Source organism: Somniosus microcephalus, chromosome 10 (genome assembly GCF_052327205.1).
Source record: "Somniosus microcephalus isolate GS21.2 chromosome 10, FLI_Smic_1.0, whole genome shotgun sequence".
Lineage (NCBI taxonomy): Eukaryota > Metazoa > Chordata > Chondrichthyes > Squaliformes > Somniosidae > Somniosus > Somniosus microcephalus.
The window spans coordinates 147,081,336-147,142,383 of NC_140996.1; the positions used below are offsets into that span (position 1 = coordinate 147,081,336).

Below are 61,048 nucleotides of genomic sequence, written 5' to 3' on the forward strand. Positions count from 1 at the left end.
CTAGGATCTGGTCAGCATGGCGTCTCACAATGTTCTCCCCAACATCCACTGTGTACATTAGTGGCCCCTGCCGTGTGCATATCGTTCCTGGTTGCCATTTCTCTGTTCGGTAGTCGCGGGCCAAGACTGGTTGCCCTACATTAAAGCTCCTTGTCGGCTTCTCATTGATGTGCTGGAATTGCTTACTCTCAACATCTCTTCGTACATTTGGTCTGAGCAAATCCAGACGAGATCTCAACCTTCGGTTAAAGAACATCATGGCCGGGGCCTGGTTGGTGACTGCATGTGTCGCATTTCTGTAGGCTAACAGGAAATTGTCCACCTTATGCTGCCGTGGAATGTTGTCATCGCACATGGCCTTTACTGCTTTTTTAAAGGTTTGTACGAACCTCTCAGCCAATCCATTTGTGGCTGGATGATATGGGGCGGATGTGTAATGCCTTACCCCATTCCTTTTCATAAATCTTCAAAACTCTTCGGACACAAACTGTGGTCCGTTATCAGAGCAAATCTGCTCTGGCAAGCCGTTCCTGGCAAATATGGTCCGTAGGACTGCAATCGTTTTCTCCGTGGTGGTGGAGGACATTTTGATCACCTCAGGCCATTTTGAGTGCGCATCCACGGCTATTAAAAACATTGAGTCCATGAATGGACCAGCAAAATCAATATGCACCCGTTGCCATGGAGATGAGGGCCACTCCCATGGGTGTAGAGGGGCATGTGGTGGTGCATTTTGGACTTTCTGGCATCCTGAGCAACTCTTTGTCAGGTCCTCGATTTGCTGATCGATCCCCAGCCACCACACATAAGCCCTAGCAAGGCTTTTCATTTTCACCCCTCCCAGATGACCTTCGTGAAGCTCATTGAGCACTCTCTCCCTTAACTTGGGTGGAATTACCACTCGGGATCCATACATCAAGGTCCCCTGGCATACTGACAGCTGTTCTCTTCTGGATGAGAATGCTGGCAACAGTGAGTCGCCATGTGCTGGCCATCCCTTCACCGTCAAATCATATACCCGAGACAGTGTTGGGTCATTTCGGGTCTCCTTCTCTATACCAGCGTTAGTTACTGGCAAGCATTCAATTATAGTCTAACGAAATATTTCGACAGGATCCACTGCTGGTGCTTCCTCCGCAGTAGGCAGTGGCAGGCGTGATAGCCCATCAGCGTTTCCATGCTGTTTCGTGCCCTTATACTCGATTTCATATTGGTGCGCCCCTAGAAAAAGGGACCATCTTTGTAGCCGTTGCGCAGTCATCACCTGAACGCCCTTCTTTGGATTAAAGATGGAGACAAGTGGTTGGTGGTCAGTCAGCAAGGTGAACTTCTGCCCGTGCAGATAGTGATTGAACTTTTTCACTCCCCACACTAGGCTGAGGGCCTCCCTGTCAATCTGGGCGTAGTTACACTCGGCTGAGGTTAGTGATCGTGACGCAAAGGCTATTGACCTCTCTGAGCTGTCCGAGAATTTGTGCGACAGCACCGCTCCAATGCCATAGGGTGACGCATCACATGACAACCGAATTGGTAATGCCGGATTGTAATGGGCCAATACCTCTTTCGATGTGATTAGTGTTTTGCTCTTCTGGAAAGCTCATCTACATTCGTCACTCCACTTCCATGGCACCCCAGTTTGCAGTAGGGTGTTCAGTGGGTGTAGTATTGTGGACAAATTTGGCAAGAACTTATGGTAGTAGTTTACCAGCCCGAGGAACGACCTCAGTTGTGACACATTTTCTGGTGCTGGAGCCTTGACTACTGCCTCAATCTTCTCTGGGGACTTATGTAACCCCTCTTTATCGATAACGTGGCCACAATACGAGATCTGTTTTCTGAAAAACTCGCATTTGGGGCGGTTAGCTCGGAGCCCATATTCCTGCAATCTAGTGAGCACCTGCTCCAGGTTGGCAAGGTGATCACTGTCATTTTCGCCCGTGACCAGGATGTCGTCCAAATAACACTGGGTCCCTGGGATCCCTTGCAGGACTTGTTCCATTGCCCTCTGCCAAATAGCCGGAGCTGATGCTACCCCGAATACCAGCTGGTTGTATTGGTAGAGACCTTTATGGGTGTTGATTGTGAGGTATTTTTTTGATGCTTCTTCTACCTCCATTTGCAGATACGCCTGGGCCAGATCAATCTTAGTGAAGCATTTCCCTCCAGATAGCGAGGCGAAAATATCTTCAATCTGCGGAAGTGGATATTGTACGGTGTGAAGGACCGGGTTCACTGTTACCTTAAAGTCCCCACAGATGCGAACCTTCCTTGGTTCCCCAGGCGTGCTGCTCAACGACTTTTTCATCACAGGGACGATGGATGTAGCCCACTCGCTCCAGTCTACCTTGGACAGTACACCTGAACATTCCAGACTCTCCAGCTCTGCTTCGACGGCTGGGCGGATCGCATAAGGTACCGGTCTGGCCTTAAAAAAATTTGGGCTTGCGTTTTCTTCAATTTTAATCATCGCTGTCATGCCTTTTAATGTTCCGAGTCCTTGCTGGAACACTTCTTTTGCGTCAGTTAGGATCTTTGACAGTCGCCCAGGTGTGACGTCATCATCCTTTTTGTCAGCCACAGTCAGTGCCTGTATGGAATGCCAATCTAGCTGTATCTTCCGGATCCATTCACGTCCTAGTAGTGGTGGTCCTCCATCTGGCAATACATATAGGTCCATTTTTGGTGTTTCCTTGCCGTTATATATAACGTTCACCCTTATTTTTCCTTTGGGGTAGACTTTTTGCCCCGTGTACGTCTTCAAGACAATCTTTGTATCTCTCAAGGGTATATGTGAGAATAGCCGCTTGTAGTCCCTTTGGTTTATGACTGTTAGGGCTGATCCTGTGTCCAATTCCATTTTCACTTGGACTCCTGCTATCTTGAGCGTGACCCAGATAGTTTGGTGATCCTCCATTTTGATCACATTATGTAGTTTCAGACAACCCAGCTGCTTGCTTCCGGAGTCTGTATCACTCTTCTGTTCATCTGAACTACACTCCATCACCTTATGTACCTTCTTGTACTTCTCCTGTGGAGATTTCTTGCTGCTGGTTTTCTTTCCCGACCTGCAGACTCTTGCTATGTGTCCTACTTTTCCACACTGTCTGCACACTTTGTCCTTGAACCAGCAATCAGTATGGTCATGTGTTGTTCTGCCGCAGCGATAGCACTTCACTGTTCCGTATGACATTTCATTTGTGCCATATTCTTGCGGTCTCCGTTGTATCTCTGCAGCGCCCCATGCTGCTGCTTCATGTGATACTGCCATGCTGAAAGCCTTGTCCAGCGTAAGATCCTTTTCTGATAGAAGCCGTTTCTGGGTTCCTTCACTTTGAAGCCCACACACAAACTTGTCCCTTAAAGTATCTGCTAGTCCCGTTCCAAACTGGCAGTGTTTCGATAGCTTGCGCAGTTCCGTTAAATACTTAGCATTACTTTCATCTTTATGCTGGTTCCTTTTGTGAAACTTAAAACTTTCTGCTATCAGCAGCGGTGTGGGGTTTAAGTGGTCCTGTAGGATTGACACTATGTTTTCAAAATTCTTTTCTACTGGCTTCTCTGGGGTTACTAGGTTTCGTAGTAAGCCATACGTTTTTGCACCCATTGAATTCAACAATACCAGCGCTTTCTTGTCATCTGGCACTTCATTCGCCTTGCAGTATACTTCTATGCGTTCGACAATCTTCGACTTCATTGTCGAACGCTGTGATACTGCCACTCTTCAGCATTTTTGGGTGTGGTTAGACTGGCTTAAAATGGCGTCTCCCGCGCTTTCCTTTCTTCCCCGCTGCGGCTTGAAATGGCGTCTCCCGCGCTGCTGCCAACGCCACTCTCGGCGGTCCTCGTGGCAAATGGCGACGCCCTGTGGGTTTCGTGCGCTGCTCCTGCGCTGCTGCCAACGCCGCTCTCTGCGGTCCTCGTGGCAATGGCAGCACCTCGCGTTTTCCTGCGCGCCTCTCTCCCCCGTTGACGCTGCTCGGCCCTTGAACACCGGCTGCACTCTGCTCTCTCTCGTCTCTCTCCCCTGTTGACGCCGCTCGGTCCTGAACACCGGCTGCGCCGTGCGCTCTGCCCTCTCTCTCTCCCCCGTCGACGCTGCTCGGCCTTTTTCTGTGACACTCGGTCGGGCTCTAGCCCGCCGCTGTCCAGGAAGGGTCTGCGCAGTACCTGTTGCCAGCCCGTTTCGCTGGACCACCGTGACTGGAAAGCCAAGCCTGGCTCTCGACAGCCTCCCCTGCAATGCTCAAATCTCCGCTGGATGACTGGGCGGTTGCCCGTGATCGACGCCCGTGCTTCTGGACTCGACCTTCTTCCACTGTTCTCCAGGAGCGAATCCCTGGGAGGTGATGCAGAGTTGCAGGTAGGTTCGAATCTGCCTCGTCGCCAATGTTATGTCCATGTATCTTAATGTTGTGTCCTTCAATAATCAGACAACAGACTGCAGGGAATGATTCAACAGGTGTTTACTGAATGAGGGTTACTCTAGAACTAACTGTACAGATCACTACTCAGGGTTTATATACAGGTGTGGTCACTGCTGGTACTACAGTATACAGGAGCTGTAAAAAGTAGTTCTCTCCCTTAAGGTATATATACATTACATACATTACAGTACTCATTGTGTATTCTAGCCTTGCCCTGTACCTTCTTTGTCCCGAATAGGCCCCACCCCGCCTCTTACTACCCGCTTACTGTTTACATGCCGGTAGAAGATTTTTGGGTTCCCTTTTATGTTAACCGTCATTCTACTCTCATATTCTCTCTTTGCCAATCTTATTATCATCTTCACTTCCCCTCTCAACTTATTGTATTTGGTCTGGTTCTCCCTTGAAGAATTCACCGCCGTTCCTTCGTCGTCGCTGGGACAAATTCCTGGAACTCCCTCCCTAACAGCACTGCGGGAGTACCTTCACCACACAGACTGCAACAGTTCAAGACGGCTCGCGCCACCTTCTCAAGGGCAATTATGGATGGGCAATAAATGCTGGCCTTGCCAGCGACACCCACATCCCGTGAAATAATTTTAAAAAGGTTCTATGGCCTAGAAATTCAGTGGGCCTTGCACCCACTTAGCGCCTAAAGAGGTCTTTTGCGCCGGCGGGGTGGTAGCGCGGAAATTGAGTGCAGCTGTATTGGCGGCGGCAGCCGTTAGCGCTGCGCCGGGACCGATGACGTCATCGGTGTGCGCGGTGGCCCGTAACGCCCCGAAACCGCGCCGATCTCCATATTTATTTGCGGCCGCCTCCCCCGAAGCGGGCGCAAACAGCGACCAGAAAACGGGGCCGTCCTGCTGCCATAGTGGGGCGCTTTAAAGCGGAAGGTGCGGCCGGCCGCTTTTTCGGCAGCCGCCTGCCCGCACCTCCTTCCCCGGCCTCCTCCACCCCCCTCCGCGGCATTGCCGGCTGGTTTCCGTGGAGCCCGGCACTTCTCCGTTGTGCCGGGCTCTTTTGCCGGCACTCGCGATCGGGGCTCCGGCCGTTGCAGGCACCTCCCCCTTAAGAGAAGGAGGAGGCCTGCAGTACCGCAGCCTGCCGCACCGCATCGGGTGGCGCTGCGGCAACTAGCGCGCCGATATTCAGTTGCAGCGCCCCAAACGGAGGCGGGCACACCCTGGTATAGCGCCCGCTTCCGAATTGGGGCACAGAAGACGAATATACGGCGTGCGCTAATGCCTCCCCGCCCAGCGCTAACTTTTGGGCGCGAGCGAGCTGCCCGCGCCCAAGTGAATTTCTAGGCCTTTATCTTTATATAGAAAGAAAAATAACATGGGATATTTTACAATATATAAATGAATCCTGCCTGCTGGGCAAAAAAATAAACTAAATATGCTCCTAGGATGAATTATGGCAAATAAACTATCAAAGGTTATAATTTATTATAGTATATGTAATTGCTCAGTCTGCATAGATCTACAGAATAAAAAATAAATTAAACATGCTGCTCAGATAAATTAAAGATAAATAAATAATAAAATCTTTACAATAAATAATAAACAGGCTTAGCCTCCTTGGATCTGCTGCATAAAAAGATAATCTAAATGCCCTCTTTGGATAAGTTAAAATTCATACCAAATTCCTGTGTAAAAGCCGGATGCCTCAAAATAGTTGGGATAATTTTCAATCTCATCCTCCGGCTGGGTGATAACCTGGTAGAGCGCACCGTCCCCCACAACACCCCCCCCCCCCACCCCCAAACAGGTTTTCATCCTGTTGATTTCAATGAGCTGTAAATCGGGCAAGTTATAAAATGGGCAGGCAATCCATTCTGCCAAGTCACCACCCTGGTGTCAAGTGGTAGATGTCAAAAAAGTGTTTCTTTTTAAATGTTCTCCTCTGTTCTTTCTTTCATGTTGTCATCAAAGTAAGGGATTTAAGTGCTGGGGAATGGAACTCTTTCCCTTTCAAGTATCCAGTATTAAAGAAAAGAAAGAGTTGCATTTATATAGTACTTTCCACAACCCCAGGACATCCCAAAGTGCCTTACAGCCAATGAAGTATTTTTTGAAGTGTAGTCACTGTTATAACATAGGAAACGTGGCAGCCAATTTGCACACAGCAAGCTCCCACAAACAGCAATGTGATAATGACAAGATAATCTGTTTTAGTGATGTTGATTGAGGGATAAATATTGTCCAGGACACTGGGGATAACTCCCCTGCTCTTCTTCAAAATAGTGCCTTGGGATCGTTTACATCCACCTGAGAGGGCAGACAGGGCCTCGGTTTAACGTCTCATCCGAAAGACGGCACCTCCGACAGTGCAGAACTCCCTCAGTACTGCACTAGAGTGTCAGCGTAGATTCTTGTGCTCAAGTCTCTGCAATGGGACCTGAACCCAGAAACTTCTGACTCAGAGCCACAGCTGACACTCACTTGAAGCACTTCCAGGTCAGGTAATATACAACCAGATGCAGAGTAAAGCTCTCAACATAGCTTAAAAGGACATCCTCTACTAAATCAGTAAGGCATTTTTTCATTATCACACAACAGCAATCTGTTGTTTCTCTGAGTAAAACTGTGAATTAGTACCAAATTAGGCACAGTTTTATGCTGTAATCCTACTGTTTTTGTACTGGCCCTGAGTTTCTGAAATTTCATTAGTTTCATTAATTGATTATGAAGAAGCCCCAATTCTTTTCACTTTAGATTTTACAGATTGTCAGGAAGGTCTGATCTTTCCTATTTTTTATTTATTACTTTTAACGCCTGCGAGTTGGGCTTCCTGGGTCTGGGGAAACCCGACAACTGAAAGGAGGCGAGAAGGGTCGGATCTATCAGGTAAGTTGCCTTTACACAGCTGCTTGTATGCTAGGAGGAGCAGGAGTGCTTCCCCCCCCGGCCCAACAAGCTTCCATCCCCACAATCGAACACCCCCGCAATCGGATCCCCGATGTCTGACTGATCTCCCTCCAATGTCCGATCTGCAACCCTCTCCCCGACCTCCCTTGATGTCATGCTTTGTTGATTGGCTCAAAGATAAACAGCAGCAAATCAGAGCTGAAGTGGTAGGGAACATACTAACCAAAAGCGCAGACATCGTCCAGAAAATTATCAATGAGAAACTACTAATAACGACTGAAAACAGCCAATCCTGAATGACCAGTCAGGAGAATCAATGAATAAAACAAAGGAAAAGACAAACCAAATAAATTGCTCAAAAATTCCAAGTCCTTTTGTCTGATAATTTTTCCATAATAACTAAAATTTATAGTCTCTAAAATATGGATTTACACAAACAAAAAACATTAAAAAATACATAATTGGTGATAACATGATTAATTGTACCCATAGAATTGTCTTTTTATCTTTCAATACCTTCATTCTGATTTTTACTTTAAGGCCTCAGTCTGTCTCAAAAGACTGGGCTTCATATTAATTTCCCCCCTGAATAATTGAAGGTGGCAGGGGGGTGGGTTGTCAACTAACTATGTGTAATCTGAGTGCCAGAATTTCCATGCATGAAGTAGCTCCCACGCTAAGCCAGAGATTTTTGGGGAGGCCTATTTCCAGGGACTGATGCCCTAGAGTTTTGCTATATTGTAATATCGCTTAAAGCTTGAGTGACTCAACCCACCTTATTTTTCAGGTTGGTACCATTTCAGTCATATTCTTGGCCATCTTCCTATACAGCAAAACCTGGTAATATGCTTGTCAAGGTCTCAGAACTGCTGAGCTAGGATGTGAATGGGCAGCGTCTGGAGCATGTGAAAGATGATAAAAGATGTACAGGAAACTCTCGTTTAAACGGCACCTAAATATCCGGAATTCTCTAATAACCGGCAAAATTCATACTCCAAAAACAGCACCTCAATAACCAGGAATGTTGCAGAGTCTGAGTCCGAGTCGGAGTCTCCCATGGTGGCCGAGTTAGTCAGTGGGGGTAGTTCTCCAAACTGCCACTACTCGGCTTCTTGGCGCTGTCGGAAGTCTCTTCCAATCCAAACACCTCAATAACCGGAAATGTTGCCGTGTCCGAGTCCATTTAACACAACATTCTGTAGGTGAGTACCCAATTATACTGCACATTTCTTGATTTTTTTATTTTTGTTTGTTAAAATAGCCTCGGTAGCTATACCTCTCCATTATCTGGAATTTTTAATCAACCGGCACCATCCCGGTCCTGTTGGTGCCAGATACAAAAGAGTTTCCTGCACAATTTGTTTTGTCAACCTCTGTTGTTCAGATTGTCTATTTTTGTAGGCATCTTCTGGTGTACGTTCTGTAGGTAGGTTACTTGGGTTCTGATATTGGTGAGATTGCTATGCTTCACACCTGTCTGACTTCCAGCATGTCCAATCAGTCCTCTGTTTGGGTGTTTGCAGCATGGAGATTACAGATTTCTGAGTGTGAACACACAGCATGTCAGTTGACATCTGTGGAGAGAGCAGAAAAATCAGTGCATCGGGTGTGACTCTTCATCAGAACTGACAAATTGAAAAATGAGCAACCATTTAAATAGAATCAGAACAAAGGGAGGAGGAAGGGGGGGAAAATCATTCATACGAGAAAGTATAGGTAGAATGAGCTATCATGGGCGAGAAATTCATACAATTGCCACCACCTGTTGCAACCACTGTCTCTTGTGCCAGCTGGAGGCGGTCTCCGTGGCAGCCGCCATACTCGTGGGCCCCTTTGTGCTGCCGGTAACTGGCAGCACCTTGTAAAATAAAATGGCAGCATGGTGACGTCAGTCGGCGCACAACGCTGACTTAACATCACCTATGCGAACTTCGACCCTAGCGCTCAATTCAACGCTGGGTCCTAAGCACGCCAGGTTAACCTGGCATGCAAACAGACTGACAGGGGCGATATCTGCAGCTGTTAAAGGGACACACACATCAATCAGGTTAGTTTGAATTGAAGAGTTTGGCCTTGGTTTTTTGGATTTTATTGAAGTGGTGGCTTGCTGCAATATATGTGAAAAGTTTTTTAAGTGTTTCGGGAGTGCTGCTGGATGCTTGCAAGGGCTCGGATGGTAAATGAACGCCTTTGGGAAGACAGAACATGCTGCTAATACTCAGCAGGTCATGCTACATCTGTGGAGTTCACGTCTCAGGTCGACTTGTTGCCTGACCAACTGAGTATTTGCAGCATCTTATGCTGTCATTTCACATTTACAGCATTCACTTGCAGAGGGAACAGGAAAATGCAGAAGAGGAGGACTCAGATGGGAGAATGCATCCCAGACAGCCCTTTATGGCTGGGATATCTGGGATGGAATCATCCGCCTGCGGTCGCACTGGCTGGGCAGGCGACCTCTTCTTGTTGACCCACTGGTTGGCCAGGCTGCATTTCTTGGGTGTGTGAAATGAGGAAGACACAAGGGTGGAGTTGTGCTAACGCGAGGGCGGGAAACCTAGAGGTGAATGCCAGAAGGGGGATAACATACGAGGATACCCGCATCTTGCATCCTTTCAGCTCTGCCGGTGGCCAAGGGCTCAGCCATGCCCCTGCCAAGAATGGCCTGCACCGTCTCCTCCAAGGGAGTGAGGTGATGCTAGGAATGGTAGATGTGCCTCATCATTGGTGCAGATTGTTGTTAGGTGAGTGATTGAGGGTCCTACATTGAGCAGTGTGTGAGGCTAGCGGTGCAGTTGGTAGGTCACGGCTTTTGAAGATGCATTCACTGACCTTGACCAGTGGTCTGAGGTCATGAAGCTTCTTTGGGCACTGGAGCCAGGTGGTGGGGACGACACTACTTGGCAGTGTCAGCCTTGGTGATGTACTCCCACATTGTTCTTTCTGGAGGGCCTCCTGGCCCCTGTGGGTAGAGGGCCAGTCATGCAGTGTTGACCCGCTGCACAAAACCAGAGTGCTGCGTGTGAGATCCTCAGTGCCCCTTCCCTGGCTTGCTGAGCCATTTGTGTTAGGCAGTTTTCTCATTTGTTCAGTTTAAGAAGGTAATTCATCTTTAAGAGCTGAATAATCACATTTGGAACTTCTTTTAAATATTGAATATTTGTAAAAAGACAGAAAGGGCTGAAAAATGTATTGAATCAGTGCATTTTATTTTGTCTTGCTTCAATGTGCATGGCCCCTTTAAATTTCAGAGCTCCTCACTGCCCAAAATGCATTGCTGGCTTCACAGCCTCGCACACAGATGCGAGGGGAAGCAGCAACGTCGCACCAGGACTATAAATTGGTCCCAGGTACCTCGTGTAACGCCACCAGGACAGCGTTGCACCTAAGGTTAGCACTGCGCCACCTACCTCCATGCCCCCCACAACAATTTAGGTCGGTTAGCGCTGCGTCCATTTCGAGCGACCGTTAACGGCAGTTGTCAGTGACACCGACTGCTTTGCTGGCAATCACCAATTTTTCCCCCAATGTGCTTAAAGGAAAAACAGGAGATGGCTGAGGTAATCTTTACATCTGACGATGGGAAAAAACGTAACAAAAAGAATTAAAGACATATGAGAGACAAAGAACATGTGAATAGCTGGGGGAGGGGGAGGGGGGGTAAATCCAATCGGAAATAGAAACAGGAGAAGCATGCAATGCAGGCAGGACCTGACAGCCCAAAGAGAAGAAACACAGGTCGACATCAAGGAATCAGATTCCTCTGTTGGTACAGTGTTCTGACAAAGGACCTCCGCCTCAATCATCAACCCAACTCCTCCTCTGATGCTGACACATCCATCCCGCAAACCCAGCATCTTTGTTATAAAGAAAGTAGAGGCTATAGTTAAGGACTAAAGCTATTAAAGTCACTATTAAGGCCAGAGGGCTGCAGAGTGCGCAAGCAAAAGATAAGATGGTGTTTCTCGAACTTGCAATGAGCTTCATTTGAACAGTGTAGAAGGCCAAAGATGGAGAGGTCAGAGTGAGAGTGGGATGGGGAATTGAAGTGGCAAACAACAGGGAGCTTGGAATCAAACTTGCAGACAAAATGGGGGTGTTTGGCAAAGCAGTCACCTAATCTGACAATGGAACATAACTGCCCAATCTGCCTCTGAGATTAATAGTGTTAAATCTGTCCCCATCCCTTCCAGGCTGGTGTGCTCCTTGTGCACAGAAAATACAGATAGAAAAGAGAGCCCAACTCTGTCTCAGAGGCAAACAGCCACGGAGCGAGACTTCAGCAAAGTATGACTTGAGCAAAGTGTGGTAATCTCTTGCTGGGAGTTGTAACTCAGCAGCGTATAATCAGTGTCTACTTATACATGAGTGATGTACTTCTGCATCAATCTCCATTGTAATGTATTGTGTATTTATCTGTGTTCTGCTAATACTTGCTAACATCAGCACTATCTGTGTTAGTTGTAAATTGGATGAGTTGAGGGTACAGATTCTTTATAGGTTGGGACTTGTTGGGGTAGAATTAGAAAGCAATTAGGGGTAATTGAAAAACAGGTGTCAGAAGTAAGGGAGGAGTCAGGTGACTTAATTTAGAATTTGCTGGTAAAGATATAAAAGGTCTGGGCTTGTTGCACAAAGTGGATTATGACAGGCTTGATGGACCGGTATGGTTTGTATGAATAAAGTTGTCACTATCTGAGAAAAATAACATCATTTCTCTGGAGTAAACAGAAAATTGTCACAGGTGGCAATAGAAATCTGTATCTTCACAGTTAAATGCCCAGTGCAAAAACTCATGATCAGATAGACTCCTTTTCTGACAACTGAGAAAAGCAACTTGGACCCCTGCCCCACCAAGTGTGAAATTGCCTCTATACATTGAACTGATGAGTTGAGAGGACAAAGCATTCAGGATGCTAAGACTGACCAACCTCCTGTTAATTGAGCAGGATTTCCCAATTGTACAACAGAAACCATGAACAGGCAGGGAATTAAGCACTTGAAAGGAAACTGAGGTTAGAAAATAGAATTGGATAGCAGCAATCTTGCTCCTGAGGGCATCAATCCAATCTTGCATTGACCTCAATTAAGTGGACTAATAAAATAAATAGTTACAAAGGGAAAAATCCTTTACAACTGGAAAACTGAAAGCATAAAAGGAGATGTGTGATTACTTGCCATTCCAAAAACCTGGAGCCCAGTTAGTTGAGTTACTTGAAAATGGCATTGTGAATATGCACACACATTTGAAAGAGTTGAAGAATGTTGACTTTTTTTATTTGTTTATGGGATGTGGGCGTCGCTGGCAAGGCCAGCATTTATTGCCCACCCCTATTTGCCTTTGAGAAGGTGGTGGTGAGTCGACTTCTTGAACTGTTGCAGTCCGTGTGGTGAAGGTACTCCCACAGTGCTGTTTAGGTAGGGAGTTCCAGGATTTTGACCCAGCGACGATGAAGTTCGATAGTGATAGTGGTAATGGAGTCCATCAGGATTCCAACATCACTATCTCTATCACACCGTCAACATTCTTCTACATGGACTGTAGGATAGGAGAATTGTTTTCAAGAGATTGTGTGTGGTGCATGTTTTTATGCACTTAAAACTAAAGCTGGTCTAGTTAAAGGAAAATAATATTTGTGGAGAAACCGGTTAAGGTCTGAAGATGGGCCTGAGCCAAAATTGTCAACTTGCTTGTTCTTGCCACAGATGCTGACTGACCGGCTGTGTGCTTTATTTTGTTTTGTCTTGTTATAGTTTCATTTTATATCTTGACAGAGTATCATACTACTTAATGCAGATCACAGCACCAGAGATTTTGTTTGTAGCATATGCCATTATTGATCACTCTTTTATTTGCTTGACTCATTTTATTATCATGTCTCATAATTCCTAAATGAATATGTATATTTTGTTGCTTTTAACTTAGAAAATTGATCAATGCTAATTTATTCTATTTGCTATGCACAAAGGAAAAGGATAATTTCAATTAACATATGTTATTCACAGACTTATGGTACCTTAGAGATCTATTTGCCAAATACATTTTAATTTGTTGCAACGTTTCCATATGAAAGCTTGTTACATTAACTTTATTATTCCTGTACACAGCAGTGTAAGTCTTAACCTATATGGTAGGCCAGTCATATACAGTTACCCCCAAACTAAGTGATCAATATAAAATTTAACCAAAGATTGATCACACTCAAAACTTTAAACTTACTTTATTTTTCAGATACTGACCAATCTGTTGTGCATTTTCAATATTTTCTGTGTTTGTAGTTTAATCACTGTACCCACGATTCTTTTTTTACTATAGAGTTTACTGCATAAGCTTGAAATCATCACCATCATTTGAATTTGTAAATCTTCACTCACTTTTATGTCTAGGATTTGGAATCAAGCCTATTCAGATTCCCATGTCCAATATTTATTTGTCCAATTTTGAATTGAAGGAGTCAAAATAGAGCAAAACCTGTAATGGTGATCTACCCTAGATATCTTTAGTATGGTTACAATATTTACTACTGTAATTGCACAAGGGACATCAAGTGGCACAACTTCAGCACTACATCAACTTTTATTCTATGTTCCCAGACTGTCCAATTTGCACATCATTTTTTTCCCTCTGATTTTTAATTAGAATGTCAGCTGTCCATTGGGCACTTGGACAAATGGGTACATCAAATTATATTAAAAAAGGCTACTCATATTGTTCTGTTAGCCCAAAATCAAAGGGATTGCTATATGGATTAATTGCATTTGCTCATCATTCTAAATCTTTGATATACACTAAACTTCAAACAATAAGTTATATTTTCCCTTTGGTATATTAATGAAACACAATCTTGCAGTGAGGACCTAATACTAATTAAACTTTCACCACACTTCATGCAGCACTGATTTTTAAAATCTTTTAATTAAAACAAGGGCTTTGCTCTCACTTCAATTTTCACACCCAAATAATGTTGTAAAAGTGTCTTCCAGGTCCTATTTTCCCATTTTTTTTAAGTAGTTGATTTCTTTGTAAATTGAGAAATTATGAAAAAAAAGTGAAGGATTGTCTATTTTTCATTTTTTAAATTTGCAAACATTGTATGGAATCAGAGAAATAATCTGAAAAATTAGATATCATCGGCAATAAAGTTGTATCTTTACTATTAGTTATGGCAGTGTTATCCAATACATTAGCTACCTTGTAGAGGTAATTGTAGCTAATTGGGAACCCAGATGTAAATAATTGCATTTTTGATTAGTAAATAACAAAATGAGTAATTGTTGAGCATGTAATCTCAATATTCGTATTCACATGGTGTATGCATGTATACTTTAACCATTTTGTGCATTTGTTGGTAAAATGAAAAGCAGAGTGCAATTGTTTTTTGCTCATTGTGAGTGCTTTACTTCCTTGGTTACTAAATGATGGTAGATGTTTGTTAAGAAAATATACATGTGAAATACATTGTATGTACGGTGTTTTCCACTAAAATTAGCTGTAACAATGTTGCCTTAGCCAGCAATCTCTATTGGAAAGCTTTTGAGTTATGGCATTTTGGATTTTTGGTAACCCTTCTCTAATTTATCCTACTGTCCATGACACTGCTGCCAACAACTGCAAAAGACCTAGGGGGAAAAATTTGGTTCCTTTGCGCCTCCCGTTAGTGCCCTAAGAGGGTGCTAATGTGGCACAAAGTAACTAGCGCCCGGGCGCGGCGATGTTTGCACCGCTCGCGAAATTGACCAGACATTTTGCGGCGGCGCTAAACACTACCACCACGATCTCCTGCGCCCGCAGATCATGATGTCAGTCGAGTGTGTAGCGCCCCGGACCGGATATTGAGTGATGCCCCCTGCCTTTCTGCTTGCAACGACCGGTTGAGGGGAGTGTTTTGCAGTCGGGAAGGGACTGGGGGAGTGCTATTTAAAGGCGCCCGCTTCCTGCCTTTTTTTTGTTGGTGACATTTTTTGCACCACGCATTCAGAGAGAGAGAGAGAGAGACTTCTGGAGAGATTCAACGCTGTGTGAAGGAGTTTTGGATACTGAGCAGCACTTTGCAGGTTCATTTTGATTTGACCTTCCTTGCATCGATTTAGAAGAGACTATGGGGGCTGCACTCTGAGCTCTTTCCCTGGGCCTCTCCATTGTTCTTTCCAGTAGATTTGATGTACAGGTCTCTCCAGGCCGAGATTCAAGGCTACAATGAGCAGGGTGTGGATGGAGAGCAAGAACGACCCTCCCCTTTAAGAACTGGCCGGTGCCAGTGTGTCTGTGTTCCATTGCTGACTGACATCACATGAGCTTCGCCAGCGCTCTGAGGTAGCGCCTCGCTCCTCGGCGTTAGCGCCTTGAGGTGTGTAGCGCTCCAATCACCTCCAGGGGCGATAGAAGCCAAGTTTGCAGTCAGAGGCGATAATTAGCGCCAGGCGCTAAACTTTGCACCCCAATTGGGGGTGATACTGAATTTCTCCCACCCCCCCATAAACTTTAATGTTACTGCTTATTTTTGTGTCCATACTCATCTCTTGCTGTCTGCAACCGCTATTTACCGGGCACAGCCCACGATTCCCTTACCTCAGAAGGTCCAGCAAGAATGTCAGAGGTCTAACCAGCCAGTGTTGTTGGCTACTGGATAATAAAGATGGTCTTGCATTGAGTCAACAGTCAGCGCACTAACAGGCCAGGCACCTTGGTCAAGTTAAACTGTATTACGTTATGAATCTAGTTAAAGCAAAATACAATGGAAAATAAAATCAGTTGGAGTGTAAAATGGGCTGCCAAGTTATTGCCCATTTTGCACCAAAGACCAGTTTCATCCCCATTGTGGAAATTTTTAGAATGGTAGCCTCCATAACAAACAGATGGCATAGGGATGCTCAATGTATTTTTTTAATAGATCCGGAGACCCACGCACCATATATATGAAGTACAGATTAGATATGTTACAATGAAATATTATGGGAGATTACAATAAAGATGAAAGTTAGAATTAATTCTTCCCATGGGGGAGAAATTCATGGTAGCCAGTAAAGTTGCCGTTAACAGCTGCTGAAAATGGCCTCAATGCTAATGGAGCAAAATGCATCTGGGGGGGATGGAGATTGTTGGTGCAGCACTTACCTGCCATGCAACGTCGACCTGGAGGCATCCATCCCAAAGTTTGTGTGCAGATGCAGCGTCCGAGCCTCGCACAGCCTCTGGAAGCGAGGCTGTGGAGCTTGCAAGGAATTGTGGGCATTGAAGAAGCCTGAGAATTAAAGGGGCCATGCACACTGAAGCAATACAAATGAAATGAAACAATGCAGTTTTCTGCCTTTAAAAAAAATATTTAACATTAAAACGAAGTCCCAAATGTGAATATTCAGCTCTTAAAGCTGAATTCCCTTCCTAACCTCAAAAAAGGGTAAAAATGCCACAGCACTAACACAAATGGCTCAGCAAGTCAGGGAAGGGGCACCCAGTGTTTTGCATGCAGGAATCCAGCTTTGTGCAGGGGGTCAACGCTGCAAGACCCCTCTACCCACAGGGGCCATGAGGCCCTCCAGAAAGAATGATGTAGGAATACATCACCGAGGCCAGCAGTGTCGCCCCCACCATCTGGCTCCAGTGCCCAAAGAAGCTTCATGACCTCAGACCACTGGTCAAGGTCAGTGAACGCAACTTCAAAAGGCGTCTCCTACCAACTGCATCACTAGCCTCACACACTACTCAATGCACGCCCCCCACCCCCAATCACTCACCTAGCAACAATCTGCACCAATCACAAGTTACATCTCACAATGTGCAATAAATGCTGGCCTTTCCAGCAACGCCCACATCCCATGAACGAATAAAAAATATTTTTTTTAAATCTCCCATTCCTAGTCTCGCCTCACCTTGGAGGAGACGGTTCAGGCCCTTCTTGGCAGGAGCATAGCTGAGCCCTTGGCTAGTGGGGGGGCTGAAATCCTCACGTTATCCTTCTTCTGGCATGCACCTCATGCTTTCCTGCCCTCCCATCACCACAACTCCACCCTTGAGCCTTCCTCACTTCACACACCCAAGAAATGTAGCCTGCCCAGCCAGTGGGTGACCAAGAAGAGGAGAGTGAAGAAGAAGATTGATTTGACACTCCCAGCCACCAGCTAATCAAGTCAACCAGCAAGGACATTTCCAGTATCCCCCATTGAAAGTCAGCAACCTTCCATCAGCCATGCTGCAGCCACTGGGATAGCACTGCATGACATCAGTAGGATAGGCAAAGGCACACACAAGACAGTCACTAAGAAAATGCATACGGGTGTTGATTTCTTGATGTCACATAGGATGGATAGACCTATAGAGGTGGATTGGAAAGTTTTCTTTGTGGTGCCTATTCAGCATTGTGGCCAAGAGGACACAAAGGGGCTGTCTGGGAAGAAGAAGAAGGAGGAGGAGGACGAGTAGGAGGACAAGGAGGAGGAAGAGTAAGAATAAGAGGAATAAAAATGGCAGAGCGTCCTCAAAGGGAGAGAGCCCGGAGGTTTTCTGATGCAGCTCTGGCGGCACTGGTTGTGGCCGTGGAGAGCAGGTGGGCTGTCCTCTTCCCTTGTCATACACCTCCCGAAGGGTGTGGCAGGAGATAGCCACCCATGTGATGGCCAGCACTATGGTGCCAAGGTCAGCCATCCAGTGTCGAAAGAAGTTTAATGACCTCACGCGAGTGGTCAAGGTGAGTGAAGGCTTCAGCAAATGCCATTTCCCACCAACTGCACCACTAGCCTCACACACTACTCAATGCACCACACCCCCAGCACTCACCTACCAACAATCTCTACCTATCACCACTCACACCTCACAATCATAGCTTAACTTCACCCTCACAAACTTACTACTGCTGCAACACTCATACCCACATCGCACACAATATCAGCAGAGAGTAGGGGTAAAGGGTAGCTATTCAGAGTGGCTGAAGGTAGGAAGTGGTGTTCCACAAGGATCAGTGCTGGGACCACTGTTGTTCACAATTTATATTAACGGTTTAGAATCAAAAACACTTTCTAAATTTGTGAACGACACCAAATTGGGGGGGATAGTCAATACTGAGGCGGACTGCAACAAATTACAAGAAGACGTTAATAAACTTGCAGAATGGGCATATAATTGGCAAATGAAATTCAACACAGATAAATGTGAGGTACAGTATTACATTTTGGTAAGAAAAATAGGGAGGTCACATATTACTTGTAAAATAAGAATCTAAATGGGGTAGAGGAATAAAGGGATCTCGGAGTACAAAAACACAACTCACTAAAAGTAATGACACAGGTTAACAAGGCCATAAAAAAAAAACAAGCACTAGGGTTTATTTCTGAAGGGATAGAATTGAAAAGTAGTGAAGTTATACTAAACTTGTATCGAACCTTGGTTAGACCACACTTGGAGTACTGCGTACAATTCTGGTCACCATATCATAAAAAGGATATAGAGGCACTGGAGAGAGTGCAGAGAAGATTTACGAGGATGATACCAGAAATGCGAGGGTACACCTATCAGGAAAGGATGAACAGGCTGGGTCTCTTTTCTCTTGAAAAGAGAAGGCTGAGGGTGACCTGATAGAGGTCCTTAAAATCATGAAAGGTTTTGATAGAATAGATACAGAGAAAATGTTTCCACTTGTGGGGAAGAGCAAAACTAGAGACCATCAGTATAAGATAGTCACCAAGAAATCCAATAGGGAATTCAGAAGAAACTTCTTTACCCAGAGAGTGGTGAGAATGTGGAACTCGCTACCACAGGGAGTGGTTGAAGCGAATAGTATAGATTGATTTAAGGGGCGGTTAGATAAGCATATGAGGGAGAAGGGAATAGAGGGTTCTGCTGATAGAGTTAGATGAGGAAAGATGGGTGGAGGCTCGAGTGGAGCCGGCATGGATTGGTTGGGCTGAATGGCCCGTTTCCGTGCTGTATATTCTATGTAATCCTATTCAACCATGACAGTCACATCACCCAAACACATTGCACCACACTCACTGACATACTTCTCTTTCTCTTGCAGGCCAGGTGGCTCACAACCACTGTGAGCAGCAGAGGTTGGGGGGTGGAGGTGGTAAAGGCTGACATCCAGGACCTCAGCCAGCTTGAGGAGAGAGTTCTGGAGATAATTGGGTGGCACATTGTAGAGGCCATGGCAACTGGTGAGGTTGAACCCCTTGGGGACAACAACATTATGGTCATTCCTAATTCTTCTTCTCACATCCCACTTCCCCCTTGACATGAATCAACTGAGCAGCCTACGGGCGGCGCTGTCCAGGGAGAGTATAAATACTCGGGCTCAGCTCGCGCAGGACATTAACAGGAACTAGTGAAGGACACAACTAGACCTCCATGTTGTAAAACAGTTGATTAAAGCTTTGTTTAATGCTTAGACCAAGTGCCTAGTAGTTTTCTTACGTCAATTTAATCAACTGAAACTTGCTCCACACTCTGAGTGACTTTGAGAACAGATGGCTACGACTCAAACAGTAGAAGGGAACCAGATGTAGTAATCAATCCATATGGAGAAACTACTCAGACCCGCCCGTCTTGACCTGGACCTGAATTCACCTACAACTACTAAGGTATGGAAACACTGGTATCGTACCTTGAGCAACTTCCTCGGGGCTTGTGGTGAGAATGTTCCTGATGAGTTACAAATGCTTGCCAATTATGTATCTCCTCATGTGTTTGACTATATCGAAGACTGTGTCTCCGCTATTCAAATACTGCAGCAACTATATGTTAAGGCCCCAAACGAAATTTTTGCTCGGCACTTACTGGCCACAACTCAACAACAACCCGGGGTATCACTTGACGAATTCCTTCAAAAGCTTCGCAGGCTCAGCAAAGACTAATCTCAAAGCTGTCTCAGCTGAGCAGTACCAGGAGGAATTAATTTGTGATTCTTTTATTAATGGAATTGCATCTCCCTTCATTCGCCAGCATCTGTTGGAGAAAAAAACCCTCGAATTACAAGCTGCCTATGACCAGGCATATTCTCTGGACTTAGCAAAAAAAATGCAGATGCCTATCTTTTACCACATGCACGGACTGCTACTATCACTTTTAGTGACTCCTCCGATAAGCCTCAGGCGGAAGCCCTCACTGAGGTGAGGTGAGAGTGACTGCCCTTGACATCAAGGCAGCATTTGATCGAGTGTGGCATCAAATAGCCCTAGCAAAACTGAAGTCAATGGGAATCAAGGGGAAAACTCTCCATTGGTTGGAATCATACCTAGCACAAAGGAAGTTGGCTGTGGTTGTTGGAGGTCATTCATCTCAATCACATGACATCACTGCAGGAGTTCCTCAGGGCAGTGTCCTAGGCCCAACCATCTTCAGCTGTTTCATCAATGACCTTCCCTCCATCATAAGGTCAGAAGTGGGGATGTTCGCTGATGATTGCACACTGTTCAGCACCATTCGAGGCTCGTCAGATACTGACGCAGTCCATGTCCATATGCAGCAAGACCTGGACAACATTCAGACTTGGGCTGACAAGTGACAAGTAACATTCGCACCACACAAGTGCCAGGCAATGACCATCTCCAACAAGCGAGACTCTAACCATCTCCCCATGACATTCAATGGCATTACCATCGCTGAATCCCCCACTATCAACATCCTGGGGGTTACCATTGATCAGAAACTGAACTGGACCAGCCATATAAATACTGTGGCTACAAGAGCAGGCCAGCAGCTGGGAATACTGCGGCGAGTGTCTCGCCTCCTGACTCCCCAAAGCCTTTCCACCATCTACAAGGCACAAGTCAGGAGTGTGATGGAATACTCTCCACTTGCCTGGATGAGTGCAGTTCCAACAACACTCAAGAAGCTCGACACCATTCAGGATAAAGCAGCCCGCTCGATTGGCACTCCATCCACCACCTTCAACATTCACTCCCTCCACCACCGGCGCACTGTGGCTGCAGTGTGTACCATCTACAAGATGCACTGCAGCAACTCGCCAAAGCTCCTTCAACAGCACCTTCCAAACCCGCGACCTCTACCACTTAGAAGGACAATGGCAGCAGACGCATGGGAACATCACCACCTACAAGTTCCCCTCCAAGCCACACACCATCCTGACTTGGACCTGTATCGCCGTTCCTTCACTGTCGCTGGGCCAAAATCCTGGAACTCCCTTCCTAACAGCATTGTGGGTGTACCTACACCATATGGACTGCAGCGGTTCAAGAAGGCGGCTCACCACCATCTTCTCAAGGGCAATTAGGGATGGGCACTAAATGCAGGCCTAGCCAGCGATGCCCACATCCCATCAATGAATAAAAAAAAGAAATTTAAAAAAAATGACGACTCTATCCTAGCTGATGACAAACCTACCCTAGCAGCAGCTTGGCAATCTAAAAAGTGTTTCTTCTGTGGAGGTGCATTTCACTATAGGAAATTTTGTCCTGCTCATAAGGCAACCTGCAATCATTGCAGTAAGAAAGGTCACTTTTCTAAAGTATGTCAGTCAAGAGCCTCTCCTAGGTTTACAGCTGCTATCTATAAAACTGCTCCTTCCCCAAGAGTCACTACTAATGTTACAGCTGTCATCTATAAAACTGCTCCTCCCCCAAGAGCCACGACTGATGTCACAGCTGTCAAGTATAAAACTGCCCCTCCTCTCATCACAGCTGTTTTTCCCCAAAGCCTGTCCCATGCAGCCATGAAGGTTTCGGTAAATGGATGCATTTTGAGTGCACTAATCGACTCACGTAGCTCTGACAGCTTCTTCAGTGAGCAGGCTGTCAGTAAGTTAAAATTGCATATTTATCCCTCAAACAGGGAAATTGCAATGGCTCTGACGACACTGACCACCAACTCTTCCGGCTTTTGTCTTGTCGACCTTATTCCCAATGGCCGCACATATTTTTCCACCTGGCTCGGGGTGCTCAAAAACCTATGCAGTGATGTGCTCCTGGGACAGGATTTCCAGAAGCAACACAAAAGACTCACTTTCGAGTTTGGAGGGTCAAAGCTGGAGCTTACTATTTCCAAAGTAGCGTTTTGTGCGCTTTCGGTGGCTTCGCTCGACAAGCCCTCCTTGTTTGCCAATCTTTCCCCCCGATGTAAGCCCATAGTCACTAAATCACGATGTTTCAGTCAAGATGATCTATCGTTTATCGAGGCAGAAATCTCTTGCCTTCTAATGGACGGTATCGTTGAGCCATGTTCATCTTCCTGGCGGGCTCAAGTCGTTGTTGTTAAAAATCCTCTGAAGCCACACAAGAAACGTCTTTGCATCGATTACTCGCAAACTATTAACCAGTATACCGACCTGGATGCCTACCCACTACCACGCATCGATGACATGGTCAATAACCTTGCCAACTACAGGGTATTTTCAACTTTTGACTTAAAGAGGGCATATCAACAAGTACCATTAAAGGACTGACAAGAAGTATACGGCCTCTGAGGCCAACGGTCGGCTTTACCAGTTTTGTCGCCTTCCGTTTGGGGTCACCAATGGGGTGGCCATCTTTCAACGGGCAATGGACAGCCTAGTCAAACAGGAGAACTTAATGGACACTTTTCCATATCTGGATAATATCACCATTGCTGGTCATAACCAGAAGGAGCACGATGCCAACCTCCAGAAATTTCTTGATGTTCTCCGTTGTCGCAACTTAACCTTAAATGAGTCCAAATCCGTGAAATCAGTACCATCAGTCAACATCCTTGGCTACTGGGTGGGCAACGGTGTCATCAAACTAGATCCAGAACGACTTTGTCCATTTCAGGAGCTCCCTCCTCCTACGAATCTTGGCTCTGTTCATCGGGCCTTCGGCATGTTCGCCTATTATGCGAAGTGGATACCCCACTTTTCTGACAAGATCCAGCCCCTGCTTCACGGGAAGTCACCTCTGTTGGAGGCAATGGCTATTTCAGCTTTCGACCTCCTCAAGCAACAACTGGAAAAAGCCACGCTTCATTCCATCGATGAAAATCTCCCTTTCGTGGTCGAGTGCGATGCATCGGAGGTGGCGATCTCTGCTACCTAGAATTAAGGTGGTCGACCCGTTGCATTTCTGTCCAGAACTTTGCAGGGTAGCAAGCTCCATTATCCTCCTGTCGAGAAGGAGGCTACGGCTATCATCGAAGCAGTACGTAAATTGAGTCATTTTCTCGCTCATCGCCAGTTCACGCTTATAACCGATCAGCGCTCCGTGGCCTTTATGCTGGATAACCGGAAACACACTAAGTTCAAGAATAACAAGATACAGCTCTGGAGAATGGAATTGGCCGCCTTTGGCCACACCATACATTATCGACCCGGCAAAGATAATGTGGCCCAGGATACCCTCACGCGTGCATTCTGCTCTTCCATGTCAAATTCGACTCTTGTGGATCTTCATACTGACTTATGCCATCCTGGCATTACCCATATGTTACACTTTGTGCGATCTAAAAATCTCCCATTTTCTATGGAAGACGTGAAAAGAACATGCTCCACTTGTAGAATTTGTGCGGAATTAAAACCGCAATTCTTCCATTCGTCGGATGGCTCGCTCATAGATGCTACACAGCCTATGCAGCGACTCAGCATTGACTTTAAAGGGCCACTGCCACCTTCAACGCGAAACACCTACTTGCTTACTATGGTGGACGAATATTCACGTTTTCCCTTTGCTTTCCCCTGTCCCAATATGCTTACTTCCACAGTGATCAAATGCCTCGATCAGGTCTTTTCCTTTTGCGGTATGGCCAATTTCATCCACTCTGATCGGGGTCCCTCCTTCATGTCAAGCGAACTCAAAAGTTATCTTTCCCAACGGGGAATCGCCACAAGTAAAACGACACCGTATCATCCTATTGGAAACGGACAGGTTGTGAGATACAACGCTATCATTTGGAACGTTGTTCATCTTGCACTGAGGTCATGCACTGAGGTCACACAACCTATCAGAACAGCAGTGGGAAACTATGCTCCCTGACGTGTTGCATTCTATCAGGTCTCTCCTTTCTACGTCCACCAACGTTACTCCTCATGAACGATTCTTCGGGTTCCAGCGTCGCTCCACTCATGGGACATCCCTACCATCATGGTTGGCAGCTCCTGGCCCCGTGCTGCTCCGAAGATTCGTCCGATCCTCCAAGAGTGATCCCCTCGTCGACGAAGTGGAACTAACGGATGTCAATCTTACATACGCGTATGTGCAATAGCCTGATGGCCGGGAGTCCTCAGTTTCATTTTGGGATCTGGCTCCCTGCCCAACCGGTCCCACGGACCCAATCCATAGAGGGATTCGTATTAACGACGCCGATACTCTGCACTCCTCCGAGGATGACGCCCTACCTGGGAATTCGAGGGATCTGCCAGCTTCTCCGCCCATTAACCCGGGGAACAGAGCACTCCCCGCAGGATGATCACCCGAAGCCAGGATGCCAGTCAATCACCGACTACTGAGCAGGATGAAGCCAACTCGGCGCCTGTGGGGGCCCGCACCCGGAGTCACGATCTCCCCAGTCCCCCTCAGGTCGATCAAGGCGACACAGGCTCTGCCCGACCAAGACTCGGTCCGAGGAGACGTGCCTTCCAGCCACAAACGGAGATCCAATCGACTGCGGCTATTCGTAGTCCGATTAATCCGATAGAAGGAAGTCGCCGGACTACCAATCCTTCAGGCGGGAAGAATGACTTGAATCAACTGAGTGGCCTGTGGGTAGCGCTGTCCAGGGATATAAATACTCCGGCACGGGCCCAGCTTGCGCAGGACATTCTTAACAGGAACTAATGAAGGACACAACTAGACCTCCATGTTGTAAAACAGTTGATTAAAGCTTTGTTTAACGCTTAGACCAAGTGCCTAGTAGTTTTCTTACGTCACCCCTCATCCCACAATCTCTTCGCACTTTCAAACTACAATGGCTGCATGCATGCATATCTTGCTTCTCCCCCTCCCCTCACCATAACAAGACTTTTGTGCCTTTCTGCTTTCAGGTAATCAACAACAAGCACCGGAGCAGCTTGTACACGAGGTGATGCACGAGAGCGAGGGGGAAGAAGAAGAGGAAGAAGAAGACACTGCATCTGTCACTTGCAGACACCAGCTCAGAAACTGGCACTACATGTACTTTAGAGGCTAGTATAGTAGCGGGATCTGCACAGGGTGAGGCACCGGGCACGGGTGGGCTACAGCAAGGCCAGGGGGAAATGGTAGCTCATGGGCCAGCTTCCCAGAGGGTGAGTTCACATGACTCAGATGAGGACTTTGATGGGGTGGCCTTCAGAAGAAGGGTGATGGGCATGCACATCGAATTGATAGGTGCAATGGCAAGCCTGCCAGAGAGCCTTGTGGCAATGTCAAGGAACATGGAGAAGTCCGCCTCCAACGTTGTACAGGGCTCTGCGCAATCTTGGAGCTCAGGATTTCCAGGCTAGAAATGATGGAAGACTCCCAAAGAGACTGTGTCGAGCAAGACATGATGGTGCATGTGATGGGCAATGTCGCGGCTGCCATTGCAGCACAGGCGGAAGCAACCCAATGTCTTAGTGCTGCAGCAGAAGCGCAGACCACTCTCATGAAGTCTCAGCTTGGTGGCATCCAAACTCAGACTGCTCTCATGCAGTCTCAGCTGGATGCCACACAAGCTCTGACTGCTGCCATTGTAGCTGGATTTACCACTGTTGACTGGGGCTTGTAGGGAGTTGCAGCAGCCCAGCAATCTGTGCTCCAACAGATTGCTAGGAATGCTGAGGCACCGCCCCGGGGGAGTGGCAGTGGGTTAGTGGAGCTGGACCCTACTGTCCTTTCTCAGGATGACAGCATTCCTGTTCCCACCACTGCCTCCGCAATTGCCCTTGCCGCTGTCTATCAGCCAGCCAGTCCAGACCGCTGTCACCCATGCCGAGGTGGTGTAGTCTGCAGCCAGGCCTTCTAGAGCCAGAGCTGCTTGAGGTCATCCTGCAAGGCCATTTGAAGTCTCCCCCATGGAAACTCAGCAGCCTTCCACCAGCCATGCTGCAGCCACTGGGGAAGAACTTCATAGGAGCACTCGGACAGGAAAGGGCACCTGAACGACAGCCACTAAGGGATTTCACAATGGTGATTAGTTCATATTGTTACTCTAAATATGTGTGGTGATTTTTGATAAATGTATTAATTTTGTTTGGAATATTTTGTGGTGTCTCTCATTTCAGCTTTGTGCCCAGGAGGACGCTGTGATATTCCATGACAGAGGGATAGTATGATGGGGATGTGGTGAGCAATGGGGATCTGGGGTTTCATTCATTGGAATTGGAGTCTGATGGGCCATTCATGGACAACACGTCTGGAGAGGGGATTGGCTGCCTGCCTCCTCCCTCCCTCCTCGGCCTTTCCCTCTTCATCTTGCTCCTCCTCCTCCTCCTCTCCCTCGTCCTCCTCCTGAGGTGGTCCCACAATCCCTGTTGGCAAGGGCTGTGCTCTCATGATGGCCAAGTTGTGAAGCATACAGCAGACCACCACGAAATGGGACACCCGCTCTGGCGTGTACTGGGGGCTACTCCCGAGCCCAATGGTCTGCTCGCTGATGTTCCTGGTGTAAGCATGGCTCTCATTATATGAGCGGAGGGGATAGCCCTTGTCTCCAAGCAGCCACCCTTGAGTTTGCTGTGGTGGCTGGAAGATTGCTAGCACACCGGACTGATGCAGGATGAAGGCATCATGGCTGCTGCCAGGATAGCGGGCATTGACCATCAGAAAGCGCTGGGCATGGTCGCACACCAACTGCACATTGAGAGTGGTAGCCTTTGTGATTGTGGAAGATCTCAGGATTGTTATACGGCGCTTGCAAAGCCATGTGGGTGCAGTCGATGGCACCCTGCACAATGGGGGAGCCTGCTATCCTGGCAAAGCCACATGCGCGCTTGTCCTATTTCTCTCTGCTCAGGGAGAAGACAACATAATCCCTTCTCCTGGTGTAGAGAGCCTCAGTGACTTCCTGATGCAGTGATGGACGGCGAACTGTGAGATGTTAGCTATGTCTCCTGCTGCAGACTGGAAGGATCTGCTGACGAAGAAATTGAGGGCTGCGATGACCTTGACTATCACTGGGAGAGCTGTGTTCGCCCTGATCTCAGGCTGCAGGTCTGGTTGCAAGAGATGGCAGAGTTCTGTAACCACCTTCTTGGTGAAGCGTAGCCTCCTAATACATTGATCCTCACTTACATGGATATAAGAGAAGTGCTCTCGGAAGACTCTAGATGGGTGAGGCCTTCTGTTGAGAATCCACCTGGCCCTCCTCCTCTTCCCTCTGCGAGCTTCATCTAATCTTCTTTGCTGCCTCCGCTCCCTCTCCCGAAGATAGTCGGGCGCAAGGTGGACTGCCAGTGCCTCCTTCCAGCTTGTCAACGCTTGCTCAGCTCGTTGTACATAAGGCATACCAATAACTGGAGTGGCAAAGTCCAAATTTGCAGATTGGGCGTCAAGTGAGCATTGCACACTCACTGATGTCACGATCATTTCAATGATTTTCGCGATTGCTGCCATTGGCAGCGTTGCCGGCCATCCAAAAATGGCGGCCGCCGCGGGACCCGCCGCCAGCTGGCGGAAGAGCGCAACCACCATTTTCTGCCCGATTATGGTGGTAACGGGTGGCAATAAACCACCCAATTTCTAGCCCATGATGTCTAAAGGTCTAACTCAAAGAAATAAGGGGAAAGAATTAAGCAAACTAACTTGGTGAGGCTGTTCAACCAAACTTCAATTAATGTAGTGGAACACCTTTAAAAGCATAATGTTGAACATGAAGGACAAATACATATCTAAAACCACAAAACTCAGACTAACCTGGCATTACCCTAAAATGATCAAAAGTGAAATAGAGAAATAAATGTCCTCTATAGATTTTGCAGAGAGAAACAAAATGTGGTTCAATGGAAAGAATACAAGAAAGTGCAAAAGCATGTTAAAAGGGTGATCAGAGTGGCAAAGAGAAACCTAGAAAAAGAATAGCAAATGTAAAACATGAGCAAGAAATTATTTCAGAGCTTTACAGTAAAAGATCAATCAGAGAAGAAGTGAAAACCTTAAAAGACACAAACAGGCTCAAAACAGAGGACATGCACAAGACAGTGAACACTTTGAACAATTACTTCCTCTAAATATTCACAAGGTAACACATGTGCATCATGCCCATCAGTTGAGAGAACCCTAGGAATCTCAGTAGACTTGAGACTCAACAAGAATTTCATACCCTCGGGACCAAGTTGCAAGAGATCCATTCTCTGGGCTTTCAGTATCTTGTGGGAACCATTTGATCAGCCCTCCTGCTGATCAGTGGCCATACCTAACCTATGCCTAGTACAAGTGACTCCGACATGATGCAGCTCTCTCAGCATAGCATCACATGCTAGGATTCTCACCAAGCCCTCAGCGACTGACTCAAATAGCACATAGGAGGTTGGGCCAGGCTGCCCTAGCAGTTGCAAAAAAGATATAATCAACAGGAGGTCCTATCCAGGACTTAGCTGTCATGAGACAAGGGCTCCCTCAGTCTAAAAAGGCTTTTGGTCCATTTGTGCAGCCAACCACCTCTCACGACATTGTACCTTAGGTTGCACCGAGACAAAGTACTAGGAGAGGCCATAGGAAAGCACTTCTAGGCATCTAGGGGAAGTAGTAGTGAGTTATATGAAATGTGTCCTCATGAATAGTATATAAACAAATGTTGATACCTGCATTAGCTTTTTTGTTCAATAAGCACATTAGCTTTCTTGGGATCTGGTTATAATTAACTGGCATAGATTATTTGGTCATTTATCTTAATTATTTTTTGTGGAACCTAGCTGCTGCATTTAGCTACACAGCAACAGTGACTCGATGGGCTAAGAGCTGACAGATAGAACTTAACATAAAAGATTGTAAAATAATGCACAAAATGTAAATTGGGTTAACAATCAAATATTAAAAGTATACAATCAATTAGATTTTGTTAAGGTTAGTTAATTTCCTGGTATGAATTTCAAGAACAATTCATTGGACACTTATTCGAAGTGTTACATTTAGTCATTCTCGCCCCTGTTCTAAGGTCCGTGTTAATGCTTCATTCCGTCGTTCTTGCAAAATAAAATTACCGCCTTCTCAATAGGATTCACCTCTATGTCATTATACTGACCTTTGCATTGAGTTGCAGTGACTATTTCTGTTTCTTCAACTCTTTTAACTTTCCCACGGAACAAAGGGGTGATTTTAATTGTGTCCGCCTAGCGGAAACTGTTGTATCCGTGTGTTAATAGAGACACTGAAGACAGGAGTTGGTTTCACAGGTGTTTACTGAACAAAGTCTGGAGGGGAACACTGATACAACACAATATACAGGCTTATATAGCCCGAGTGGCCATTACCGGCATTACAGTACACAGGGGGCTCTTAAAGGCACATACACTACAATTCCTCCCCTTTTAGCCAACCAGTACATAATATTTTAAGTAATCATTAATTACATGTTACAAGAAAAATAATCTACACATTGCTGCAGTTAATTCATTATAAGTCAGTCTCTCTGGAGGCTTCCTGACTCGGTCCGGATAACGCCTCGGTGGTGTAGTAGTTTCTGGTGGTGTAGTAGGTTCTTTTGGCAAGGCTGATTCGGCTTGAATGCCAGTGTCGGGTTCATCGGGTTCCAGTATCACCGGATCGGAGGTAGATATGGGTATCTCTACTTCATCATTAGGTGTATAGAGTTGTGGTGTAGGTTGTCCCTTTTCGGATGACTATGATTTGATCAGCATGGCGCCTTATTATGCTTTCTCCGATGTCCACGGTATACATCAGCGGTCCTAGTCGTGTGCAGATAGTTCCAGGCTGCCATTTCTCGGTACGGTAGTCCCGGGCCAAAACTTGTTGACCTATCTGGAAGGTTCTAGTTGGCCTTTCATTCATGCCTTGAAATTGCCGGTTCTCCACGTCCCTTCTGATGTTTGGCTTGATCAAATCCAGCCGGCATCTTAGGCTTCTATTGAAGAACATCATGGCGGGAGTTTGGTTTGTAGCCATATGTGTTGCATTCCTGTATGCAAACAAGAAGTTATCCACCTTGTGCTGAAGTTTTATGTCTTCATTACCCATGGCCTTTATGGCCTTCTTGAAGGTCTGGACAAACCTTTCAGCCAATCCATTGGTGGTGGGATGGTATGGGGCGGACGTGTAGTGCTTAACCCCATTGTTTTTTAAGAACTTCCTGAATTCTTCGGACACAAATTGCGGTCCATTATCAGAGCAGATCTGTTCAGGCAGCCCATTCCTGGCAAATATGGTCCTTAATACTGTGATGGTTTTTTCCGTGGTGGTGGAGGACATCTTTATTACCTCCGGCCACTTGGAGTGTGCATCAACCGCGATTAAGAACATTGAGTCCATAAATGGACCAGCAAAGTCGATGTGTACCCTTTGCCAGGGAGATGAGGGCCACTCCCATGGATGTAGAGGGGCTTGTGGTGGAGCGTTTTGGACCTTCTGGCATCCTAGGCAGCTCTTGGTCATTTCTTCGATGTCTCCATCGATACCTGGCCGCCATACAAACGCCCTGGCTAGGTCCTTCATTTTCACTCCACCCATATGCCCCTCGTGAAGCTCCTTTAGAACTTTATCCTGGAGATTGGGTGGAATCACCACTCTGGATCCACACATCAAGGTTCCTCGGCACACTGAAAACTGTTCTCTTCTTTGCGAGAATGCTGGCAACAGTGGTTCGCCATGTGCTGGCCATCCCTTCACTGTTAAATCGTAGACTCGTGAGAGAGTCGGGTCATTTCTAGTTTCCCTTTCAATGGCAGAATTTGTTACTGGTAGACATTCGACTATGGCAGAGTGGAAAATCTCCACTGGGTCTACGGTAGGTGCTTCTTCTACCGTTGGCAACGGTAGGCGCGATAAACAGTCAGCATTCCCATGCTGTTTTGATCCTTTGTATTCTATGTTATATTGGTGTGCCCCTAGAAAAAGGGACCACCTCTGTAGCCTTTGCGCTGTCATAATGGGAACACCCTTTTTAGGGTTGAATATGGAGACGAGGGGTTGATGGTCAGTCAACAAGGTAAATTTTTGTCCGTGTAGGTAATGGTTGAATTTCTTCACTCCCCATACCAGGCTGAGTGCTTCCCTGTCGATTTGGGCATAGTTACGCTCAGCTGAGTTCAATGAGCGTGACGCAAAAGCTATCGGCCGTTCCGAGCCATCAGGGAATTTATGCGATAATACTGCTCCTACGCCGTAAGGGGATGCATCGCACGCCAGTCTGATTGGCAGTGATGGGTTATAATGAGCCAAAACTTCTTTGGACGTGACTAAGTCTTTGCATTTATGGAAGGCACGTTTACAGTCTTCGCTCCATTTCCAAATTACTCCTGTTTGTAGCAGTTCATTAAGAGGGTGCAGAAGAGTTGATAAGTTCGGTAAAAATTTATGATAGTAATTTATTAATCCCAGGAATGACCTTAATTGTGAAACATTTTCAGGTGCTGGGGCTTTTATGACCGCTTCAATTTTTTCAGGTGACTTATGCAACCCTTCCTTATTAATTATGTGGCCACAATATGATATTTGATTCTGGAAAAATTCGCACTTGGGGCGATTTGCTCGTAGGCCCCGTTCTCTCAGCCTAGTGAGCACCTGCTCCAAATTGGCAAGGTGCTCGTTGTCGTTTTCTCCTGTTGCAAGGATGTCGTCTAGGTAGCATTGAGTCCCCGGAATCCCTTGGAGGACTTGCTCCATAGCTCTTTGCCAGATAGCTGGAGCGGATGCTACTCCGAAAACCAGTCGATTGTACTGGTACAGACCTTTGTGTGTATTTATCGTGAGATACTTTTTAGAGGCCTCTTCGACCTCCATCTGTAGATATGCCTGTGCCAAGTCAATTTTGGTGAAACGTTTCCCTCCGGATAGTGAGGCGAAAATATCTTCTATCCTCGGAAGAGGATACTGTACCGTGTGAAGGACCGGGTTTACAGTCACCTTGAAGTCTCCACAGATGTGAATTTTTCTCTGTTCTTAGATTTATCATTATTCAACGCTTTCTTCATGACTGGGACGATGGGTGTTGCCCACTCGCTCCAATCTATTTTGGATAATACGCCTGCCTTTTCCAAATTCTCCAGCTCTGCCTCGACTGCTGGACGAATTGCGTATGGCACCGGTCTTGCCTTAAAAAACTTGGGAATTGCCGCATCTTCCACTTTTATTGAGGCGGTGATGCCTTTCAAGGTTCCTAGTTTCTCTTGAAACACTTCTTTGGCGTTGGCCAAGATGTATTTTAATTGTTCAGGTATGACGTCATCATCGTTTTTTTCCTTACTGGTCACCGTCAGTGCCTGAATGGAGTGCCAGTCTAAACGTATTTTCCTGATCCATTCACGTCCCAACAGCGGTGGACCACCATCTTGTAGAACGTATAAATACAACTTTTGTATTTCCTTGCCGTTGTATACAACAGGCACCCTTATTTTTCCTTTGGGGTATACTTTCTGCCCCGTATGTTTTCAAGATAATGGATGTGTCTTTTAAAGGTATATGCGGAAATAGCCGCTCGTAATCCTGTCGATTTATGACGGTCAGAGCTGATCGTGTATCTAGCTCCATTTTAACTGGGGACCCTGCTATCGTGAGGGTAACCCAAATGGTCTGGTAATCTTCTTTGGCAATTACATTATGTAATTTGAGACAGCTTAGTCTCTTGTTTTCGGAGTCGCTATCGCTCTTCTGGTCTTCGGAGCTACTGTCCGTCATCATTTGTACCTTTCTCTACTTTTCTTTATTGATTTTTTTGTTCCTGTCTGTGGATTTTTTTTTTCCCAGATCGGCATACCCGTGCAATGTGCCCAACCTTTCCACATTGCCTGCATGCTTTGTCCTTGAACCAGCAGTCCCTCTGGTCATGGGTGAATCTGCCGCAGTGATAACATCTCTCGAAAGCCTGTGTCATTTCATGGGTGCCGAAGTCCTGTGTCTTTTGTTGTATCTCTGCAGCTCCTCTTGCGGCTGCTTCGTATGATACAGCCATACTGAAAGCCTTGTCCAGTGTTAAATCTTTTTCAGAAAGCAGCCTTTTCTGTGTTCCTTCACTTAGGAGACCGCAGACGAATTTGTCTCGAAGATAATCTGCTAGTCCTGCCCCGAATTGGCAGTGCTTTGATAGCTTTCTTAATTCGGTGAGGTAATCAGCGTTACTTTCATTCTTGTGTTGATTCCTCTTGAAGAATTTGAATCGTTCCGCTATCAGCAGCGGTGTTGGGTTTAAGTGCTCCTGTAGGGTATCAGCAATTTCTTTAAAATTCTTGTCCTTTGGTTTGGCTGGAGTGATTAAGTTTCGTAACAGCCCGTATGTCTTTGCGCCCATTAGATTTAGAAGTACTGACGCTTTTTTTTCATTTTCTATTCCATTTGCGGTGCAATATACCTCCACTCTTTCCACATATGTGGTCCAATCTTCTATCTCGTTACCAAAAGCATCAATATTGCCAGACTTAGGCATCCAATAAAAAAATGGCGCTTCCCACGCTTTTCTTTCTTTTCTGCAGAAAAGATATGGCGCTTCCCCGCCGCTGCTGCCGATGACAACGCTGTTTCCCGCGGGTTTCCCTTTTTATTTATTTATTTACAGGTGGAGACTCGTTCCCGCCGGACTCTCTCTGCTAGGTCTGAACGCCGACCTGCTTGCAGCGCCGGCCGTCTCCAGAGTGCTCCCTCCCCGTCTGTTACTGCTTGCCTCCGCCTTCGCTGCTTGGCCTAGCTGCAGAGCCAGCCGCTGGAGCCCTAGCCCGACACCCAGGAAGGATTATTGCAGTACCTGCCACCAGCTTGGCTAGCTGGTGAAACCACAGCTTTTTCTTTTTCTTGATTTTCTTCAACTTTGGACGCCAGAGGAATCGATGTCCTTGAGGTGCTGCCGAATTGCAGGTAAGTCCATTTCCAATTCGTCGCCACTGTTGTATCCGTGTGTTAATAGAGACACTGAAGACAGGAGTACGATAGCAAAATACTGCAGATGTTGGAAATCCGAAATAACAACAGAAAATGCTGGGAAAACTCAGCAGGTCAGGCAACATCCGTGGAGAGAAATTTGAGTTGACGTTTCGGGTTGGACCCTTCTTCAAAACTGGAAAGAAAAGAAACTAGATCGAAGGCAGGGCTGCGATCGGACAAAATAATAAAAGAAACAAAAGAAGTAAAAGAGATTAGAAGCTAGACGAGATGGTAATAGGCTGGGATTAGGTGTAAAGTGTACTGGCACGGCAAAGGATAGCTGCCAGGTGTGAGAGAGAAACAAAAGGAAAGGGGGGGGGGAAAAGGAGTGGAACAATTACAAGAGAAAATGAAATGGGGGCCGAGCTTATGAACACCTCCATTCAGTCCGTAAGGGTGACCCCGAGCTTCCGGTCGCCTGTCATTTTAATTCACCGCTCCATTCCCACTCGGACCTCACCGTCCTTGGCCTCTTGTATTGTTCCACGGAAGCTCAACGTAAACTCGAGGAACAGCACCTCATCTTCCGATTAGGCAGTCTGCAGCCTTCCGGACTCAATATCGAGTTCAACAATTTCAGATCATAAGCTCGGCCCCCATTTCATTTTCTCTTGTAATTGTTCCACTCCTTTTCCCCCCCCCCCCTTTCCTTTTGTTTCTCTCTCACACCTGGCAGCTATCCTTTGCCCTGCCAGTACACTTTACACCTAATCCCAGCCTATTACCATCTCGTCTAGCTTCTAATCTCTTTTACTTCTTTTTTTTCTTCTATTCTTTTGTCCGATCGCAGCCCTGCCTTCGATCTAGTTTCTTTTCTTTCCAGTTTTGAAGAAGGGTCCAACCCGAAACGTCAACTCAAATTTCTCTCCACGGATGTTGCCTGACCTGCTGAGTTTTTCCAGCATTTTCTGTTGTTACACTGAAGACAGGAGTTGGTTTCACAGGTGTTTACTGAACAAAGTCTGGAGGGGAACATTGATACAACACAATATACAGGCTTATATAGCCCGAGTGGCCATTACCGGCATTACAGTACACAGGGGGCTCTTAAAGGCACATACACTACAGAAACCAGGTGGGTGGACTGTTAAAATTGCCCAGATTACTTACCCATCATGGAGCCGCTGAGAGCTGACCATTCCCAATTTTAACCTCGTACGATAGCAAAATACTGCAGATGCTGGAAATCCGAAATAACAACAGAAAATGCTGGAAAAACTCAGCAGGCCAGACAACATCCATGGAGAGAAAAAATAGTCAATGTTTCGGGTCAAACCCTTTGTTATGACTGGAAAGGCACAGGAAATGAAATAGATTAAAAGGCCAGGCTGGGAGAGAACAAAAGAGAAGTGAAGAGACATTAAGAGGTATTCAAAACGAGACGAGATGGTGATAGGACTAGTGGAGACAAAAGGCAGCTCTAGATTAGGTGTGAAATGCGCTGGCAGAATGGGAGACAGCTGCCATGTGGGAGAGAAAAAAAAGGGGGGGGAGAGCCAAAACAAAGGTGTGGATAAAAAAATAAGTAAAAATGTAACGGGGGCCGAGGTTATGATCTGAAATTGTTGAACTCGATATTGAGTCCGGAAGGTTGTAAAGTGCCTAATCGGAAGATGAGGTGCTGTTCCTCGAGCTTACGCTGAGCTTCCGTGGAACAATGCAAGAGGCCGAGTACAGTGAGGTCTGAGTGGGAATGGGGCGGTGAATTAAAATGACAGGCGACCAGAAGCTCGGTCATCCTTACGGACTGAACGGAGGTGTTCCGCAAAGCGGTCACCCAATCTGCGTTTGGTCTCCCCAATTTTAACCTGCACAACTGAGCAGGTAGCAAGAACTCCCGCCCAAAGCCAGCGGGGTCCTTTATTAAATATACATGCCGGGACCCTGTGATGTCATCAGGACCCGACTGCAATTTTAACTGGAGGACCTGAGCAGAAAGCTGCAGTGATTTTCCTGCTAGGTAGGGTTGCCAACCCTCCAGCATTGCCCTGGAGTCTCCCGGAATTAAAGATTAATCTCTTGGACACTGTTGCGAGAGAAAAATCCAAGAGAAAAATCATAGGGGCATTAAAAAGATTATAGCCGCAATTTTGCCGGTGCTCAGTGGACAGGATCGGTGGCGGGTCAGCTGTGAAATTTTAAATGATTGATGGCGAGTTGGGAACATGCTGTGAAAACGTGCACACCTGCATTTCCTGATGTCGGGTCTGCCAGCGCTGAGCAGACCCAACAGGCAGCGGTGGGGGACCCAATTCAAATCATTAGTAGCTTGTTTACAGCCACTTAACAATGTTTTTTTCCCCAGCTTTTTAACTTTCACAGGTCGCCCACCGGTTTCTTGCTCTGCCTAGACCTCATCTGTGAAACTAAGGCAGGAGGTCAGTGGCCATTGAATCAGCTGATGAGTTGACAGCTTCAAATGTCAAGTTAAAGCTCCCGGCTGATTGAGAAATGTTCCCTTAACCACGAGCTTCTCTAAACTGTATTTCCACTACAGATTCAGAATGCTGCAAGTCTCCATGCAGTCTGATCTCATTACCTCTCTCACCATTGACAGATCGCTTCTGTCATCTCTACTTCACCAACTGTCATCTATTCCATCAGCATGGGTGCACTTTATACTCTCACCTTGGTCTTCAGAATTTGACCACGAGCAGTCGCAACACCAGCATCACCCAGGCACACCAGCAGCACCAACAACCACACCAACTTTCTCCGCAATCACCTGATGCAGCACAGGGCATCAGCACCCGGGACGCCAGGGATGGCCTCACCATGGCCAGATTTACTTCACTTGACGCTGTACACCCTGGCTGCCACATGATGCCCCAGGTTGGTACCACCCCACACCAACACCATAAAGCATCCCTACAATGCCCAACCCATTCCTTTCACACTCATCGCCATTGCAGGGGTACCGTTATGTTTCACCATTCACTGCAACTCACTAAGCCACTTCCAATGGTGCACACAAATCTGCCCAAGATCACAAAGTGTTGAAAATAAAGATTTCAATGTTTGACAGCCCATTAACAGAAACTTCACATGAACATTGGCTAAAACACACAAGTGCCTACCCTTGTGTGTTGTTAGTTGGTATGATTGGACTAGGATGAGGGTGAGTGTGAGGGGTGGCTATAGAGATGCGGAAGTGATAATGGCCCAGAAATTCGGGTCGGGGGCTTCCCACGGGTGCAAGCCCCCGACCTACACTTACCTAGCGCGCCGGCAGTTGAGCTTTGGGCCTGCATAGAATTCCTCTCCGGGGCCTGGCCCAGAGGCCGGCGCGCTGTGCTTGCGTGTCCCAGGGGCGTAGTTAGTATGATGCGTCCCCTGGGATCACGTGAGCCATGGGCAGCCAATCGGAGGAGGGAAAAGCCCATTCATAAGATTGACAGAAAGACCTGTCAAAACGTATGAATGCTGAGGGCCCAAAACAGTAGTTAACCTTCAAATAAAAAAAAAATTTTAAATCACACTTTTTAAATAAACTATAAATTACATTAAATAACTATTTTAAACAATAATTTAAATTTTTGAAAAAAATAATTTTATAAAAAAACGGGGCTAAAAATAAACTTCCCTTGCTTTAAAGTATTTAAAAATAACAAACCTGTGGGGAAAAATGTTTTAATTTTAATTAATTAACCACTTACCTTTTAAAATGCAGTCCTTACGCCTGGTTTTTACATTTCTAAAATCTAAAGACTTACCCTCACGGAAAAACCTGTAAAAAAAAACGTAAGTTCAAAGCGCACGCGCAGACTCTTGCGCGCACGCATTCGACCACTGAACCCCTTCGTTCAGAGGATCGGAAGTGCCGGTTTCCCGCGCATGCGTAGTGCATGCAAGGAACCGGCACTTCCATCGGGTCCACGCGCAAGTACCCCGTGCGTACTCACGTGTTGGGACCCGAATTTCTGGGCCATTATAGATAGAGAGGGATGGGTGGAGGTGCATGGTAAGTTGGTGTGAGTAAGGTTGTGCAGGAGTAGGGAAGGCAGAGTGATGGGGTTGTGATGAGTGGCACAGCAGAATGAGGTTGAGTGTGGCTTTGTATTAACATTTCATGATCTACTGAGATCATTGAAAGGTTTGCGCCACTGCAGCCTGGTCCTCATGATGATATCCCTGCTTGTGCCTGTAAGATTCGCAAAATTCTGCAGAACCCCAAAACAGAAGGATAACCCTATTTAAAACAATTTTGGACCATTACAGAAGAAATCTGTAAAAGATAAAATGCATGGTTGGGCCTAACAGAAGAATTCAAAGATTTGAAACAAACATGGCATTTCAAAAGGACATGTACAGACTTGTAGGAAAAGGCTGCGACAGGAATGTGGGATTGACCTCTGCAGAGGAACAGTTTGGGTATTCGAAAGTAGCCAGACTGTCTGGGAGGAACAATAAACGAAATTCATCCCCTATCTGGGAATTTGCATTCAATCAATAAATCAATGAAAACCCCAGCCTCGCCTAAAGCCCAAAGCCCATTAAAAGCCATGCATAAAAGAACCTGCACAGAATTTGAAGGCCTTACAGGAAATCTAAGATTAAAAGACAATCGAACAACAGTTTAACCACTCAGGGAGGCATCCAAAACCACTTCATACCTTCTTCAACTACTCAGGAAGCTATCCCGAAACCAGTTAACTAAATGGGACCAATCAAAGTGGCCCTTAACGAGCCAGCCAAAAATCTAACAAGATTAGCAGGCCTCGTTTAGTATAATTGGAAGCCTGTTTCCACAGTTCAAAGAGGACAGTTCAAGGGGGGTGGGGTTAGTTCAAGCAGTGGTTTTCAAGGAGGACAGTTCAAGCAGTGGTTTTCAAGCAGGACAGTACAGTGCCATCAAGTTCCCAGTACACTACAAGCAGTTCGAGAAGAAAGGAGTTCGAGAAAGACCCATCGTTCAAGTTTAAACACCATCGAAACTCGGCGGTTTCAAGTTTCAGCATCTTGCAGCAGTTCAAAGGAGTCTTGCAGCAGTTTTCTCTCTCTGGAAGAAGTAACAGAGGTTCTCGCTCTGGAAGCAGTCCAACACATCCAGTGATCCCCGAAATCGTGAACCAGCTCAACTGTCAAGGAAGTCAATTGGTAAGCATCATCCCTAGTCTTTTAAAGCCTGACCTAGCTAGTGAGGTGGGGTTTGGAGGGGTGAGATTTGTATACTGTAATTTTCCTCGCATATTCCATTTGTTCCCCACTGTATTAAAGTGTTAAGATCGTTGTATTGTGATTTTTCCTTCTCAAATAAAAACCAAAGTTCTCGCATCAAAACCAGTTTGTCTGCTGCACTTTTATCACAACCCCCAAATAAGTCCAGGTCTAGAACCAAGGGAGTGGGAGCGATTCAAACCGCTCATAAGTCAGAGGTGAAGCTGACCCACACACCACCCCTTACATGCCCTCCTGTGCAATGTGCAACTAGGCTGCGTTGGTCTCCTGGGGAGGTCTCTTCCACCCATTGGAAGGGAAGAGAACCTCCCTGCGTGCTGTGACTCCCTCCATAAGCATATGGAGGGAGTCATGGGAGAGCCTGGGTGCAGCCGTGCACCTCTGTGCAGTACCTCAATTCTGTAGAACACTGACAGCATAAATGTCAAAGTAAATTTGAGCATGGTCCCTTTTAAGGAAACCAACTGATGACCCGTCATCAAATGACGTCATCAGAACCACTTCCTTCAATTGGCCTGGAAACTCGCTGGGTGGGCTTAACAAGCCCAATCAGGGGAAAGTCATGTCTGAGGCCGGGATGGAGACAGGAGCGGGGTCGGGACCCACCATGGATCCGCCGAGGTAGGGAATCGCAGCCTGTGTAGTTTTTCTATTTTCTTTGAACACGTTTGTTTATTAGTTGTAAAAGTATCGTAGATGGGAAATAAAGACTGTTTGACTGGGGACAGCAGATGGGGCGAGAGATCATGTGATGAAACCTTCAGGAATGCATCCAACCAGAATTGGCAACCACACTGCCAGATGAAGACAGCGGGGAAAGGGACTGTGGCCAGAAGAAGCTCAAACAGTTAAGTTTCTTCATCTGCCCATTGGTATCTTCAGGTCAGTATCTTGAGAAATGATGGGCTCTAGCTTGGGCCTTTTTGTTGTCACGGAATTAGTTGGAGCTTCTGGCACTTTTGATGAGGAATTGCTGGGCATCTAAAAATGCTCCTTTTCTCGTGCCTCTTCTATTTCTTTTCTTTCAATATGCCAAGAAAAGTTAGTTAAGTTACCAGTAGAGATTCAAATTGTGCCAAATGCTGAAAGAGAAATCACTCAGCTGCTTTGCCTCCACAAAGCTACTGGCACCTTAACTTGCTGTAGGCTTTTAAATCCTGCAACAATAATTTTTCTCTCCCAGTGTATTTTTCTCATTAAATTTGAGAGTTGCCCTTCCAGCTCCACCATATATGTAAATGAGCTGATCCCGTGATCAGTGAGGTCACTGGCAGGCAAAAGTCTGGCCACTTGTTATTCAACGTCTTCCCAGGCCCTGAGGAAAATTGGAGCCTATATATGTATTGCCTTTAGCATTGCTAATCTCTATTCAACTGTACTGCTGTTATTCTCACTCTTTCAATAGTTGTCGTGTCATCAGTTGCCTTCACCTACCTTAATAAATCTCTCTTTACAAAACATTGTACATTTTTTTGGCTGCGTCTCTTGTCGAACTTCTGGTTGTAGCTATATTTCTGTGCAAACAGTAATGGCAATATTTTACAAGCTCTATGTAACTCCAATTCCAATAGTTTACTAAATTTGCTTTTTGCATTAGTATAAAAGAATTTAAGATTATCCTTTGACAATTTTCATCCCTATTTAAATCTTGTATTATGCTCAAATTTCTCTCTACCTGCCAGCTCTTGCTCCACAATATCCAAAAGCTTGTCTATATACAATATATTTACTAAAGATTTATAACTCCATTTCCAAATGTGGTTTAAATGAAACCTAATGACTGTTTTTCTTATGTTTTGCAGCAACAGATTAGCTCCCCATCTGGCTAAGTGTATGAAATTCCTTTGATTATTTTATGTGATTCAGCAACAAACTATGTTCAATTACAAGGGCCAATGAAAGAGTACAGATAAAGAGATACAGAGCGAGGCAGACAAATGGAAATAATCCAGTATTTGTGAACTATCCAGAATATATTAAAACTTGCATCTATCTGCTCTACCTATTTTCTCACTTCCTGTATCACTATTTTGTTATGCTTTTGTCACACCTGGGGCAATGCCTTACTTTTAAAGTGTCTAAAAACACAGGGTGTAAGTACCTAGGGATATTTGTTAGATCCAAACTCTAGCCTTCTACAGGAAAAACCTATCACCCGCCTCCTTTCCAGTATATATGCTGACCTAAGCATCTGGAGCAGCCTCCCCATCTCGTTGCTGTGGCGGTCGAGCATCCCCTGCCTCCTCTACATGTTTCTGCCCATTTGCATCCTGGCTCAATTGATCTAGGACTTTGACAAGCAGATTACCAGGTTTCCCTGGGTAGGAAAGTGGTCAAGAATCCACCTTCCCAAAAAAGGTGGACTGAGTCTCCCAACTTTAACTGCTACTACTGGGCAGCCCAATACCAGCGTACCATTGTCTGGAACAAGGCTTCTCCAAATATCTCTGGTTTGGCATGGATGCAAGTGCCACGCTACCATCTCGGTTATACTCGCTTACACTCACAAAACCCCATAAAAGACCAATAGGTGCACAGAAGTATCTAGTCATATCTCCGACCTAGGCAATCTGGAAAGTAGCTTGCAGCACATCTACTGTTGGCTCTCTCTTCATGGTGGTGCAACAGGGACCTAGCAGAGGACCTCTGTGTTATGGACTTCAAACTTTGGCATGAGAATTATGTTACTCAGTTGACCAAATTCCTTCACCAAGGCCAGATCCAGCTGACAAATTTCAAATCAGCAACTTGACTGCTTCTGCCACCTTCACTTCATCCAGGAACCCACCGTGCTCTGTAAAATTCAATGCAAACTAACTTCATTAGATCTGGTACTCCACACCACGGGCACGCCGCAGGAACATCTCAGCAGTCTGCACAATTCTGACCATCTTCATAAATGCGACAGATCCCCGTGGGCAGGGCCTTCACATGCACTCCTTTTTAGAAACTTCTGAAGAATAGAAAATTAGAACACTGTACAATGATAATGGCCCAGATTTTGCGGAGGTAATGACAGCAAAATTGTCAGCATTTGCTGCCATTACCCCTCTGAAACTGACCGTAACTTCTGGATTTAGTGCATGCACAGATAAACACGGAAATCCTGAAGTTGTGGTCAGTCATTCACTGCTCCGCCACAGGCTGCGCTGTGGAACTCCCCATAGCCGGCAATCAGTGAAATCACTTGTACTGATGAAAACTTCCACTTTTCCACTTTAATATCGCTGTTAAAAACCCCATAAAAAGTTAAGTCTTGTTCAATGAGGTGTAACTGGGTTTTTAACGGTGTTCTGAGTATTAACTACTGGTGAACAACCATTCTGGCCCTGAAAAACTAATTTTATATTTGTGGAATGTCAAATTTCTCCATTATGATAAAAATTACTAGATTTTTAAAATAATATTTATTTTTATTACTTTTTTCAAGTTTGTTTATGATGATTCAGCTTTAACCTTAACCCCATGTGTATGTCCCAATCTTTATTTCACTCTGTAATTTTTTTTTTAAATGACTGATAAAAGCTGCTTTATAATTTCTGGTTTGCTGTCTGTGAGAATTCTTTAATGTGATTGGCTGCTTTGCCAGCTTGACACCATCACTGCTGCTGGACGCTGGAGATCCCCTATAGAAAGCGCTACAATCAAATTAACATCGAGAAAGCTAAAGTAAATAACTGGTGTAATATGTCAATGATGACCTGTGTCATATCGAGACTCTTATAGTGAGGGGTGTACGTTACATCAGAGTGTTCTTGTGAGGAGTGTATTTTATATCAGAGTGTTATAGTGAGGGGTGCATATTATATCAGAGTGTTATAATGAGAGGTGTGTGTTATATCAGAGTGTTGTAATGAGGACTGTGGTATGCGACTCAACATTCCCAACAATCACTCTGATGAAGTAAAAGTACCGCTTGCAACTGCTGGATAAAAACCTAGAAACTGCACGAAGATATGCTCTGTCTGATAACTTCAAGCCAGAGTTCCAAATTTTGGTGAAAGAGAAAGACTGCAAAGTTTCACACTGAATGGTGATAGATGTTTGTTAAGCGAATGTACATGTAAAGTACAAAGTACATTCACCTGTTTTGTGTGTAAGATGATTTTTACTAAAATTAGTGCATGTGGCTAAAATGGTAGCGTGTAGCCATGCCTGTGGCTGGTCAGCAATTTCTATTGGACAACACTGCTGTAGTATACAGAAATGGTTGCTGCAAAATACAGAATACAGAATCCCCCACAGTGCAGATAGAGGCCATTTCGGCCCATCGAGCCTGCACCGACACATATCCCACCCTATCCCCGTAACCCCACGAAGCAGGTAAGGGATTGGTTGGTGAGTATTTCTTTTTTCTTTTCATTACAAGCTTAAATTCTGCGGTTTTTTTCTAGGGTCTCTGTGCTGTAAACCATTTAACTGGTGTAATTAGAGGGATTGATTTAATTTAAATCCAATTAATTAAAGGGGATACTAGCATCTATAATCGGGTAGAGGGTGTCCATAACTAACAATAAAAAATTTAATTAATTACATAGAATGGAGCAGGTGATGTGTTACTGTTGCTCGATGTGGGAGCCGGTAGACCCCATTGAGGCTAACGGTGATTACATCTGTGACAAGTGTCTGCTGCTACAGGATCTCCAGCTCCGTGTTGATGAGCTGGAGTCTGAGCTTCAGACACTGCGACACATCAGGGAGGGGGAGAAGTACCTGGTCACACCTATGAAGTTAATTAATTCAGATGTAGCCCATGGTCAGGGACAGGACGGTGTGACTACGAGCGAGGCAGGTACGGGGATCCAGGAGGTAGTGTTGGAGGAGCCGCAGCCCTTGCTCTTGTCCAACAGGTTCGAGGTTCTTACTCCTTGTGGGGACGGGAGCAGGGGCTGCAGGGAGGATGAGCAACCTGGCCACAGCACCGTGGAACGGGGGGCCATTCAAGAGGGGGGAGTAAATAGAAATGTTGTAGTGGTAGGGGATAGTATTATTAGGGGGATAGATAGAGTTCTCTGCAGCCAAGAGCGAGAGTCCCGTAGGCTGTGTTGCCTACCCGGTGCCAGGGTTAAGGACATCTCCTCTGGGCTGGAAAGAAACTTGCAGTGGCAGGGGGTGGATCCAGTCGTCGTGGTCCATGTTGGTACAAACGACATAGATAGGACTAGGAAGCCGGTTCTGTTAAAGGAGTATGAGCAGCTAGGGGTCAAATTAAAAAACAGAACCTCAAGGGTAATAATCTCTGGATTATTAACTGAGCCACGAGCGAATTTGGCTAGGACAAATAAAATTAGAGAGTTAAATGCGTGGCTCAAAGACTGGTGTGGGAGAAATGGGTTTTGCTTCCTGGGACACTGGCACCAGTACTGGGGCAGGAGGGAGCTGTTCCGTTGGGACGGGCTTCACTTGGCCAGTGCTGGGGCTAGAGTCCTGGCGGATCATATAACTAGGGCTGTAGAGAGGGCTTTAAACTAACTAGTGGGGGGGAGGTTCCTAGAGAGCAAATAATAAAAATGACAACCGAGAAGGTCATAGACTTAGGTAGCAGTGGGGAAATTAAAAACCAGAGCGTGTCAGGAAGGGGCAGAAGGTATGGAGTAAAAGGTAAAGTAATAAAAAGGGCAAAAGCAGGAACTAAGTGTCACAAAACACATTTGAAAGTTCTCTATCTGAATGCACGTAGCATTCGTAACAAAATAGACAAGTTAATGGCACAAATAACTACATATGGGTATGATCTTGTGGCCATTACAGAAACATGGCTGCAGGGTGACAATGCCTGGGAATTAAACATACCAGGTTATTTAACGATCAGGAAGGACAGGCAGGAAGGAAGGGGAGGTGGGGTGGCTATGTTAATAAAGGAAGGAATCACTGTAATACAGAGAAATTATATTGGGCCAAAAGATCAGGATAATGAAACAGTTTGGGTGGAGGTAAGGAATAATAAGGGGGAAAAAACACTAGTGGGCGTAGTCTATAGGCCTCCGAACAGTTGCAACTCGGTTGGACGGAGTATCAATCAGGAAATAGTTGAGGCTTGTAATAAGGGAACATCTATAATTATGAGGGATTTTAACTATCATATTAATTGGACAAATCAAATTGGGCAGGGCTGCCTTGAGGATGAGTTCATTGAGTGTATTAGGGATGGGTTTCTTGAGCAGTATGTAACTGAACCGACCAGGGGGCAAGCAACCTTCACAGAAATCATAGAAACCCCACAGTGCAGATAGAGGCCATTTCGGCCCATCGAGCCTGCACCGACACATATCCCACCCGATTCCCCGTAACCCCTACACCAACACATATCCCACCCTATCCCCGTAACCCCACGTATTTAATCCCCCTAACACTAAGGGTCAATTTATCATAGCCAAATCAACCTAACCCGCACATCTTTGGACTGTGGGAGGAAACCGGAGCACCCGGAGGAAACCCACGCAGACACAGGGAGAATGTGCAAACTCCACACAGACAGTCGCCCGAGGCTGGATTTGAACCCGGGTCCCTGGCGCTGTGAGGCAACAGTGCTAACCACTATGCCACCGTGCCTCCCATAGTAGAATTATAACTGCACCCTAGGAGAGAAAATTGCCTGAGGGAATTAGTGCTGTCAATAACGCGGCTAAATTTCAGGGATATTGGAACAAGCCCATATTGTCCTGTCCTAAGCTGATCTCTGCTCATAATTTCACTATCAGAGCTGCTAAATGCAAAATTATTGAAATTTAACAGGGTTATTTTCACCTTCATCACCCATCCAAATCAATGGGATGAAAATCAAGTGGATTCTACAATGGGCGGGGCATCTGCACCGCCAGATTACCAGCTGAGCTGTGAAAGTGAAAATTACCCCAGTAATTCCGGGCACAACGCGCGAGTACGGACGGGGTACTCACGTGTATGCCCGGAGGAATTGCCGGTTTTCAGCATGCACAGCGCATACACTGAAAACCAGCATTTCCTGTCCTCTGACCCAAGGGGTTAAGAGGCAGAGCGCGCGCGACTGCACAGGCAGCGCGTGCGCAGTGAAATTCCTTTTTTTTTCCCCAGAGTTGCGCGTGTGTAAAGGCCTCCGGTCTTTACACGTGGAAAAACCAGACATAAGTATTTAGTTTTTCAGGTAAGTGGGCTTTTAGTACAATTGAGAATTTTTTTTTTCACAGGTTTGTTATTTTTAAAGAATTTACAGAAAGGTAAGTTTAGTTTTAGCCCCGATTTTTTTTATATAATTTTTTTTTTCAAATTTTATAATTATTGTTTAAAATAGTTTTTCAGAGTTCTTTATTGTTCATTTAAGTAGTGCAATGTTTTTCTAAATTTTCTTTCAGGTTTAAGTAGTGTTTTGGGGCCAGGAGTTTTCATGAGTTTGACAGCTCTTACTGTCAAACTCATGAATGAACCTTCCCCTCCCCTGATTGGTTGTACAGTGCTCACCTGATCCCAGCCGGCACATCGCACTAACTACGCCGCTGGATCAGGTAAGCACAGTGCGCCGACATCTGAACCGGGCCAGTGACAGGAAATGCGAGCAGGCCCGGGCTTCAGATGTCGGCGCGCAGGGTGAGTGCACATCGGGGGCTTGCACAAGCGGCAAGCCCCCGATCCTAATTTCAGGGCAATATGTTAAGGCTCTAGAGAACAGCAATCAACAAAGTGAACAGAAAGCTGAACTATATTGCTAAATCAATACAGTATGGCCTGGAGTTTCTTCTAGGGGGCACTATTGACAAAATGCGCCCAGATTGCGCTGGACACTGCGCCAGTTTTATCGAGGTGAAGTTACGCTGAAGTTTCCGCACAAACTTATTAGCATAAACCCAAATGCAAAATCCCCCATGAATCAGCGCAATCAAGCAGCGTAATTGATTCATGACTGGAACAGGGCCAATGGAGCCTCAAGGTGCTGGGTGGGGTAGTATAAAAGGCAAGGGGGAAAAAATCCCCTTCAGAGTGAGGCTGTAAATCACAAGGTAAGCACACTTTTCACAAAAGCAAAATACTGCAGATGCTGGAAATCTGAAATAAAAACTGAAAATGCTAGAAATACTCAGCAGGTCAGACAGCATCTGTGGAGAGAAACAGAGTTAACGTTTCAGGTCAATGACCCTTCGTCAGGACTGCAGGAAGTTGGAGATGGAACAGATTTTTAAGCAAGTGCAGAGGCAGGGAAAGCGGGGAGGGGAGGAAAGAACAAAAGGGAAGGATGTGAAGGCAGGAGAGATTAAAAGACAAAAGGGTTGATGGTGCAAGGCAAAAGGAGAGATGTAATGGGACAAATTAAAAAACAAAAGATGAGTCTAGACGAGGTATAAATGGGAATGGTAGAATCATCAACAACTGCCATGTGGAAAAAAAAAATCGGGGCAGAGGTTATGGTCTGAACTTGTTGAATTCTTTTCTCTGTCCAATTAACTGCTAGTCACTGCTGTCTTCAATTAACTAATTACTATTTCTGCAGCAGAGCAGGACACAATTGACTGCTGGTCACAGGTTTTATGTACAAGAAGGGCAGATTAATTAACTGAATTTAAACTAATTGCTGCAGTGGAGAAACAGACCTGGCTCAGTGGCTTCGATTGACTGCAGGTTACTGTAGCTCAAGTGATTAACATTGGATTAATGTGACCACATTTGCCTGTGAATCTGACTGCAATGTGATGAACTCCCCTGAACGAGCGCAATCGGTGGAAACTCACCTTTCTGACTTGGGGGGGCATGGCCAGTTTTGTGGGTGGGGAGTACTTCAGGTGAAGGGAATTTTGCACGAGCGTTAAAGATTGTGTATACTCAAGTCTAAAGTGGTTATTGAAACATACAAGATTTTTTTTTAAATTTTTTTTATGGGATGTGGGCGTCGCTGGCAAAGTCAGCATTAATTGCCCATCCCTAATTGCCCTTGAGAAGATGGTGGTGAGCCGCCTTCTCGAACCGCTGCAGTCCGTGTGGTGAAGGTACTCTCACAGTGCTGTTAGGGAGGGAGTTCCAGGATTTTGACCCAGCGACAATGAAGGATCGCCGATATACTTCTAAGTCAGGATAATGTGTGTCTTGGAGGGGAACTTGGAGGTGGTGGTGTTCCCATGCATCTGCTGCCCTTGTCTTAGGTGAAAGAGGTCGCGGGTTTGCTGCAGTGCATCTTGTAGATGGTACACACTGCAGCCACGGTACGCTGGTGGTGGAGGGAGTGGATGTTTAAGGTGGTAGAAGGGGTGCCAATCAAGCGGGCTGCTTTCTCCTGGATGGTGTCGAGCTTCTTGAGTGCTGTTGGAGCTGCACTCATCCAGGCAAGTGGAGAGAATTCCATTCCTTACTTGTGCCTTGTAGATGGTAGAAAGGCTTTGGGGAGTCAGGAGGTGAGACACTTGCTACAGAATACCTAGCCTCTGACCTGATTCTGAAGGGATTGACAGGGTAGATGCTGAGAGGTTGTTTCCCCTGGCTGGAGTGTCTAGAACTGGGTTGGACCTGGGTGTGAGCAGTGAGGTGAGGCGAGGCGGAGCTTAAAACCGGCAGCGATCGAGGCCCGACCAGAGCATCGGACCTGGGTGTGAGCAGTGAGGTGAGGTGAGGCGGAGCTTAAAACCGGCAGCGACCCGAGGCCCGACCAGAGCATCGGACCTGGGTGTGAGCAGTGAGGTGAGGCGAGGCGGAGCTTAAAACCGGCAGCGACCTGAGGCCTGACCAGAGCATCGGACCTGGGTGTGAGCAGTGAGGTGAGGCGAGGCGAGGCAGAGCTTAAAACCGGCAGCGACCCGAGGCCCGACCAGAGCATCGGACCTGGGTGTGAGCAGTGAGGTGAGGCGAGGCGGAGCTTAAAACCGGCAGCGACCCGAGGCCCGACCAGAGCATCGGACCTGGGTGTGAGCAGTGAGGTGAGGCGGAGCTTAAAACCGGCAGCGACCCGAGGCCCGACCAGAGCATCGGACCTGGGTGTGAGCAGTGAGGTGAGGCGAGGCGGAGCTTAAAACCGGCAGCGATCCGAGGCCCGACCAGAGCATCGGACCTGGGTGTGAGCAGTGAGGTGAGGCGAGGCGGAGCTTAAAACCGGCAGCGACCAGAGGCCCGACCAGAGCATCAGACCTGGGTGTGAACAGTGAGGTGAGGCGAGGCAGAGCTTAAAACCGGCAGCGACCCGAGGCCCGACCAGAGCATCGGACCTGGGTGTGAGCAGTGAGGTGAGGCGGAGCTTAAAACCGGCAGCGACCCAAGGCCCGACCAGAGCATCGGACCTGGGTGTGAGCAGTGAGGTGAGGCGAGGCGGAGCTTAAAACCGGCAGCGACCCGAGGCCCGACCAGAGCATCGGACCTGGGTGTGAGCAGTGAGGAGGCGAGGCAGAGCTTAAAACCGGCAGCGACCCGAGGCCCGACCAGAGCATCGGACCTGGGTGTGAACAGTGAGGTGAGGCGAGGCGGAGCTTAAAACCGGCAGCGACCCGAGGCCCGACCAGAGCATCGGACCTGGGTGTGAGCAGTGAGGTGAGGCAAGGCATACCAATTCAACAGCAGAGGAGAGAGGTAAAAAGTAATCCAAGAGTGACGTCACCAGGAAGCAGGTAAGGGATTGGTTGGTGAGTATTTCTTTTTTCTTTTCATTACAAGCTTAAATTCTGCGGTTTTTTTCTAGGGTCTCTGTGCTGTAGTGGGAACAGTTGGTAAACCATTTAACTGGTGTAATTAGAGGGATTGATTTAATTTAAATCCAATTAATTAAAGGGGATACTAGCATCTATAATCGGGTAGAGGGTGTCCATAACTAACAATAAAAAATTTAATTAATTACATAGAATGGAGCAGGTGATGTGTTACTGTTGCGAGATGTGGGAGCCGGTAGACCCCATTGAGGCTAACGATGATTACATCTGTGACAAGTGTCTGCTGCTACAGGATCTCCAGCTCCGTGTTGATGAGCTGGAGTCTGAGCTTCAGACACTGCGACACATCAGGGAGGGGGAGAAGTACCTGGTCACACCTATGAAGTTAATTAATTCAGATGTAGCCCATGGTCAGGGACAGGACGGTGTGACTACGAGCGAGGCAGGTACGGGGATCCAGGAGGTAGTGTTGGAGGAGCCGCAGCCCTTGCTCTTGTCCAACAGGTTCGAGGTTCTTACTCCTTGTGGGGACGGGAGCAGGGGCTGCAGGGAGGATGAGCAACCTGGCCACAGCACCGTGGAACGGGGGGCCATTCAAGAGGGGGGAGTAAATAGAAATGTTGTAGTGGTAGGGGATAGTATTATTAGGGGGATAGATAGAGTTCTCTGCAGCCAAGAGCGAGAGTCCCGTAGGCTGTGTTGCCTACCCGGTGCCAGGGTTAAGGACATCTCCTCTGGGCTGGAAAGAAACTTGCAGTGGGAGGGGGTGGATCCAGTCGTCGTGGTCCATGTTGGTACAAACGACATAGATAGGACTAGGAAGCCGGTTCTGTTAAAGGAGTATGAGCAGCTAGGGGTCAAATTAAAAAACAGAACCTCAAGGGTAATAATCTCTGGATTATTAACTGAGCCACGAGCGAATTTGGCTAGGACAAATAAAATTAGAGAGTTAAATGCGTGGCTCAAAGACTGGTGTGGGAGAAATGGGTTTTGCTTCCTGGGACACTGGCACCAGTACTGGGGCAGGAGGGAGCTGTTCCGTTGGGACGGGCTTCACTTGGCCAGTGCTGGGGCTAGAGTCCTGGCGGATCATATAACTAGGGCTGTAGAGAGGGCTTTAAACTAACTAGTGGGGGGGAGGTTCCTAGAGAGCAAATAATAAAAATGACAACCGAGAAGGTCATAGACTTAGGTAGCAGTGGGGAAATTAAAAACCAGAGCGTGTCAGGAAGGGGCAGAAGGTATGGAGTAAAAGGTAAAGTAATAAAAAGGGCAAAAGCAGGAACTAAGTGTCACAAAACACATTTGAAAGTTCTCTATCTGAATGCACGTAGCATTCGTAACAAAATAGACAAGTTAATGGCACAAATAACTACATATGGGTATGATCTTGTGGCCATTACAGAAACATGGCTGCAGGGTGACAATGCCTGGGAATTAAACATACCAGGTTATTTAATGATCAGGAAGGACAGGCAGGAAGGAAGGGGAGGTGGGGTGGCTATGTTAATAAAGGAAGGAATCACTGTAATACAGAGAAATTATATTGGGCCAAAAGATCAGGATAATGAAACAGTTTGGGTGGAGGTAAGGAATAATAAGGGGGAAAAAACACTAGTGGGCGTAGTCTATAGGCCTCCGAACAGTTGCAACTCGGTTGGACGGAGTATCAATCAGGAAATAGTTGAGGCTTGTAATAAGGGAACATCTATAATTATGAGGGATTTTAACTATCATATTAATTGGACAAATCAAATTGGGCAGGGCTGCCTTGAGGATGAGTTCATTGAGTGTATTAGGGATGGGTTTCTTGAGCAGTATGTAACTGAACCGACCAGGGGGCAAGCAACCTTCACAGAAATCATAGAAACCCCACAGTGCAGATAGAGGCCATTTCGGCCCATCGAGCCTGCACCGACACATATCCCACCCGATTCCCCGTAACCCCTACACCAACACATATCCCACCCTATCCCCGTAACCCCACGTATTTAATCCCCCCTAACACTAAGGGTCAATTTATCATAGCCAATCAACCTAACCCGCACATCTTTGGACTGTGGGAGGAAACCGGAGCACCCGGAGAAAACCCACGCAAACACGGGGAGAATGTGCAAACTCCACACAGACAGTCACCCGAGGCCGGATTCGAACCCGGGTCCCTGGCGCTGTGAGGCAACAGTGCTAACCACTATGCCACCGTGCTCCCTGGTCTGGTCCTGTGTAACGAGACAGGATTAATTAAAAATGTCCTAGTAAAGGATCCCCTTGGAATGAGTGACCATAACATGGTTGAATTCCATATTCAATTAGAGGGTGAGGAGGTTGGATCTCAAACAAGCGTGCTAAGCTTGAATAATGGAGACTATGAAGGTATGAGAGCGGAATTGAGTAGAGTGGATTGGGAAAATAGACTAAAGGGTAAGACGATACATGATCAGTGGTGTACATTGAAGGAGTTATTTAACAACTTCCAAAAAATATATATTCCACTGAGAAGAAAAGGGTGTAAAAGAAAAGACAGCCATCCGTGGCTAAGTAAAGAAATTAAGGATAGTATTCGACTAAAAACAAGGGCATATAAGGTAGCCAAATCTAGTGGGAGGATAGAGGATTGGGAAAACTTTAAAAGACAGCAAAAAATAACAAAAAGATTGATTAAGAAAGGGAAGATAGATTATGAAAGTAAATTAGCAACAAATATAAAAACAGATAGTAAGAGTTTTTATAGTTATATAAAAAGAAAAAGGGTGGCTAAAGTAAATATTGGTCCCTTAGAGGATGAGACCGGGAAATTAATGGTGGGAAATATGGAGATGGCAAAAACACTGAATGAATATTTTGTATCAGTCTTTACAGTAGAGGACACTAAGAATATCCCAACACTGGACAAGCAGGGGGCTATAGGGGGGGAGGAGATAAACATGATCAAAATCACTAAGGAAGTGGTACTCGGTAAAATAATGGGACTCAAGGCGGATAAATCACCTGGACCTGATGGCTTACATCCTAGGGTCTTGAGGGAAGTGGCGGTAGGGATTGTGGATGCATTGGTAATAATCTTCCAAAACTCCCTGGACTCAGCAAAGGTCCCGGCAGACTGGAAAACTGCTAATGTAACACCCTTATTCAAAAAGGGCAGTAGACAGAAGGCTGGAAACTATAGACTGGTTAGCCTAACATCTGTGGTAGGTAAAATTTTGGAGTCCATTATTAAGGAGACAGTAACAGGACATTTGGATAATCATAATTTAATAAGACAAAGTCAGCATGGTTTTATGAAGGGGAAGTAATGTTTGACAAATTTGCTGGAGTTCTTTGAGGAAGTAACGTATAGGGTGGATAAAGGTGCACCAGTGGACGTAGTGTATTTAGACTTCCAAAAGGCATTTGACAAGGTGCCACACAAAATATTATTGCTTAAGATAAAAAATCACGGGATTGGGGGTAATATTCTGGCATGGATAGAGGATTGGCTATCTAACAGAAGGCAGAGAGTTGGGATAAATGGTTCATTCTCAGACTGGCAATCAGTAACCAGTGGTGTTCCGCAGGGGTCAGTGCTGGGTCCCCAACTCTTTACAATCTATATTAACGATTTGGAGGAGGGGACCGAGTGTAACATATCAAAGTTTGCAGATGATACTAAGATGGGAGGGAAAGTAGTGAGTGAGGAGGACATAAAAAACCTGCAAAGGGACATAGACAGGCTAAGTAAGTGGGCAGAGATTTGGCAGATGGAATACAATACTGGAAAGTGTGAGGTTATGCACTTTGGCAGGAAAAATCGTAGAGCAAGTTATTATCTTAATGGCAAGAAACTGGAAAGTACTGAAGTACAAAGGGATCTGGGGGTCCTGGTGCACGAAACTCAAAAGGTTAGTATGCAGGTGCAGCAAGTGATTAAGAAGGCCAATGGAATGTTGGCTTTCATTGCTAGGGGGATAGAATATAAAAATAGGGAGGTATTGCTTCAGTTGTACAAGGTATTGGTGAGACCGCACCTGGAATACTGCATACAGTTTTGCTGTCCATACTTAAGAAAGGACATACTTGCTCTCGAGTCAGTACAAAGAAGGTTCACTGGGTTAATCCCTGGGATGGTCATATGAGGAGAGGTTGAGTAGATTGGGACTCTACTCATTGGAGTTCAGAAGAATGAGAGGTGATCTTATTGAAACATATAAGGTTGTGAAGGGGTTGGATCGGGTGGATGCGGGGAGGATGTTCCCGATGAGGGGTGAAACTAGAACTAGGGGGCATAGTCTTAGAATAAGGGGCTGCTCTTTCAAAACTGAGATGAGGAGGAACTACTTCACTCAGAGGGTGGTAGGTCCATGGAATATGCTGTCCCAAAAAGCTGTCGAAGCTGCATCATTACATAAATTTAAAAGAGAAATAGACAGTTTCCTAGAAGAAAAGGGAATTAAGGGTTACGGGGAGCGGGCAGGAATTTGGACATGAGTATAGGTTCGGATCGGTCATGGCCCTGTGGGTAGTGGAGCGGGCCCAGGGGCTGCGTAGCCTGATCCTGCTCCTGTTTCATGTGTCTAATTCTGTTAGATTCAGGAGATAGTCCTGTGATAGTGGATTGGCGGTTAGGATCAGATCAGCCATGATCTTATTGAATGGCGGAGCAGGCTCGAGGGGCCGATTGGCCTACTCCTATTTCTTATGTTCTTATGTAACTAGGGGGCATAGTCTCAGGATAAGGGGTAGGCCATTTAAGACTGAGATGAGGAGGAATTTCTTCACTCAGATGGTTGTGAATCTTTGGAATTTTCCGCCCCAGAGGGCGGTGAATGCTGAGTCTTTGAGTATATTCAAGGCTGAGATAGATAGATTTTTGGACTCTAGAGGGATCAAGGAATATGGAGATCAGGCGGGAAAGTGGAGTTGAGGTCAATGATCAGCCATGATCTTATTGAATGGCCTACTCCTGCTCTTATTTCTTATGTTATGGGCACAACTCACTTTTGCATAAAATTCTGCAATCTTTAGCATTACTTGATTTGATTCCACCCAGATTAAGCAGTTATCTGGGTGGAAATCATGCAGAAACTCCAGGCCTTTAAGTCAGAGGATGTTATGCTGAAACTATACAGTGATCTAGTCAAATGGTAGCTTGAGTACTGCGTCCAGTTGTGGACAGCAGGTCACAAGTAATATTCAAGCTGTGGAAACAATGCAGAGAACAGCCACGATCCTGATCCCTAGTGCCCAGAGAAAACAAGTTAATTAAGGAAAACTGGAGAAAGTGGGGATCTTCAGTCTTGAAAGAAGGCAACTAAAAGACAAACTTATAAAAGTATATAGAATACTAGTGAATCTTCAATGATGTTGCTCACAGTAAGTCAGAGTTTATGGGGATTGGGGGTGGGGGGAGGAATTTCAACTGCAGCTGTGCCCATTTACAAGGCATCCAGCAGTTTAAAATGACTGGGGAACAGCTCCAACGTTTTGACGCCCATGGCCCGACTGATGCGATTTTCAGATGGGCTTGTAACTGGGCGCACAGCGCTCCCAATGGAAACAGGTGGGAGGCTGCTTGCATATTCAAATTGCGGTCCTATGCTGGTTGTCAAACCCCGTTTATAATTTTCAAGTACAAATGGGCAGAACGCGTGCTGTGCGCACTGCGTCCACTTGCACTAGGCCGTGAGCGGTCTAACCAGGACAAAGCAATCCGCTTGATCAGCACTCCAGCCACCAGTTTAAATATCTACTCCCTCCGCAACAACAACTTGCATTTATATAGTGCCTTTAAGGTAGTAAAACGTCCCAAGGTGCTCTACAGGAGTGTTAACATACAAAATTTGACACCAGGCTACATAAGGAGATATTAGGACAGGTGGTCAAAAGCTTGGTCAAAGGGATAGGTGTTAAAGAGCATCTAAAAGGAGGAGAGAGTGGTAGAAAGGCAGAGAGGTTTAGGGAGGGAATTCCACCGGTGTACTTTGGCTGCAGTGTGTACCATCTACAAGAAGCACTGCAGCAAGTTGCCAAGGCTTCTTCGTCAGCACCTCTAAAACTTGCAACCTCCACTACCTAGAAGGACAAGGGCAGCAGGTGCATGGTCACACACCATCCTGACTTGGATATATATCGCCATTGCTTCATTACTGCTGGGTCAAATTCCTGGTACTCTCTACTTAACAGCATTGTGGGAGTAAATTTATCAAGCGGACCACAGCAGTTCAAGAAGGCGGCCCACCACCATCTTGTCAAGGCCATCTAGTGATGGGCAATAAATGCCGACCTTGCCAGCGACACCCATATCTCAAAAATGAATAATAACCAGCATCCCTAAAGGGACCATTGGATACCACTTCAAAACTGGCTTGGAACATTTTGGGGAATTTTTGTGGAGCAGAAATGCTACTCTGGCCCCTCAAAATTACTGTAGGCCACTGCTGGGTAGGCCTCCCACCTTGCGTGCCTTCCACCCTTTTTTAATTCTGACTTATGGCTTAGCTTGTTCATGGAGCTGGCATATTTTCAGCCCACTGATTTGGCAACCTGCATGCTAGCACTCATTGAGTGCTGGGCAGCTCGCAGACTGTATTCTAATGCGACCCAAACCTGAAAATGGCTTGGGCTTCCCGCTGAAGGGTTCGGACATGTGCAGTGGACACACCACCACGTTCTGTGTGTGTGTTTAAAATCAACGCCATGGTGTCTCTCTTACCTCTGCTTGTCATGCTTGTGTTTCTGCTTCTGTCTCTGTTTCTCTTCTAGTTTACTTATTTCTGTATTTCTCTTCTTTTCAGCTTGTCTCTGTCATTTTCTGTTTTACTCTGTCTTTTTTTAAATATTTACTTTCAGGTGGGAATTGGTGGGTGACTGGTGAGGCATGTTGGGCAAGGGGCACAAGTTGTATTTTTTGTTGTGTTGTGTGCAATACTAGTTGGGCAAGGAAGGGAGCCATGGATGGTTGCAGGTAGTATTTTGAGGTGGTGGCTGCAGGCAAGTTCAGGGAGCTTCCAGGCAGGGACACAGGCTGGCTTTCACAGTGTGGATGGCATGGCAGTATCCAGCTAGAGCATAGGACAAGCAGAAAAGCAACATAGAAACATAGAAGATAGGAGCAGGAGTAGGCCATTCGGCCCTTCGAGCCTGCTCCGCCATTCAATGAGATCATGGCTGATCATTCAAATTCAGTACCCTGTCCCTGCCTTCTCCCCATATCCCTTGATCCCTTTAGCCTTAAGAAATATATCCAACTCTTTCTTGAATATATTAATGAACTGGCCTCCACCGCCCTCTGTGGCAGAGAATTCCACAGGTTCACCACTCTCTGGGTGAAGAAATTCCTCCTCATTTCAGTCCTAAATGTCCTACCCCTTATCCTTAGACTATGACCCCTGGTTCTGGACTCCCGACCATCGGGAACATCCTTCCTGCATCTAGTCTGCCTAGTCCTGTTAGAATTTTATAAGTTTCAATGAGATCCCCTCTCATTCTTCTAAACTCCAGTAAGTATAAGCCCAATCGACACAATCTCTCCTCGTACGTCATTCCTGTCATCCCAGTTATCAGCCTGGTGAATCTTCGCTGCACTCCTTCCATGGCAAGAACATCCTTCCTCAGATAAGGTGACCAAAACTGCACACAATACTCAAGGTGCGGTCTCACCAAGGCCCTGTACAACTGTAGCAAGACATCCTTGTTCCTGTACTCAAACCCTCTTGCTACGAAGGCCAACATACCATTTGCCGCCTTAACCGCCTGCTGCACCTGCATGCTTACCTTCAGCGACTGGTGCACAAGAACACCCAGGTCTCTTTGCACTTCCCCTCCTCCCAATCTATTGCCATTCAAATAATAATGTGCCTTCCTGTTTTTGCCACCAAAGTGGATAACCTCACATTTATCCACATTATAGTGCATTTGCCATGTTTCTGCCCAATCACCTAACCTGTCCAAATCGTACTGGAGTTTCATGACATCCTCCTCGCAGCATACCCTCCCACCCAGCTTTGTGTTGTCTGCAAATTTGGAGATATTACATCCAATTCCCTCATCCAGATCATTAATATATATTGTGAATAGCTGGGGTCCTAGGACCGATCCTTGCGGTACCCCACTAGTCACTGCCTGCCACTCGGAAAATGACCCGTTTATTCCAACTCTTTGCTTTCTGTCCGCCAACCAGTTCTCTATCCAAGTCAATACCTTGCCCCCAATCCCATGTGCCTTAATTTTGCACGCTAATCTCTTATGCGGGACCTTATCGAAAGCCTTCTGAAAGTCCAAATACATCACATCCACTGGTTCTCCCTTATCTTCCCTTTGCAGCTGGACCCTGGACTTCCTAAGTAACAGACCCCAGTCTCTCAAATTAGGTAACCACACCTCCCTCCCCCCCCCACTGACCCTGAACACGGGGGCCCCACAAGGTTGTGTGCTGAGCCCCCTCCTCTACTCCCTCTTCACCCACGACTGTGTGGCTCTTCATGGTTCCAACACCATCATCAAGTTTGCGGATGATACCACGGTGGTAGGCCAGATCACCAACAACGATGAGTCAGCCTACAGGGAGGAGGTCCAGCATCTCGTGAAGTGGTGCGCCGATAACAACCTGGCCCTTAACATCAAGAAAACCAAGGAAATCTTTGTGGACTTCAGGAAGTCTAAAGGCGGAAGTCACACCCCCATCCACATCCATGGGGCTGTGGTGGAAAGGGTGGACAGCTTTAAGTTCCTCGGACTCCACATCACTGAAGACCTCTCCTGGTCCCTCAATACCTCCTCTTTGGTGAAGAAGGCCCAGCAGCGCCTATATTTCCTAAGGAGGCTGAAGGGATGTAACCTGTCACCCCTGATCCTCTCTAACTTTTACCGCTGCACAATAGAGAGCATCCTGACGAACTGTATCACGGTATGGTTTGTCAGCTGTAGCTCCTATGACCGGAAAGCCCTGCAGCGGGTAGTCAAAACTGCCCAATGCATCAGCGGCACCCGGCTACCGACCATAGAGAACATCTACCAGAAATGCTGTTTACGGAGGTCACTGACCATCATCAAAGACCCTACTCACCCCAGCCACAGTTTGTTCGCCCCCCTGCCATCTGGGAGACGCTACAGATGCATTCGCACCCGAACGACCAGATTTAGGAACAGCTTCTTTCCCAGGGCTGTCATCCTACTGAACTCCACAAATAAACTCTAAAGCCTGCACATCTGCCAATGCACTTTATTATGGTTATGTTTATGTTAATGTATTACAAGTCAAATTAATGTTGAATGTTAAATGTCTTAATCAAAATGTACACTCTTGGGAGCCGCAAGCCTACATTTCGTTGTACTGCACTTGTGCACTAACAATGACAATAAAGTTTATTATTATTATTATCTATTTTACCAGTTACATCCTCAAAAAATTCCAGTAGATTAGTCAAGCATGATTTACCTTTTGTAAATCCATGCTGACTTTGTCCGATCCTGTCACTGCTTTCCAAGTGCTCTGCTATTACATCTTTTATAATGGACTCTAGCATTTTCCCCACTACCGATGTCAGGCTTACCGGTCTATAATTCCCTGCTTTTTCTCTACCACCTTTTTTGAATAGTGGGGTAACATTAGCTACCCTCCAATCCATGGGTACTGTTCCAGAGTCTATCGAGTTCTGGAATATGACCAGCAATGCATCTACTATTTCTGGGGCCACTTCCGTAAGTACCCTGGGATGTAGATTATTAGGCCCTGGGGATTTATCGGCCTTCAGTCCCATCAATTTTCCTAACACCATTTCCCTACAAATGCTGATTTCTTTCAGTTCCACCCTTTCATCAGACCCTATGTTCCCCGGTATTTCTGGGAGGTTATTTGTGTCCTCCTTTGTGAAGACAGAACCAAAATATGTATTTAGTTGGTCTGCCATTTCTTTGTTCCCCATTATAAATTCCCCCGATTCTGACTGCAAGGGACCTACGCTTGACTTCACCAATCAGTCGGGACCAGCGGGAGCAGCGAGGAGGAGCTCGGGAGAAAACCCGGCGACCAGCGAGGCCCGAGACCAGTCGGGAGCAGTGATTCAGAGCCGGTATAAAAACCGGAGAGAGGCGAGGCCCGAGACCAGTCGGGAGCAGTGATTCAGAGCCGGTATAAAAACCGGAGAGAGGCGAGGCCCGAGACCAGTCGGGAGCAGTGATTCAGAGCCGGTATAAAAACCGGAGAGAGGCGAGGCCCGAGACCAGTCGGGACCAGCGGGAGCAGCGAGGAGGAGCTCGGGAGAAAACCCGGCGACCAGCGAGGCCCGAGACCAGTCGGGAGCAGTGATTCAGAGCCGGTATAAAAACCGGAGAGAGGCGAGGCCCGAGACCAGTCGGGAGCAGTGATTCAGAGCCGGTATAAAAACCGGAGAGAGGCGAGGCCCGAGACCAGTCGGGAGCAGTGATTCAGAGCCGGTATAAAAACCGGAGAGAGGCGAGGCCCGAGACCAGTCGGGACCAGCGGGAGCAGCGAGGAGGAGCTCGGGAGAAAACCCGGCGACCAGCGAGGCCCGAGACCAGTCGGGAGCAGTGATTCAGAGCCGGTATAAAAACCGGAGAGAGGCGAGGCCCGAGACCAGTCGGGAGCAGTGATTCAGAGCCGGTATAAAAACCGGAGAGAGGCGAGGCCCGAGACCAGTCGGGACCAGCGAGGAGGAGCTCGGGAGAAAACCCGGCGACCAGCGAGGCCCGAGACCAGTCGGGAGCAGTGATTCAGAGCTGGTATAAAAACCGGAGAGAGGCGAGGCCCGAGACCAGTCGGGAGCAGTGATTCAGAGCCGGTATAAAAACCGGAGAGAGGCGAGGCCCGAGACCAGTCGGGACCAGCGGGAGCAGCGAGGAGGAGCTCGGGAGAAAACCCGGCGACCAGCGAGGCCCGAGACCAGTCGGGAGCAGTGATTCAGAGCCGGTATAAAAACCGGAGAGAGGCGAGGCCCGAGACCAGTCGGGAGCAGTGATTCAGAGCCGGTATAAAAACCGGAGAGAGGCGAGGCCCGAGACCAGTCGGGACCAGCGGGAGCAGCGAGGAGGAGCTCGGGAGAAA

At 46.5% G+C, this 61,048-nt stretch overlaps 1 long non-coding RNA gene across 1 annotated transcript; it reads left to right on the plus strand.

Annotated features, from left to right (window-relative positions):
• Nucleotides 1-39,022: 39,022 nt before the first annotated feature.
• Nucleotides 39,023-42,956, plus strand: LOC147111738 (uncharacterized). The gene is made up of 3 exons (XR_015079855.1): nucleotides 39,023-39,334; nucleotides 40,095-40,262; nucleotides 41,218-42,956. It is a non-coding gene; the product is annotated as an uncharacterized LOC147111738 (long non-coding RNA).
• Nucleotides 42,957-61,048: the final 18,092 nt, after the last annotated feature.